Raw genomic sequence first — 69726 nt, 5'->3', positions numbered from 1 at the left:
GTCAGTTGGTGTCAGTCAGGCACGGCTCTGCTCAGAAAGCTGATCCTTCTGCGTCAATCGCTCAGCTGGCACGGGCAGGATTTCGAATTTCTTTCCCCTCCTTGCGCGGGTACCGAGCGCAACCATTATTTGGGCAAAAGTGCCCTGCGAAAGTATCCCTCAGCCTCGAGCTCACCTGAACATTGCAGTTGCCAAAAAAAAAACAGAAATCCTCAAATCGGAAGTATCACCTGTGAGCGAATGGATAGTGGGACAGGCTGTCTTACACGCATTCGGCGTAGCTCACCCACTGGCAGCTTGTTTCCGGCTCACCACAGGGATGCACCAACGCCGTGAGAAGTGACCGGATTTACATAACCAAACGCTTCCGGTGCGTACACTTTTCACGCGCGATCTACTTTCTTTCACTTCCAGAACACTCGTTTTGCATCTCCATGCCGGGTGTCGGCAGGCAGCCTCGGAAGTAATAAATAATTTGTCCAGTATGTTACATTTAAGGGGTGCCCAGAATCGCAGCGGGGGTGTATGTATAATCCACCGAAACGCGCGTATCCTCGCGATCGGTGGCCCTCCGGTCCGGAGGGTTTGAAAGTCAGCGCCGATCGTTCCGGATCATCACGAGCGTGACGAAGCAACATTTCGAGGTTGATCCTACCGATCCTTGCACTGTTGGGTATGCGCTGTTCGGTCCCAATATGGAAGACCTACATCGCCATTGCCGACGTCATCTTGCTTTGTTTCCTTCGCTTCCACTGGATACCAAACTCCAACATCTGTTATCACGGGATCGGGATCATTCGCGTCCTCCGATTTCACCGGCAAATACATGAAACGAGATCAAGATCGTGAAGTAACGCGTAGAAAGCAACGCAGGGAGAAGAATAGGCATACAAAAAAACAGTCCCGATAATCTAGGATATTCATTTTCGGAACTAGACATTAAATTAATGTTTCCTATTTCGGGTGAATCCTTTCTCTGCGCCACGCTCTCACACGTCCTCAAGGCTCAAGAACCCCTCGAAGGATAGCAAGGATAGAAAAGGGGTTTCTCGTTTTACGGAGCTTCATTTCTGCCGATGACACGATGGCACTTTAAACGATGCATGGTGGTTAGCAATTTGGTACTCCTTTCAGCAATTTCTACCGCCTATTACCAGCGCTTATTTCGGAGTAAGGTGTCCCAGCAAAGCAAAGCAAAAAACTAACCGGAAATCGATTTTGGCCCAGTTCGATTAACGCGACCGTTGGCTTAATGCCTATCATCAACCGATCCGATGCGATCGTTCTCAACGCAGTACCCTTCGCGGTAAAACAACACCCTGCCTTGTGGGTTGCCTTCCCTGGCAGGAGCGGCTTATGGTTGCAAAAGGATTTGTTTTAAAAGCAATAATTAAAGCAAACATTTAGAAAGGTTTTGTTGTTTTTTCTAAATTGATGTCTTTTCATTTCAGTTGACTTATAAAGCAATCGAAACGCTGTTTAATTATGACAATTAAGGTATATATGTTTGACATGGGTTTTGTTGGAAATTAAAGTGGCGCTTTACCTATTTTAGATTATTGCGTCACGAACTTGTTCTGTTTAAAGGTATGCAATAATAACTAACCTTTAATACTTTTGCGTGCTTTGGTTTAGGACTTTTTTATTAACTTACACAAAACACAATTACAATACAACAGTCCTGGTTTGTGCATCAGATGCTCTTACTACTACAATGATAGCGTGTAACTGTCATTCAGAGTGACAGCGTTACAGCACAGGGTGGTTACCAACAAATACTTATACTTTCAATCTAAAATACTTTATGAAAAGAAAACTGTAAACTAACTTTTCACTAACTTTGTTTATCATAAATTTTACCTTAGAAGGAACTCAAACAGTCTTAATTACATACAATGGTTATGCTACCTTTGTTATATAATTGATAACTTTTTCCAATAAATCTGGTAATAAACGAGAAATTGAAACCTCGTTAACGTTCTGCAATGTTAATAATGAATATCCACTCCGTACGCCATACACGACACGGGTACATCTTTCATTTCACATCGTGCAAAGTGGGATAATTGCTTTCGTATTGTATGTGAAAAGTGCTTCTCCTCCTTGGTTAAACAAAATTCGCGAAATTTTCCACTATTTGCCCAATGTCAACACCCACACACACGCTCGTCGACAGCATCCCAGAAGTACGGTATGCGTTGTTTGGGTGCGATTCCCGTCCGAACACGGCCGGACATCACGGTGGGCATCAATTGTTTCGCGAACGGTTTTCCGATCGTACGGGACAACCGTTTTCGTTTATTGACTTTTCTTATTGGTGTAGCGTGGACGCGGTTACTACCTACCGTGATTGACGCATTAATTGGTACCGGCATTGGACTTTTGGCTCGGTTCCGCTACCGTCCACCCCATCCGCAACGTTCCGGGTAGATTCGATTTCACTTGACTTTTTGAACTCGAACTCGGGGTCCGCGTGGTGGCGGTGGTACAGCACACGGGTCATCATGTTGCGCCAAACCCACTGAAACAATTAGCACACAGCGATTACGTATTGGGCAATTGGGATGGGGAGAAAACCGGGACAATCGAGGGGATTACATAATGCCCTTCGTAGTGGATGTGCTGGGGTGGTTCCTGAGCAAACATGGACATTATTTATTTGCAAAGTGGAGTTCTTTTTTTATTTCATCCTCTATATAAAAAATGGAATGGGAAATACAGAAAAATTGGCTCTGAATTTACTATTATGGATATGAATTTTCTCTCCTGAGAATGTGAAACGGTTCGTAAACGAGCATAATAGGAAGTTGATAACAATCCTTCGATTCGCCTTCAGTGGAACGCCAACGGCCGTATGGTAAGGGGTGAGCCTTTTGTCCACTGTTATGTCCACTCTTAAATGCTCTTCCGCTCGAGAGTTCGTGAGCCATCGAGTGGAATGCATGCATCGCATCCCATGGACTTTGGTTCGTGCATGCGCGCTGGGGCAATGTTTGCACTCCTCATATTCTGATGCATCTCGGCAAATTGTAGCACAGTCTCGTTTCCAACTCGTTTATTTAATCACTCCTTGTCGAGTCTCGCTTCCACAGTACACCGCAGGACCGCACGGTGCGCATCGTAACATATCAGTGTCAAATAACTGTCATAATAAAGGCGGATAAAAGCCTTTTGAGGGTCATTTTACTTGCAAAAATAGCCCCTCCATAAAAGACCATTTTCTTCATTCCCCTTCTCGGATTGCAAATACCCGCTGGAAGTTAAACGCATTAGCTACAAACTTTCGGTACCGCATCGATCGCATATGGCTCGATGCTCGATAACTGAGCAGCTACGCAACAAGCGGTCAGTACGGGATCGGCTCTTCAGGGCTACTTCCACCCCCACCCCAAAAATGGTTCAGCTCGTGCTCGTGAAGTTTTGAAGGCGGCAAACCTATAATTATCTAGCATCCCCGCAACTTTGTAGCGCATTAAGCGGGAGGAATAACAGAAAAAACGCACCGCAGCATAGTGCGTGCGCACCGAAACACGCACCAATGACGAAAAAAAAAACGCAGAGAAGAAAAAAACTGATCCCAAACGATTGAGGATACTCCGAATATTGGATCATCTTTCCGGCGCAGGAAATCTGACCGCAGCTTTTGGGATCACATTCTCGGAACTGTTTGCTATTTATTATTAGTTAAAAATCATTAAATCGCGGACGGGTTTTAAGGGACCGTGCCCGGGCCAATAGGTGCACATATAGGACGCTATGGAATCATCTTAATCTAACAAACAAAAAAGGACACCTGAAATGGAAATGTGCGCACCCGCGGACATTGGATACACGTTCCGTGCGTATCATTATCGCAGCGTGTGCTCGCGCGAGGCGCCAAGGACTCGCGCAGGGTTCGGTAGAGCGGTTTTCCGTTGTTTTGGGCTTTCAATAAACACGCCCAGAACATCCACGGCTAGGTAAACAAAACAAACAAACAAATCAACCGGCATCGAGCATGGGCGAGCGATAGGAAAATTAATTCATCACTCGACCATCACCCAAAGGAAAAGGATTGGCAATGGGGATGCAATGTTTTTGGGCGCTCTATTTGTTGCGACGGCTGGTGCCGGTTAGATGCAGCATCGAGTTGCCGCTGTGCTGTGAAGAAGGATCAAGCGAATTGAGTTCTCGTCCTTACGCTTCGCCATGGCTGTCATGGAAGTTTAATTGGAAGTTCACAGCAACGAAATGGGTAAAAACTCTTCCCATTGGTGCATCCATGTGTTGCGGACGTGACTGGATGAAATTTTGTGCAGCGTTGTTGTCTTGCGTTGCTGCACAAGGTGATGATGGGTGTGATTGATGTGAAGGGATTTTGGAAACGTTGCGCTCTTGCCAACGGTTGGACCAAGAGTTATCGATCAACGAATGTTGCGTTACAAGTTGTGAAGTTTGATAACCATTTGACAATTGTATGGTTTTAGTTTTCTTGTGTCAAAAATGAAGAAGTTTTTGGTAAATTAACAAAATTTTCCAAAAGCTATACTTATCTAAATCAGTTTTAATATCCTTTCCGACATTCCGTCCCTCCCTTCTGTGGATAGAACACAGTAGTACGTTGATTAGTGGCCCGGATACAACTGCAGACTGGTCAAATGCCTGTTAATCGCTTTCCACGGATAATAGGTCCTTCAGCTTTGTAAGTGCATTAACTGAAGATTAAACTAATACGCTAATAGCATTCATATGTTTTTAATACAAAAAAATAGTGTTTATTAACAATATGGAACACTTTACAGGGAGGTTAACTTGATAATTTCTACACAGAAAACTCTCCAGTTTATCAAGTTCAGTACAAGTTAGTCAAAACTATTCTACTAGCTGTCATTATTTAGCACACGGATAATCCGCACGCCGGTTAATCAGGCCCCGGATAATCGACGTTCTATTTTATATTTCATGTTGCCTGTACAAGTATAAGTAGTTACAGGTGAAAATTGATTTTCAACGTATTTTAAGTGGATATTTAATGATTTGTTCATGAAATATTAGGAAAATATTATATAAAGGTGGATTGGTGATGTAGTGATAATGGTGTGGGTCTGTGCTGCACTCCAGGGGTACGGAATCTTAATCTAAGTGGCATTAAACGTTATGGTTCATCTAGGAATATCCCAAAATAACCGGGCTGGAAAACTTTTTTCGTTTTATCAACTTCAAAAGTCGATTTGTTTAAAGAATAAATATTCACTTCCTTCCTGCTTCTCCCTTTTTCGACTCGGTTTTACCCTTACTTTTCACCCTTTGGACCCTTTATTTAGCTAAATACTAGAGTATTTTGAGTACTACAGCAATGTAATAAGCTTAATTATGTCAGGTATCTACAGCTATTTAGTAACTATAGTTTCTCCTCACACTTACATGGCCTGCATGACTACACGGATTACATGGAATAATTTTAACCGAAATTTAAGTTGACATTAATACTGCCAGTAATATACAAATATTATCTGTAAGTTAGTTTTACTAAACAACATTTATTACATAATAAAAGATTTACAATATACTACAAATCCTCGAAAGCGTTGCTTGCAATTTGGCCAAAATACTAATCAGTACGCTCACTACTACAAGTTGTTACAACTGATCCTCGTTTTATGCTCAACTGTTTCAACGTCGCCGTTTTGTCAGGACGAGCCACGCGACTGGCACACGCGTCGGTAACACAATACAATTAACAACCGACAGCCTTACACGGAACGCAACGATGCGTACGGTTTTTTGGACACACACCGGGCAGCCCTAGAGTGGCGATCGTGCAACCACAGGCACAACTCGCACAACGCAACGAGGAGTCCTGTTTCTTGTAGTCCACCCTGTCCACAGTGTTAGTGGATATGCACTTTTTTCCCTGCCCCGTTTTGGCTAAACGACAGAACGAGTCAGTTGGAAAGCCACAGCCACTGAACGGGCCGGGGAAACCGCACAAGGAATAGAAACAAGGGATGGCGAAGGGATCAAACGATCGAATCCTGCTGCAGGGGATGGTAAAGCGGTGGGCAGGAATGTGGAAGAATTGAGACGCTTTTCTGTATAAGTTTTGTTCTTTTCCGACGTCTCCGAAGACAATCCCTATTACAAGCACACATCCATACACACATACACCAAGCAAACCCGGGAAGGATCTGAAGGGCAACATATGTTGCCATTTCGGATGTAGTCAGCGTACACTACACGGGCACCCCAAACGGTGAACAAGTGACGCCTTATGCTGTCGATGGTGCGTTGCAAGTTGACAACAGGCAAGGTGCGTGGGAAGGAGTGGTAGGAGATGCAAACGGTTCCTGTTTCTTCCTTGCCCTTGATGGCCACTTCCGGACGGAGCTTCTATTGCGCTTCAAGCGAAAGGGTAACAGTCTCCCCGATCCTTCATCTCCTTCACCCAGCCCAACAAACCATGCTCTAACCGTACGCTGTACGCATACGAAACCTCGCAGCGTTTCCCGAGCAACCAGAACACCGACCAACTCCCTGATGATGCTGCTTTTGCGTGCCAGTAAATTATGGAACTAATTTTCGGTGATTTTGTTCGTCCGTTCGCTAAAATGCCAGCCACGCCAGCGCTGGTGCGGTTTGAGCTCACGATCACGCTCAAATTAAGTGCCTGTCTCGTGCCTGCGCCTGCTCACTACGAAACCAGCCGTACACGTGCGCACGGCTGTGCAGGACGGACAGATTTGTGAGACGAAGTCTCTGTGTTCCCCGCCATCATTTCCATTTTGATTGCTGTGCGTTCTCGGTGCTATCATCCATGAGCAGTGCATTCTTACGGCGCTGCCTACATCAAGCATCTGGGAACGGCGTTACGTCACATTAGTTCCAGTGCTGCACATGGCATCAAGCGGCACACCACCATATTCACCATTTGGCAAACATTTCTAGCTCGGACGTTGCCAGCCTACCTGAGGCAGGCGTGCTTATCTTATCCACTGCTGCCTAGAACTGTTCGGCGGGCTTCTTCAAGATTCCATCCTTTCTACCATCTTTTCGGATCCTTTGCGGCCACACGGTGAAGGCATATGTTCCGCAGATATGGGCCATACGTTACGTGATGTTTGTTTTGATAAAATCCTTCCCCGGACGCATCGCACCCACGTGCATGTGGTTGGAAGGCCGGGATGAAGCACTTTTGTTTTCTGGCGCGCCCGTACCGAAACCCATCAATTTGGCAGAATGAAGAATCGGATTTGACACCTTGCGTGCTTCTGGTGGCGTTTGCTAACAGGCAGGTCGGTTGTTTGTGACATAGATTTGTTACCATAGCGGGTAAACAGTAAAGGTAAAAATGTGCCAATGCATGCAGCTCGATTGGATTGTTCGTATCGTATACATAGCCAAGCACGAGTCATTTTGCAATGGATTCCGGTGCTATGTGTCCCTTATTTACAGTTTTCTTTTCTTTTCCGTTAAATTATACTATTGTTGTACTACTCGCAAATCAATTTTCGTACTCTGTGCTCTTTTTAGTTGTCAAAAACATCTCTACCACAAATCTATTTTTGGACAGGGTTTCAAAATTAATATCGCTTTAATAAGAAACACAAATGTTAATCAAAACATTTTATCTTTTCATTACAGTAAGCCCTTCTTAGATGACTGAAAAAAAACAAAAAAACAAAAAAACAAAACAAAAACAAACAAAACAAAAACAACAGTGTATGTGTGTCCAAAACTACATCCATTGATCCTTTTCCTTAAGCCTTGTTACTTTTTTGATTGCTAAATTGATTGTTTTGTGGCTAAGTACTTCATTGCATAGCCCTGTTAGAATTCGATACATTTTCCATCGTCAGGAAAATATTGTTTGCTTGTACAACAATGGTATTCAATAGAGATATAATAATAATAATTCCACATAAAACCATTAAAATTTATGTGAAAAATCCATTATCATCAAATTAGCTAATAACCCTTATAATTAACCATAAAAAATAATTAATTTGAATTCATCATGGAAGAAATGTCTTCAAACTAATGTGAAATGTAGCATAGATTAAATTACCAATAATTATAGCTGCACTTCTTGAATAAAAACACTCACTACGACCCAGGTTTCAGGTTTCTTAAGAAATTTCATTAGCAAGAATATTGTTTTTTAGCAGTATATGTCAAACTAAAGTATCCAGTTTGTTTTTAAAAATATCAGACGATACTTTAAGAGTACCAGTAACACTTAATAACCTGATTTTGGTCGCTTTTACTATGTTTTGTAATGTGCCAAATTCGGGTAAAATCGAATCCTAAAAGTGAGCATCAAAATTGTCAAAAAATAGCATATTAAAGAATTCGACATCGTTTGAATTTCTGAAGATAACGTTAAAAAATCGTTTTTCAAGAAAATTTGAAGAAAATAAAACGATTATGCGAATGTTTTTAAGCGAACATTTGAATATTTATTCTTTAGCCATCGCGTCTTCTGAAGATGGTCAAATTAAAGCAATGTCCTAGCCCTCCATATTGAGACATTCTTAGATGGACAACGTGAATTAAGGATTAATATCCTTTATAGAAAAATAAGGGAAAAATTAATTAAATTAAATAAGGGAAAATACTCGTTCAGCAAAGCATTTCTTTCTTTCATGATATTGAAACATTGTCCAATTTTAACGTATTTATCATTCTTCTATTCAGCATTAAAACAATCTTCGGTATGTACAGTCTTAACATAGCGTATCATAAATAAAAACAAATAAATTAACTATTGCATCCGGCGGTCAGCTATGCACTATGGTTCCTGGTTGCCGCTGGCCACATGCTAATCCAGTAGTTCCGCTAGCGCAGTTATGTACGATTGGGCCATTTGTAGCGTTTCATGTTTCGACAGCTGACGATCGTTTCCCAGCGAGGGCAAATACTGTCGCAAACGATCGAACGCCTCGTTCAACCCCTTCATGCGCTTCCGTTCGCGTGCATTTGCCGCCAGGCGACGCTTTTTCCTCACAACAACCGGCACCACACTGCCACGCTTAGTTTTGATCTTGGCCGGCGCGGCTAGCGTAGCCGGACTGTCACACTCCGAACCGGCACTGCTGCTACTGCTGCTACTATCGTCGGTGGTGAGGCTTTGAAGCAGACGCAACTGTGGATCTTCGTACACGGGCGTAGCACTCCGATCGTCACCGCTGTTGGTGCCACTGGCGGAGCAAAACAGTTCCGGACGTTGCAGAAAGATGTCAGTGTTTGCTGTGTCCAGCAATGCACCACCGCAGCCTGATGGCGCTGGATAGTTGTGTCCGGGGAAGTAACTGTCTAGCCTGTGCTGCTCGAACGGTGCAGAACCGAGAGCAAACTGTTGCCCGTAGTATGATGGAAAGCTCTGCTGAAAGCTGAACACGTCTGCCGCACTCATGCTGTAGCTCTTCGTCGTTTAACTACTGTGAACGAGAACTTTTTCAAAACTGATCTGACTGTGCCGACCTGCCGTGCCTTTTTATACTGATCCCTCCCAAACAAAACCACAAAAAACAGGTACGCCGCATTCGGTTCTTTTCCATGTGCGTTCGGGTTCGTGTCCGACCACGATATACCAACGAACGGTGCACTTCAGCTTAATACGTGCCTTCGGGCTTTCGGGATGGGAATTTGGGCTCGTTTTCGTTTGGATGCTTCTTTACCATTCCTTTGAGGGGGTTGGGATTTGGGTTTCTCAACAAAAAAAAAAAGAAACCAAAAACCCCTTTAACCTGAACGCGTGCCGTCCCTTCTGCACCAATCAACGAGTTCGTAACCGGGTTCTGCCACTGCGCAGAAGTCATCATGAGTTTTTCCCCCGAAGGCGTCGCAAGCCATGCGAAAGCTCCCGTACATCCGTCCAGGGTCAAGGGTTGATCCCATCGGGCCGCGTTGGTTGGTTTTATTTTCCAATTTTTAACTTCAGCTTTTCATAATTCGCTTTCCCACGCGAGCTATAACGAAATGCTGAGATTTCATCAGCTTCCGTGCATTATCGGAGTAAAAATTATTTTTTGGAATGAAGCATTTTTATTTTTCGTTTACTTCGCGTTTGTGATGCGATTGGACGCAACACAATTCCCACGGCCACGATCTTTCCACTTTGACCCTGAAGATTTGGATGTCTTGAAGGAAATACCAAACACACACACACATACACACACATGTACACATAATTTGGTTTTTTCCCCACCGAAATGGAGCATCTTAATAAGGAGGCGGTCCGGGGTTAGCAAAGCGTTGACTCGACGGATTCCGAGCTTCCAATATTTGCTGATCGTTGATACGATACGGCTGCCGCAAGCGGAAATTAAATACCGGCCGGCCAATTTCCTGTGCCTTGGGAAGATTCATTTAAAACTCGGCTCACATTTCTTACGCCTTTTTTTTTTGGAAATTTGTTTTGGACGTGCAGTTCGCCAACCAGAAAGGATAATGCTTGAAAGCTTCCGTCCGAAACCGACGAGTGGCCTAATTTTTGCTAGGATAACGTGGAATTCTTACAGCTTTTTCAATACTTCTCCGCTTTACCGCACACCTTTTACACACATTCCTTTTGATCTGACCGGTCAGAATTGTCAGAAATCCACCCGTTCGTACCTGTTCTGTGCGAATCATGATCCTTAAGGATCACCCCGAGGTCCCCGAGGAAAAAAAAAGGGACAGGTGTTGGTTGGATCGCATACGCAGGAAAAATGCAAAACCGCACGTGCTGATCGCCGACGCTACCACCTATCTGGTGAGGAAAATCAAAATTCCCTTTCCCATTTAAAGCTGCTTTGTGCACAGCGAACCGGAACCTGTCAAACCCTCCCCGATCCGACACGGGACAAATGGGCACAACGCGCGGGATCTGCAGTAGTTCGAGCACCACCAGCCAGGGTTCTGTCCCCGTGGTGATACTTTGATATTGATACGCACTGAGAGGATTATAATTTTATGATTATCGATTTGAAACCCTTCGGGTTTCACCGTGCCGAGGGTGCATAATTTTTTCCGCCAACTTTATGGCTGGGCACACACGTACGTCCACTGGACGTCCAAAATCCACGAAGTCATACAAAAATTCAAAAAAATTGGGTCCTGCCGTGGACGCGTCCACAAGACGTCCACAAACCACGAAGTGAAAGAGGATTCGGAAATAATTCTCTCGAGAGCAGATCAGTGGACTTGTTCTTACCCGCTTACGCAGCCTTGCTGTTGTAGAGTAAAAAGGATGGATTGCAAAAAGATGGGTTGTGATCGAACCGTTGTGAGAACTAGGAAGAAAAGCATTGGTTTTTTTTGTGATGAAATGTTTAAACACCACAACATATTGCGAAGCGGTTCCCGATATTTTGGAACAATATTATTTTTTTTATTAACTCTTTATTTGCAATGGTTTATCTGAAACCTACATGAAAAATATAATTACATGAACAAATTTTAAACTAGGCAAAATGAACATCATATCTGGCTCTCAAAACGCAAAGAAAATGTTTATGAAAGGAACTAGGGGGTAAGATAATAGATCCTCTCTGAATTTTACATATGCTTCTATTAGAAAGACGCGTACGGAGCATACGGGCTGATCGTGCGACTATTGTGTCTCGCTCGTGCGTACGGTAAAGGACAGGCGTTTATGTTCGGATTTGCACGAAGTTCGATGTGGACGTGGGCAGGACGTGGACGTCCCGTGTGTGCCCAGCCTATGTCTCCATAGTGCAGCGTTGACAGCGTGCAGGAGGTCTTTCGCGCCCCTCAGCCGTCGGCATTGTTCTGTCCGTCACCGGGCAGAGCCGTTGCATTTCGGTGCAGCTACCAGCCACATCCTCAAGCGGTCAGCGAACTTGGCGAATTGTGGCGCTTGTTGAGAATTACCGATACAAAAAGGGCGACAAGACGCTCCGAACGGCAGGTGAGCGTGATCGTATATCTTGTCGAGCCGGAAAAAGGAACCAACAAAAACCCTTCGCGAGTCCTAGAGTCCTTCGCTACCAGCGCTATCGGTTGGCAGAGTGGTGGCATTTTTCCATTTTATTTATGATACTTCTGCACATTCTTCTAACGGACGCAACAGTAGGAGGTTCAAGTGTGTTTGTGCGTGCGGTTTAATTGTTGATACTATCCTACCGGGCGGAGATCTGACGACAGAATGATAAACGGACACGGTGGCAAAGCATTTTTTTCACCAAAAGTTCTCAAATTAAAATCCAATAAAACGCCTTTCGATGTGGCGCCATCATCGAGGTTCGTTCTTTTTTATTTGACGTGGGATTCTCAGCTGTCTCAGACCCGCAAATCCGATAGTCTCCTGTGCTGTGAGACAAAACTTTACCGGGGAATTTATTGCAACGGTGACTGGGTGTCCCGGCCTGAACTCACACACTAACACACAGAAATGGTACGAGAGTCGGTCAGATCTTCCGAACGACATGCAATGCCACCCACGAGTATGTCTCGTCGGGCCGGTAAAAGGATTAAGGTGGGATCGATGTTATTCAATACCCTTGATCGGGATGCTGCGTGCACGAATAGCCGGGCAGAAGATTAGAAATACTTTGGGCACACAGTTATGGGCGGCAAAAGTGCGCATTCACCAAAGGAAGTGCTTAGCAGGGATAAGCATTCGGAGGCAAATTTTGCAAACACTAAGAATTAACTATATTTGTTGTGATAATCGGTCCCGGTATTGACATGTGTATGTTTGATCGGATTTGTTTTGGGGTAAATGTTAAGATTATGCTTTAGAGATTCAAAATAAACATTTGACTTTGTTTCACAAAAACCCTGATTTTTTTAGTAAAATAGATGCTTTCTTTTGAATTTGCGTATTAACGTTTTCAGCGCCTTAAGTTATGCAATCACTATTTTTAAGATCATTTTTATGCTAACGATTTTTTCGATCACTTTTTTATTAATGTTATTCATAATGAAAAGGTGATCGTAAAGCACTTCTACTACTTTACGATCACTTTTTGTATGAGGTTGAGCAATAACCATTTAAAAATGGTATATCTCGCGAAGTGGTGATCCTTTTTTGTCGCTGACTGTGCGTGCTGTAGCCACCCTGGAGGGTGCCGACGTCCACCCTATATTTACCTGCTAAACTAATTGATTAGCCTTTGTTTTGATACGTTCCAACACTTTCAGCAAAGCGTAAAATTCAACACCACCCAAAACCATTTATCCGTGTCCTGAGCGACCTGACGTACCCATACGCAACTTTTCGATCGCCTGTGCGTGCGGTGTGCGTGGTTTAGCGCGACATTATCGTTATGCTTCAGACACATTGCTGTGTGTTGCTGTGAGCGGCTACGCAACCGGTAATCGAATCCCCAAATCAACCGCTAACGGTTCTAGCGTGGCCATGAAGAGCCACGCTACCTTCTCGGAAAGGAACGTTCAGAATGAGGTCGCACACCGGTCGTTCAAGGTTCTGTCCAAGGTAGTGTAAAGTTCTATTCTTCCTGCCACTACACCCATACAGTGCTGTTAGTGAATATATTTTTTGGCTATCCTTCTTTTTTTTTTTGTATCTCCTTTTGCCATTTTCGTCTTCTTGACGGAATTACACTCTGGTGGAGCTTCCGATTCGTGTGGGAAAAAATGCCCCAGGAAGTCTGGAACTGTCCTGCCCAGTGGTTGCTGCCTACCGAAGGGAAGCATAGCGTCACATCTTCCGTTGTTGGGGAGGTCTCAGCACATCCTGTGCGTTGGACCTACAGAACGTTCTGACCATTCTTACTGCCGGTATCTTATTATTCCATCATTTCATCCTTTTGAGCAGCTTTTGCTGTGACAGTTTTCTCCCCGCACTGTGCAGTCCCTTTCATTAAGCTCCCTGTTTCACCCAAACCCAAACTTAGTGGTGGCGTAAAAGGTGCATCCAGATCATCGAAAAATTGCCCCCGGTCGATAGAAGCTCATGTTACAACTCCCGAACTTCTGGGCAATGATTTTTTGTCGTTGGTTTTTTTTTTTTTCATTTCACTCCATCTTGTCTCTAAGACCCCACACACTAACGGTCGCGCACGTTGGCCCAAAACGCTTTGCGTATGTGCGGTTTGAGACATTTTCCGCACTACTGAAAGTTTGCGGCTTGTACAAACGGTTTCAAACGCACAAAAAATGACCCCGTAACCACACACAGGTGAGAGAACGTGCATGCGGTTTTATGGTTTTAACATTTATGGGCATAATTAAATAATGTTTGAAAAACGCAGTTTTTTTTTAACTGTACTGAAAGGCATGATGGATTAAGTTTTTTCATGTTCTGATGCATAATAATCAAGCGTGAAGCAAACATGTCTTGCTTTTTTTTTAAGGCACAACTACACGAAAAGTGCATGCATTTAACGAATTTTCTTTTTTTCGTTATCAAATTCACCGAGAGACAGTTTTTTTTTACTTATTTAGGACACTTGCAAATGGTTCGGCTGCTGAACAGATTGCTGTCGCGCGAGAATTGAAGATCGTTTGCTGGTTTCATCAACGGTGCACGGTAGCAGTCCAGCATCAAGTGCTGCATGGTCGGTGAACAATAGCGGCCGCACTTCAGGCGCACAATTTTCCACTCAAATCTACCCACCATTTGACATTCGTTTCCGGGTGGTTCTTCTATGGGAGGGCATCTCGGAAGCATAAACTATGATTAGGCGAAACAATAGCTCCAATTACGGGTTCTGACAAATCAGATCCGAACCCGCCGGAGACAGTTATGATTTTGCTCTCATGTTTGTAGCAGGGCGACACGATCGAAAACTATAATTATAAATCAATTTCTGCTCGTCCTTGAAATGTGCCACTCCAGTGTCTTCCGGACTCCCGAATTGGAGTAGCTTTTTCTTCTGCTGTCGTTTCGTCCGTAGGTTTTCCACGTTCGTTTTTTGTTTGTAGCTCCCGCTCATTTCATGCACGGACAAAGCTTCCACTTCCTGCAGTCCGTGCACTCTCCTCAAGTGCTCTCGTTTTCTTCCGCTTCGCAATTTAATTTCCTCGCACGCACAAAGCAGTTCCATTAGAACCCAGCGAAACAGGTATAATCACCGGGGCACCTTTAATCGGGGAAACCTTTTTTTGTTATTTTATTTTGGAGCACAATAGCTGAAACAATTATTTTCAAATAAATACTTCGGTCTGGTTTGTGCAGATTCGCGTCCGATGGCTACCAGGACGGGTACTTCGGTGTGTGTGTGTGTATTTTTTCCTGCTTAATCCAAAAACCACCACTTCAGTCTCGGTACCTGTTCCGGGCCGGGATGCGTGTTTCTAGCACTTTCCTTCCACAACACTTGTTCGCATTCGGTGGCAAAAGGTACTTCTTGAAGGGAGAAAGATAGGAAAATAGGACGGAAAAAAAACCTACACGATCAAGTCCTTTTGGGTGAGGATCAATTTTTCCAACTTCTTATTTCTAAATCGTGGGTTCCTTTCTTCCCTGCATTGAAATCTCCTTCGAGCCGGTGTCAATGCGGAATAACTTCAAAAAATAAAAATAAAGAATCCCAAAACCCAACCCCAGCAAACCCCCGGAGTGATATAACTTTCGAGCCCGGTACATTTTCGGCCCACCAATTTCAATGGGAATGTAACCGAATTTCCGACGCGTTCTCTTGACACAAGGTTCAAATATTGGGATTTTTTTTACCACACTGTTTCCACTAGCCTCAGATAGAGATTTTATTTCCCACAACAAGCCACACAACCGCCCGGTTGCGGCGGAACAGACCAAAACAAAAGGCCTACAGATTCGGGTATTTGCTAACGCGGAGACTTTTGATATTTGCGGTGTTGCACGTTCGGTACGTTAGAAGTGTTTACACTTTATGATATGAAGGCGTTTACCCAATAGGATGAAGAATGAAAAAAAGCCAATGTTCCATCTCATCAAAACTCCACGCGAAGCGATATTCATTGAGCATGTTTTGATGCAAACGGAAGACTTCAACGATGCCACAAGTGACGAACCTGTTCGTTTATTCGGATGCAAGGTTTCTTTCAAATCGCATCGCATTCGAACTGTTCGAACGCCAGGTAGCGAAAGGATAACATAGGGATCACCCACCACTGTAAGACAAAGCCCACATCCAACCCATTCCCGGAGGCGCTTGTCAAACTGTTCGATCTTATCTCGCGCCGACATGGGAAAACCCGAGCTAAATGCTTAACATCTTGGCCCATCCTTTCGTTCCCTTTGTATCGATTCGTAGGCGTGATGTTGTCAGAAACTCGCACTAATCTTATCCGTTAACCATGCCACCAAGTGACAAAACCAGTGTCCTTCTCACGGTAACCACCGAGTCAAGTGTATGTGCTTCCGGTATTCTAAAAGTGCAATAAAAGTGTAAATTTATTGCCCGTTTACTTTTACTTTTACAACCGGAGCGTTGTTTGATTCCCAGGTACTCCGCCGCCATTCAAATTCGATTTCATTCATGAATTTTGTTTTTTTTTTTCTGTCGATGCGCTTCATTCCTGGCAACTTCCGTTTTTGCTTGGCCGATCGATACGATCGTTCAGCTTCTTAATGGTTGGTGTTGTTTTGTGCCACTTTGGCGGTTCGTTCCTGTTCCACGCTGTGTGAGAACTCGAGCTGAATGGGATTCTCAGAAGATCCAGAAGCTACGGGCCGTGCAACCAGCCACCAGCGGATCGTTATAGTTTGATTAATTCGATAAGCGATGGGGAGGATGCGCGCTGCTCCAAATGTGAAGCCCAAAAACGGTTGAAAACAGTTTTTGGAGGTGAGAAAGCAGCTTTTATAAGCGCGGGTTTTTTTCTGGTACAGGCAGCGAAGGAATGGGTTATAAATCTTGCCAAACCCACACTCTCATTTGTCTCAATTGGTCACAAAGCAATGAAATGTATTTTGCTGGCGAAAGGAAGATTCGAGCATAAGGATACAATTTGTTTTGCGATCTCTCTAACTAAGAGGGGAACAGTTTAGAGATAGTTCGTTATCCTTAACTATTTCACCAAAGGTCTGTTCGATGGCATAATATCCTCATCATCAGACGATTTTTCAGTGTCCAGGCACAACATGAACAGTGTCATTGAAGCGACGTAAAAACCTTTGCTTCATTTCGGCTGCTATTGTTGCAAATAGGATGCATCGTTGCTATTTTATCAACAGCAACAAAAAAAAAAACGTCTTGCGCATCCATACAAACTGTCCGCTTTCAAAGTTACGATGAAGTTACTCTGCCTCCCACAGAAAGGTCAATCAACTTGCGGTGCTTTTCGTACTGCTGGTTCCCTTCACGATCCGTACCGCCTAAATGAAGACATCAACGATCACTAATACGACAGCATTCGGTCCAGTCCGCGTGTTAGATTCCCGAACGGTGCGAAACCAAATCACTCATAACTCACGCGGCTCCCGGTGCCCATTAATTAGCACGTCAGTGTGTGGTTCACGCAAATCAACCCTTCGACTCGTACTCAAAGATGCTCCCTTACGTTCGCGAGTTGTTTGTTTAACGCCTTCTAATTTGGAGCCCAAGGATCTTTGCGCGAAATCTGGCTTCCCTGAAGGTAACACCCGAAAAAAAACAACTCAAACAACTTTCGAACGGGCGCTGCTTTACGATGCAGTTTTACATCGATTTAGATTTTCCCTTTATTAGTCGCTTGTTTTAACTTTCCGGAGCAGCAAAACAAAACAAAAAAAAAACTAACGTAACGTGTCTGGGCTTTGGGTCCCTTTTTGGTTCGAGCGAAGTATTCTAGGAAATTTCAGTCAACAAGAAGCATGTTACCCTTGAAGGGCTTCGCGACAAGGACTTGCTTTCAGTTGCTTTTTGCTCCAGTTCGGTGAAGATTGGAAGTTAGTTTTTACCTCATCAAAAAGATTTTAATTTTGCGGTGGAAAGCGAATTTTTTGTTTGGTTATATTTCTTAATTAAAAGTGAAGCTTGCGTTGTGGTTTTCTTAAACCGCAACAATGCCACCGGCAGCAAATCCAGCATGCACAAGAAACATCTGCCGATTTTCTAATGCGTGTGCCTCGTGCTTCCTCGTTATGGACAAAAAAAAGGCAACGGAATGGGTGTAGGTTTAGTAGCTAATGTTAATGAGATGTAATTTTTTAAAGGCTTAAATTATTTTGTGGAAAAATGATTGAGTATAAGAAAAATTAATGAATGAAAATGAAGTTCATACCAATAAATAATGGATGAAAGGTACCAAATATTAATGACAAAATAGTAACTGCATATTAGTATGTACCAGTAAATGTGTCTAAAGCAGGGATCGGCACACTGAAGCTGCGGGCCAGGAACTTCAAATGAGGTATCCAAAAGAGATACATGAAATAGGTGAAAATAAAATAAATAAAAACATTATAAAACTAGTCTTGTGCTTAATGAATCTTTTCAGAAGAGCCATTCATATGAATCATTCATGAGGAGTCATTCGAATCAGGAATCAACTCCTAAAAGGGTGCATGAATCCTCGTGGCGGTGGCGGATCAAATCCCTTGAGGTCTTCAACGAAATGGTAGTTGGGGTACATTTTAAGCAACCAAGTCCTTGGAGGGGACGAGGAGGTACAGGTACATGACGATCAAGCTTCTTGAAGGATGGATGATCCATGAATCTTTGAGGATTCATAAAACTTCGAGGACACATTTGACGACGATGATGATTCACATATATAAATTGTTTGTGCCTTGGTGAAGAGATCTTGTGTTGTTTGTGAGGTCTTTCAAAATTTTCAATCGGGCCATTTCAAATCGGTTGCTGGACTGGATTTGACAAGCCGGCCTCACTTTGCCGACCCCTGGTCTAAAGTATGCAATCTAGCGTTGTGCTGAATATTTTTTTAAAGAAGATTTATTCATATAAATTTTCAGTGTGGAGTCAAGCAAACCATGAGTCGACTCGCAAAAGAATCATGAATCATCAAAGAGGTATGGGAGGCATCAAACTTTCATGCTAAGCCTTTCAAACTAATTGGAGTTCACAAATGAATGCTATTTTTTCGGTAAAACTATGAGCCCTTGGAGAATCATGAATCTATGAGCATGAACTAATCTTCTGAATAAAGATTCACAGACCTTTAATGCTATCCTTTAATGCTTTTAGAACTAATAAACTTTCTGATGTACTTACATATATAAATAATGAAAATGCAAATCAACTTTTTTGTACAATTGTGATATCTAAAATAGTAAATATAATGTGAATGGATAACAATGTACAATACAGTTTAATCATGAGCCCTATTAGGATGCTTCGCAATGGCACAAAAAAACTCGACCGGATCATCTCATGACTGATGGTACCACCATGACTTCTTACATCTTTAACCACTTATGATTAACTGTATCTTTCTTCCTGCTTGTTGCAGCAATGCCGCATCTTCTCAATAATAACCGACACACTTCCGGTGCTGCACGTCTCATAAACCACAGTTTCTCCACCGTAAGGGAGTGCGATATGTTGCCAATTGATTTCACGGTAACCTTTTATGCTTGCCTGCCTAACGGTATTACGCACACATGCAGCTCTCGCTTCCGTTTACGGAATTGATGGGTTTTCTTTAAAAAAAAAACGGTTGCCGATGTTGGGTTGCTGTTTACAAACAAGCGTTATTAGCTCCAAACTTTCGAGTAATTAATTCGATCCTTACCTGCGACGATCCTAGCACAATTTTGAATAACAGGGGCAACACATGAAAACGGAAATCAAATTTTCCACCCATTAATCACAGGTCCTTCGTACACTTCGCTTGTTTGCTTTTTTTATGATGCCAGAGCATGTCTTTTTAATGTTTAAAAACCTTACTTTGCATCCGGTGCTCAACTGCTCAACTAAAGAAGGCACAAAACTTGAATATTGAGTAACCAAAAAAAAAATCAAAAACGAATACATACATTCTCTTTTCAATATTTCACTGCGTTTCTTCTCACTGAGGGTTTCTTCTACCTGTTGTAGGGCTTGCCATAGCAGTTTCCATTCTACCTTGTTCGTGCTGCCAAAGCTTCCACCCGGCGACACGATGGTGTGAAGGTGCAGCACTCTCTCTCACTACTGTGCGCAATATTTGTCACAGCACGAGTGCCAAAGAGGACCGAAAACAAAAACACCAGAGGCGACCTGTCAGCAAGTGAAAGTGAAGACATTATTCTACACGACGGAAGGACATCCTTCCTGGAGACAGGAGAAAACCAGGGCCTACAAACCCCTTTTTTTACTTGCGCATCCTTTGTTACGGGTGGTATGTTTTCTTTGGTTATCTACCACTATGACCGAAGCTACAAGGAGCCGAAATGTACGAAATTAAAAAACGATCTAGGTGACAAATGGTAACTCATTTGTTCTGCCACACTAGCGCCAACCTTTTTTTTTGTTGGTTTGAAGGGATGACACTATCAGCCTGTATAGCTGATCGGTCGATTGGGTGTGGAAAATGATCAAGTGTCCGTGCAACCTTCCCGGAAGCACCCGCGTACGATTGAACCGATGATGGAACAAATTGTGCAGAGGATCACGATAACACAGCAAACAAAAAATCCCCAGGAGAAAGTGCTGACAACATGGTCCGGCATGAGAAAATTCATCTTCTCGACCATTCTTTACGCACAGTCGTGCCTTTCTTAATGCTTCCATTTGCTCCATTTGGTATCAACGGTAGCAACTACATCTGCATAGGAAATGTAGAGCACGCGCTCGAGTGCCCACTTCAATGCGATCACACTAATCCATTCGTTCTTCTTCAGAAGCTGCCCACCCAAGTGTGATTACATGATGCTCTCAATTCAATTATCACGCCCCACAAAAGGGATCATTTTATTGGAGCAATTACGAGCTGCTTACGCTGACATGTGCTCAGCTTCCGAACGCGTTCCAAACTCCATCCAGTGCCGTCCATCATGCCATAAATCGGGACCATTCAAACGCGTCCATTGTTTGACGGCTCGTCACGGTGGCCCGATGGGATAGTGGCGATAGAAGGGAATCCGAGAGCCCGCACCAAGGAAACGGGAACTACCGAAAAAGTGTTATCCAAACACCGGCCCTGGATGGCCAGAATGAATTTACATAATCTCAATGGGCGAGCGAGACGCGCGAGAGGCTCGCGATCGAGGGCATCCAATCGAGCGCGATGAGAACGGTGATGAGAACGTCGCTGATGATGATGATGATCAGGATGATTAATCGCTTTCCCGCCAGTCGGAAAGAAAGCACCAACGATCGACGAGTGTAACGCTTCCGCGTGCTCATCACCGCTAGTGGCACCATGAACCAGGGGCGTTTTGTTATGATTATTTTTATTGTTATTCTAACAAAAATAAGAATTCCGAAACCTCATCACAATCGAGCGAAGATCTTCTGCTGTGATCCACTCCAGAGCTGGACCACGAATTGCGCGTACCACGGGGTTGCCGTGTCCACGCTGGATGAGGCAGAAGGAATCAAACAAAATCCTGCTCTAGTGGGTGCTCGTTTACATACTTACGAATGTGCACAGTGCTCGTTCGGTGCGGTTACCCGTTCCTCTGTTTGTGTGCTCCACACCCGTCCCTGACCGCCACCACGCCGTATGTGGTGGAGCTACTTGAACTCTATGGAATCTCGTTCCCTGTGCCCATCGCGCCCTCTCAGTTGGTTCGATCGGTTACTTCAATTTCATCACGTCAGTCCAGTGCGTTTTGCCTCGCATCCCGCGGCATGTCCACATTCTTTGATTCTTCGTATCAGTCTGCCTCGCTCGAGTGGACCCTCTCAAGCCGGGGCACTCTTCTCGGGGAGCACTCGGAAAATTGTCCGAAAAAAGGCCATCAAAACGGCGGCAGCACCGTCGGTATCCGTCAAGAAATCGACATATTCCAAACATTGTTGGCATGCAGGCCGGTATCTAGAACGCGAACGACACGTGAGTGTGCGGCCGGCGGTGAGTAAATTGATTCCCCAATTTACGGGTTTTATCCAGCACGCCTCACGTTCGGCTGCACACGACATGCTGATCCTGCCAACCCGTACATGTGCACGCCACGGATTCAGGATGTCCGGAGGCTATTTGATTAGCTTCTGCACACACGCGGCCCGACAGCCCGACAGTTTGTGTTGTTTACTGCCGAGTTCGAATTGGCCCCGGGGTCCCTGCAACCGGACAATCTACGGCACGCAATTCCCATGCTTAGATGATTTGCATACGTAATGAAAGTGAATCAGAAGTCTGTGATCCGATCGTACGATACCGGACCGGCATTAAAAGGAGCACACCGGTACGGAGCGCTTCGACCGATCGAGTGCACCCTAAAAACCACCGCAGGCTAGCCGTTCGCTGAAGAGCACTCGTAGCGAGACCTCAAGAATTCAAGTGAAGGAACAATTCTTCCCGAGCAGAACAACCAATAAAGAAAATAAAACAAAACTAACCCTCACACGGAAAGCCTTTAACTGTGTTCTTTTCGGTTTCAAGCGCTCTGTTTAAATCCTCTGGAGGGAAGAATTCTTCGGCAAAAAAAAGGCCTTCTTGTAGTGGAAACTTTAGAAATTTGAAAGTGTATTAGATCTCGTTCCACGAACGTCGAATCAAAACATTATTGAATCAGAATCAAACCATTATTGAAAGTTCTCCCAGTAGCAGATGGCTACTGGGGCACTGGCACCGGAGGCGTTATCATCGCACCGTCCCACACGATTCACGCCTTCGATTCGGGTGTCGTCTGGGGATGAAAGTACCGGTAGTACATCGTACCGACCACCATTAGCGTGAGCGTTGTCTTCGCCACCTGCAACACCGGCAAACCGAACAGAACCGTCGTGATGACGAACTTTTAAAACCACAGGTCTAATCATGGTGGAACGCGATCCGGGATACGCGTTGCATACTTACATTCGCTCGGCCACGTATGGTGCGGTTGTTAAAGTATCGGGACCACCCGCGTATCGACGGATCATCGATCGGTATCCCATCCTTATCGGTTTTAAGCTTCTGCTCCGACATGCTTTTCAATGTCCACTCGTCACACCGGAGGAAGTGGGGTTTTTTTTTGTTGGTATGCTGTTGGTAAGTTGGCTGTCAAAAGCTGCTGCTTGATGCAGAGCATGCTGCGAAATGGTTTTTTGATTCGTCCGCTTGTCCACGGCAGCCTGTTGCCTGGCAACGGCATCAGTAGGCTCAGCAGTAGGCGTTGAATCGTCCTTTGCATCGTTTTGCTCGCGGTCGATGGGTGAAAAGAGGGAAAGTGAAGATATCCTCCGCGCGGACAAGCCATTTCCTGGAAATGCACCTCTTTTCCCCAGCAGGAACCAAAGCTACCACCTCAAAGATCACCGAAGACCTCTTCGCTAGCGATGACGTTGCTGGGCTGGTGTGACCATTGCCCTGATCTAAGCCAAGCTACAGAACCCATTTTTTTGTTGTGTTCTGGTGTTACTCAAGCGTAAAAGGCTTCTCCACTCGCGTCGTGTTCCTGCTCGCTTATCTCTTCCCACAGCCAACTCCGGTGCCATACTGGAGCAACTGAAATTTGATCGATTTTTTCGTAACCTCACCCAGAAGCAAATGTGCAACCCGTGGTCCAGTGTGCCTGGGAGAGTTTTTGCCCTTTCACCGGTGTGCTACGTCAAAGCGTGGACTGCTTCTGTACCTGGTGTGTATGCTTTTTTTTAGGATTTTCTTTGTTTTAGGTTTGTTCGTAGCTCCCGCCGCCAGACGAAAGGTGAAGAAATTGGTGGAAAAAGATGCATGCGCACTTTGCTCACCGTTTGATTCCCGATGCAAAAGCCCTTCGATGTCAAACATTAAAACTCCAATTACTTCGTACGTTCTAACAAACCACCTGTGGTGTGCTGCTGTGGCTAAAGTCCCTCCTGCGCTGGCTCTTTCTCTCTCTAAAACCCTCTCGTACCCAGTAACGCTTTCTTTCTCATCCCGCGCACGTGCGGTTTTACACGTTATTAGTGTCGCTGGTGGGCAAACATTCATTATGTGTTGAATGGCGTGCAAATAAACAGCACACACACTACATTGTAGCAGTTTCTAAGCTCGCTCTCGCCCGACAGGAACCACCAAATAAAAATGCCAACCCAAAATGCATCGCTTTAACGTGTGATTAAAAGCTACTCACCTTCACCGCACGGTACAACCACGCGCGGACAACGCGATTCCGCAATGATTGATTACACTCCGATAATGCAAAACCCCCCGAAATGAGAGCAAACCGTCCAACAGTTCAAACTCAAACGGATTTTTGTGTATTTTATTCGCAAAAAAAAATGAAAGCATATTATCACATGGATGCGGTGTCCTTTGCGCGTTTATGGCGATGTCTGTCGCTGAGCGTGGCTACAGTGTTTGATCAGCGACTGAATTAGTGACGTCTCATTTGGCAGCTTAACGTTCTAAACCACACACAGTTTATCTTGAAATTTGACACACCGTCTCATTCGGGCGGTCGGTGTTTTGCTTTTGCTGCTGCAGTTCGTGTACCCTTGTCGGGGAATTTGTGGCAGGCAGCTTCGTGTGCTGAACACACATTTTAATGGTAACAGTGAAATAAGAAGTATGGTAGGTTGGAGTTATCTTCACTATGCTTATTATGTTTTATGGATTGCAGCAATTTAGGGGTAGTAACATTATAGTGTACTAGATAGTACATACATTCCGGTTGCCAATTGAAATTCCACTTAAAGACAAACATTGATAAAAATAAAGAAAGAAAAAGAAATAAAGTTAGAGAACGTAGTTGTTGATCATAATTCTTGATATTCGTTTTTTTGCGTTCCATGATATTTTGTTACTTTTTTCAATTAATTTCCCATTTCGAGTCCTTCCGGCCGGTGATTAAAGACTTATTACGACTTACGTTATTTAAACAAAGTATCGAACTGATTCTACAGGATCGTCTCCGTGGGATAGTAAGATCTTCCAATACATTATTAACCATGGACGACATCTGACCACCGACGGAGACTCTGATTTATGGTAACAACTAATGTAGCAGTACACTCATACTGGAGATAACAGCGATTTAGTTAACTTTTGGCTAAGTAAACGCCCTAATGCATACTAAAAGATTAGTATATTGTTGAAGTAATCAAAACGTACTCAATCAATCATGTGAATGCAAAATTTTGTTAAATGAAGACTTGTAGCCTATTTATATTTTCTATTTGTAGCAATTTCATATAAAAATGAAAAATATCAAGTGATATGTAATTCCAAATTTTTCTTCTGTCATTTAGAGCGTACAATAAATAAGCGTTTTAAAATCAACTAAATACTACAAATAATGTAAATTTAAACTAGTGATGGGTTCGCCGGAGCGCCACCACCGATCCGGTTTGTTCCGATTCTGTAGAATTGGCATCGTCGCACCGATCGGGACCGTTCTCGGAACTTTTTAATAACCGTCATGACCTGTTGGAACCGTTTGGAACCGTCGGAGCGATCCATAACCAAAGACTTCCGGGACCAGTTTATTGATTTTTTTGACAATATTTCACAACGCTTCTTTAAAGTTAAATAGATGATTGTTTTTCTTATGTTAAAATACCACTCTCATACTTAATACCAATAAATCAGCAGAAGCGGACTGGAAGAATAAGATGTTCGAGAAAATGCATTGAAAACAGTTTAGTTTTTATTTCAATAATTTTTATTTTATTACAAGTCACCATTCAAATACTGTCCTATGTCTGAATGATCCTGCTGTTTTACCACAGAAACAATATCCATAAAATAAATATGACTTTTATTACACCACTGATCAGCATTCACCGTCATCATGCTACAGTACAGCAAACTATCCGATAAGTCAATCGAGACATCAAACCCGATCGACCCGACCCGACTACAAAGGGATCAATGGCGCTATCTAATCATAATACGGCTTCAATAGCCCAAAACCCGACGACCATTAACAATTTCACACAACCATTACGGCAACGAGTCCTTGTAATTTAAACGGCGCCCGCAACGCCATCGGCCGACGACATTCGTGGACCACCCGGGCTTGGTTTCTAGTCACGAACCACCATTAAACCAATTTCCCCATTTGCCTTCGAATGTAAATAACGCTAAACAAATCCTGTGCGCGTGTATGAAGCAAAGCGGCGAACAAATCCTGGCGAGCTAGCCGACCTGCCAGCGATGCCGAGTGGTCGACGGTAAGGATGACCCTTTAAGGATGGTGGTATTAAAATTTTATTTTTATCGACAGTCTCTCTCCGGCTCTAATTTGTCCAAACACACCCCTTGGAAAAGGATTGGAAAGCGATCAACTGAATGGTTTCGGCTTCACTCTGGGTGAACGTATCCTTTTGCGCCTTTTCCCTAGATCCTTTTTTTTTTCACTAGCTAGCCCATTTTTGATCGACTTTTCTCCGCCGCGATCCTTGTGATCATAAAAGAACGGAGTTAATAATCTCTCCCTCCGTGTTTTGGGGGAACGGTGGAATGTTTATTTTATATTTTACAGAGAGAAAACATATTAACAATGCGCAATCCTTCCCCGAGCTATACGAAACCATCCCCGCAAAGGACGGCACGATCGCACTAACTTTTATCGCACTACGTGGCGTGGCTGCGGTGCAACCCTATAATTATTATCCGTTTCATGTTTGCTTTACCTGTACCGCTTCCAGCCTTTACAGCTAGCCCTTTTCCCCCTTACTCCGCTACCTATGTTCCGTCTAAGCAGGACACACGGCAAGCTGAAAACTGTGTTTGCCGATCATTATTACAACACCGCGAGCAGTCAGTGGCGTGCCAATCGCCAATCGAACGACATTTTCCCAAATGGACAAAACAAATAATTCTAACCCAATGCATCACGAGCCTCGCGGGATTTGGGGCGGGCCAATGCATCACTAGCCCAAATCGTAAATTTGGCAGCTCGTTAACCACAGCACGAACGCGAATCGCTTCAATTAAGTCTTTGTAAGTTACGCTAGGTTACGCTGACACGCAAATGTGCCGAGGTTTGTTTTTACGAGCTGGGTACACATAACTTAATTTCAATTGTTTCGCCACACGCAAAACGCTAGTGAACAGGTCGTACTATTGCACGAAATTCAATTGGCTTGCAGTTCTTTCGGGCGCGGCAACGGAATGTGCACAATTTGGAACGAACGCATTGAACAGCCGTCCCGTGCGTTCAGTTAACGTTCGTTGCGCTATGCGTATTGCCTACATTCTGGCGCCGACACCGTTTGTCGACATTCGCGTACTGTGGCGGGGCGTTGTCGGTCGTGGCCGACTGGGACGCGTGCGCTGCGTATCGTTTTGTGGGGTTTTCTTTCCAGCTGGATGTGCAAAAACTGTTGATTCAACTAGATATGAATTAAGTCGGAGAAGTAGAATCTCACTTTTCTGAAACTAAGCGATGAGACCACTACTCCACTTATTCCATATCGTGATATTTGGCCACTCGCCGGACCAGTTAGCACTCCCAGCGTCCACGGCGCAGGCAGCGAACGTTGATATCACGCCACCATTCATGGGTATGAAGTAGATCTGACAGCATAGGGAAAGGCTCTGGCGGGAGCAGATGTGGCGGGCCCTCACCTGCTCACCGAGAGCCTTTGGAAAACGTGGTCTGTCTACGATCTAAAATACCCACGATCGTAGCGCGAACGTGTGTGTGTGTGTTTACGGTATTGAAACACTTTTAATCCAGGCGTGGCGCATCTTTTACGCAGTGCACTCACTCACCGTCTTATCGAAAAACGCACAATGTAACCTGTACACTTCACCTTCAAGTCTCGCAACACAGATCGTCAAATTCGAGTTTGAGCACAATTGTTCCAACCTTAATGATAACACTGCCCTCTTAAAAGAAAATCCGGTGCCACATCAGCAACAAGACAATGGTTGCAACGTGACACGGCTAGGAACCGGCCGCAACCCGGTCCGGTCCACACTAAGCGATCCACGGTAATAAGAGCATTTTAAAATGTACACAGCTTTTATAACCGATAAACGAGTGATTTTTTGTTGCTGTTGTGCGTGTCACCTACCTATATCGAACGTCAAGTCGATACAGCTAAACCCCCGGCCATACGTTGTGGCCGGAAGGAAAGAGAGCGAGCGAGACCTTATCAACGGACGTTTCAGGATCGCCTCACCGTATCACAACACGGTGGATTGCAATGGAATCGACCCATTGATCGATAGCGAAATGGCTGCCCTCCATGCGTTACCATGGTGGTAGTGATGGGAACACAGCGAACCCGATACGTTATCAATCGCTTCGGAACCGCGCGTATCTAGCGGTTCACCTCCCGTTACCACCAATACAGCATTGACACGGCAGATAAAAGTGACTCAGTGTCGATGTGAACGTGACATCGATATTTATACACACCGTGTTTGTGCTGTTCCCGATCCGTTCACGCTCGTATCACCTCATCCAACGGCCAAACAGACACCCATTTGCCGGCCGATCCCTTCCAGCTCTATCCTGTGTGAAATCACCGATAAGGAAAATCGCTCAACGTCACCTCTAATCAACCACCAACCGGTAGGGGTTGCATTCCCACCGCGCGCTCTCTATTCCCTGCCTGAGTCAGCTACGGTAATGAAGGTGAAATATGGGGGGGGATTTTTTTGATCTTTTGGGACGACACCCAAGCACCTCGGGCTGGAGCGCAACGGAACGCACACAACGATTCCGTTTCCGAAAACTATCAACGATAAGCAGCACACTTCTTCGTGCGTTTTATGGCGATGGTTTAAGTATGAGGCAACAGCATGAAGCATGCGAATGTTTGGAATTAGTTCATCGTTTTTTTTTTTCAGAATCATCGGACAGTGTTGGAACAGAACTTGCATTGCGAAATGAAACTCAGCACACTTTATCGACCCGGCCGTGCGATTTGATCGCTCCGCTTGATCACAGTTGCGCCATGAGTTGCAGGTTTACATATCGCGCCCCACCAACACAAACTCAACTCTCCCCACACACACACACACACACACACATCCCCCACAAGCATGTGGTGGTATTGTCCTGATATGGGCACACTTTGTGAAGAATTCACCCCGGATTAAATCAGGAAGAGCCGGACTTTATTTGGAGTTGGAGTAGAAAGAAAGAAGAGGGTTTCGTTGGAATATTTTCCGGTTTTTTAGTCGGGTTTACGTGTTGGGCCCATACCAGCTAGGTACCATTGAAGGAACAGTAAAAAGGCACACACATTACAAATCGGTAACAGTCATGGGATTGCGCAACTATCGCACCGGTACACATGTTGGAAGAAATGGCAGGAGAAGTCGTTTTTCTTTTTTTGGGGAGAGCTTATCGGGAATTCTACGAAACATAGGCCGGATGCTTGTGCAACTCCTGGCATAAGATCTGACACGGGGAAATACAAGGGGTGCCACGACAAAGTCACAAAGCTCCAAAAGATAACGCCTTAAAGAGTTGATCAACCTTGCGCAGGTAACGCTCTATCGGGACCATAAATCGGACCCGGTCGGCGGTGTTCCATAAACTCCATAATCTTCACCGCACACTGTGCGCTCTATGTCCGTTCAGCTCAGGTGCAAAGCTGCTCAGTAATCCATGCAGAAGGAACGGCTTAATGCGTGGCTTTGCCTACGGGATACTGTTCGCAAAACATGGCACTAGCAAAAGGGTTCCTAACAAAGCTAAGCATGCATGAGGCCGGGGGACAAAATCCCAAGGTATTATGTTTAGCTAATCGTCATGCAATGTTCGCATAAAGTCATGAAGAATTGTAGGAATATTGGACAAACCAAGTAGTGACGTGCACAATGATTCAGGATGAATGATTGATTTAAATCATTCTAGGGAGTAAGTGAATTGAAATCTCCAAGAAGAGTATTTAAATCCCAAAATCTCCATAAGCAGGACTGACAAGCCGGCTACGGGCAAATAAAGCCAAAGAAAGCCAGAAATGGCAGGCCTAGACCTCTTTAGATTCTTGTGTCGATAAAGAAGAAGAAGAATCTCTTATGTGAATTAACTCCGGATTTAACTGTTCACTGGCTTAACTCACATAAGACTTAACTCATGATTTAAATCGGGAGTTGAAGGACTCCGTGAGGAGTTAACTCCAGAGTTCACTCATGATTTAAATCGTGAGATGAAGGTCGCCATGAATATTTCTATCATGAGTTTAAGATCGCAGCATAACCTCCTCCCCCCCCTTCCTCCCTCTCTTTCTTTCCCTTTTTGAAAGTGTTAGATATCTTAATGAGTGAGTTTAAATCTGTATTCTAACTCTCAGACTCGAATCTAACTCCTTGAAAGGAATTAATATTCCCATCTCTAAAACCAAGTACTTTGCCATCTTTCGAATTTAAATCTTATTTTACATTTTTTTTCTGTTCTTCATGAACTGCATACGGTTATTGAAGATCCGTGAAGTTTTGTTCGTTTGTACACAACTTTTTCTTTATCGACACAACAACCTCAGAAGTTTCCGAGGCCTACCATTTGCGGATAATCAGTCCTGCCGTGCGGTGGATTGGTACGGATGGGATTTTGGATCAATCTTGTCGTGTGAAGAGCGGTACCGGCTACCAAATCAACACCGCCCCGCTCCAATGTAATGTCCACAACAAGGACCAGGCTATCAGCGTAAAGTACTTCTTCAATCACAAAATGGTGATATTTAATGTAATCATTCCAATAAAACATTATCCGCGCTACAATTCAGACATTTCCTGCGTTCTTACCGAAAGAGCATGGACCATTTTTTGGTGATACCTTCACAACCGTCTAGATGGTGCTACGGTACGGGAACAGTACGATACCAACAACAACAGCAAAAAAAAAACCTGGAATTTCTTATCGATGTACCAAATGATTGATACACAGCGCTACCATTTGTTTCCCGCATGCTTGCTGGTGCTGTGAGTTCCGTCCGCTCGTATTGCGCAGCCGGCTTCTTCTCCCGTGGGCCGCAGCTCGCAACCGTACCCTACCGAGCACCCTTCAAACTCCCGGCTAGGCCACAAGGTGCACCTTGAATAAACAACGAACGCAGTGTACCTGAGCGGCATCAGCACTGATAAGATAAACGGTGCTCGATTGCGTTTTTTTTTTTGTTATTCATCTCCATAGCATTCGCCTTCGCTTGGTCGGGTGACAAGAGGGTTTCTAGGGCTTTAGCGGGCACCGAACCATCCGAATAAAGGTGACGCTAGGAGCGAACATTGATCGGTACGGTACGAACGTCTTCCGCCAGCTAGTTAGCGCTAGCAATTTCGGTGTACCGCACTAATTTCGTCCATTGCAACGTTCGTTGCAAGGCTGGAAATCGTTTCACTTGTTTCACTCTCCCGTCCCGTTCAATTTCGTTTGGTACACGTTGCACAATGAGGGTGTTTATGAGAGGATTAATTGTACCCCGATTCGATAAGATAGCTGTTCACAAATCAATGTAAACCCTACCTTGAGCCTTAATCTACTTTCGTACATCAGTGACGACTAAAATAAGCTGCACGGGAAAGATAAAGGTTGGATTACACCTCAGACGTTACACTTGGAATTAATTGTTTTGCTAAAGTTCAATTCCAAGCCTTTGGAATTTCGAGCGACTGTAAAAAAAAACTACCCATAGAACGTTCGATAAGTGTTATAAATTCTAAAAATACATTAACTACACATGTTTACGATCGCTTTGCAGCCTACCTACTCAAACTTCCCAGAAAGTTTGCATCAAATCACAGTGATGGCTTGACCTGTTGAAGGAGTCCTCTAAACTGCTCACGGACAACCGTCGTCGGCATATCCATTATTCCGGCCTTTCTGGTGAGCGCATCACGCATTCGTCCATGACATGACCAGAATAGGACCAGAACGAATTCTTCTGAGCATCTTTCTCTCGAACGCCGCTAAGAGTTTTTGCGTCAGTTTTGGACAAAGTCCATGTTTGAGAGGCGTATGTAAGTACTGGAAGTTTTATGTATATAATTTCTATATAGTTCCAGCTTCGTTCGTGTTTTTAGAGAAGAGAAGTTAACTCAGACCGTACTAAGACCGGTTGGCAATCAACATCCTTGCGTGTATCTCAACATCAATATTATTGTTGGTGCTGACTTTTGACCCAAGAGAGGTGAAATTTGGGACGAATTCAAAAGAGCTCAACCTAGGTCAAGGTCAGCTATCTTCGTCACGTCACTCCAGGGTAAGTTAGGATTTGTTTAGCAGGATCGTTGGTGGTGCCAGCATTAACTTGGTTATTGGCTGATTTGATAAGCACCCGCTACGTAGGAGAGAGCTGTAAAGCAATGAGGGCTATGTCATCAGCGTGTGCCAAGATTTGGTATGTTCGGACACCATCGTTACGCAACTTCACCACTATTATTCGTCATTTCATTTATTTCGCTTCCATTCGTGAGGGAAAAAAAAACATCAATACTTCATCCTACGGCAGAGCGAAAACATTTACAGTAGAACGTAAAACAACGTGTAAGACGGAACATCAATAAGAGTGAGAAGCGGGTTCGATCGTTGTCGCCACACAACTGGAAACCTAACCTTACATTCCACAGCCCAGCAAGTAAGTGAAGATGATCGAACCTAATACGCGCTCGCACTTTCAAGCTGCCACAGCACAGCACTGCCAAATCTGGCAATAATTTACATCCGAATTTCTACTAGCAAAAGTGTACATCTATCCAGCATTCCCAAACAGTATTCTTACATTTGCTCTTTTGACTGAAAGCGGAAAGGCTATAACGCATTACCCCGAACCTTTTCGGTCAGGTTCGAGAAATCCTAAACTGCGACTCTTCTTTAGCTCCTCGCTACGTTCGCCACTGCGACGGAAACGGTTACAGATAGCCTGTACACTACCGGACTTCTTCAGCGGTTCCCCGTCCGGGTCGTCCTCCGGTTCACCCACCCGGTGGCCGGTTCGTCGCGCAGATCCAAGGCTCTGCGCGCTGCCCATCGTTGCCGCCGCCTCACCGCTGATGTCCACCATCAGGCTCTGCCGACAGAGTGCCGAAATGGCGTGCATCTTGCTGAGATCCTTACTGCTACGCCGAAGCTTTACCTTCCGTAGCTTCGAGGCGAGATTCGATAGACCACCGAAACGGCTTCCACTACTGCTGGCGGCAATGGATCCACCGGCACCGCCAGCAACACCGGCCGCACTAGCGGTGCTGATACTGTGTCGTGATACCGATCCTGCTGGACCTTCCCCACCGATGCACGACGACCCTGACTCGTTACGGCGCAATGTAAGGGACGAAACATGATCGGTTGATGAGTGAACCCCGATCACACCCGCACTGGCACTCTTCATGAGCAGAGTTAACTCTCCCTCCACCACACTGGACGACGCAGTGCTGGTTGCGCTGATCTGGCTAATGCGATTGCTCCATACCTCCGACGCGTCCGAACACACAGCACCGGATCTACTGCCGGTTGGAGCACGCAGGAACTCTTCCTTGGCTTTCTTCAGCTTCAATGCACGTTGGCTTAGTGGTACCAGAATGCTGCGGTTCTCTTCCAGCGGTGTCGTTGGAGCAGATCTCGACAGTTCCGTTCTCTGCTGTTCGAGGTTAAGCCGTCGTCTTGCGATCAGCCGTGGGCTGGGCGGTTTGAGTGCTTTGGACGAGATCAATACCTCCGTTGCGCACTCCTCGTTGGGGACGGATCGACACCGCGTATACTTTTCACTGCGCGTAGAACCCTTCTTGATACTGCCCGTGGTCGCTCCGATCGCAATGGGAGACTCGGTACGTTTTTTGTACAGCCGTTCCTTTCGGATCGTGCCCGTCGCGTTTGTTACCGTTTGGCATGACAGCGAGCTCGACACGCTCGATGATAGCTCTTTCGCAGCTGCTTGCTGTTCCCGTGTCCTTTCCAACCGGGATAGAGTGTCGCGCCGCCGTAGACTATCACACGCAAGAAACGTACCAAGCTCGGGAGATGGTTCCTTTTCCACCTGGCCGACAGGTAACTCACGCTGTTCCATCACCGGCTTGCTGGTTCCCTCAATCTTGCTCGCACTGAACGATTTTACCACCCTCGTCCGATCCCGATCATCACCAAACCCACCAGCAATGGTCGTACCGTTTGGGCCTCCGCAGGCCAATTCGCATTGCTTTTCTTCTTCCAGTTGCTTCAAGGACTTGCGCAAGCTACCGGCGCTGGCCGATTTCGATAGCTGTATCGTTTCCTGGTACTTTTCGGTCTGTTTGCGCACACGCCGATCAAGTACTGGCGATCGCCACGCAACTGGAGAACACGAACCGGAACTGTGCGGCGAGGCGCCACTCTTTTCCGTCGTTAGGCGCTGGTTGTACTTCGCGATCATCAACCGTATGTTGGGCGACAGCTCCTTGTTCGGTGCCTTCGATGCGTCCATACGCCGCTGCATGCTTGGCGACTGTGGCAATGGTGGTAAGTTTGTGACGATCTTTTGCTCCTGACTGGGGGACAGTACGACATTCACCACCGTTTCCGGCGCATCATTTCGATCCGATGCACCGGATCCGGACTCTAGCTCCTGGCTGAAAGCGACCGGTTGATTGGCGCTTCCGGAACCCAGCATGGGCGAACCCTCACTTTCGACCGTGGTGAAGATTTTGCGTTTCGTTTTCACCAGCACACTGGTCGGAGCGATTACTGCCGTTTGTTCGGCCACGGTCGGGTGCGTTGCCTCCAGCAGCTCGATGCACGTTTCCTGGGGAGATATAAGCACATCCTCCCCGGTGCCAGCCGGTGCCATACCGATCGATGCATTTTGCGGCTGTGGTCGCTCGACCTGTTCGATTTTTTGTCCCGGTTTTATTTTCAACACGTACACCACATCTTCGGCAGCCTTTTCGACAGTGGCCGTCGCCGTCGCCAGCTTTTCCGTCGAATCCGAGGCGGATTTTTTCGCCCGGCTCGTTTTGCGCTTTGTCTTGCGTGGCACATCCAAGACGTAGTTCTGCGGACTGTCGTCACTGTCGCTCTCCGTTTTGCTGCTTTGCCGTGAACCCATCCGTTTGATACGCGCCTTCCGGCGACTGCCGTTGCTAAGATTTCGCTGCAGCTTTTTACCGGCCGCATCGCGGGGTTCCTTTTCCGGCGAGTCTTTGCACTGGCAACTCGGCACTGCCGCTGTCGCTGTGTATGCAGACGAGTCAGGCGACTGGGAGGTCAGGGGAGCCGGTTCGGATTCCGAACTCACAGGGAAACGATGCAGCGTGGGATTCGGTTGCACCAGTTCCACCGTATTGACACGCACCGCGTTGCACACGAACGTCGGTGTCACGTTGATCGTAGCCATGCTGCGGAACGAATCCTCCGTCCGCTGTATCGATGACGTTGCCTGGGCCCCTACGGCCGGCGTAATACTGATCTGTGGGATGTCCTCGTCCTTGCGCCCGTTAGCATTGGCCGTGGCGTACTTCATGTAGGAATGGAGTGACTTTTTCAGTTCGGCCACTGCACCATTTATGGTTTGCACGTTGCTCAACACCTCGCCGGCGTCCTTGAGGGTGCCGTCGTCGAAGCGATGCAGGTAGCGTAGTATATCGAGCGCAAGATCCTTCATGTAGGCAAAAAATGCAATACTGTTACGCGAACCCGTTTCCACGAACTCGGGCAGTGTTGCGATGAGCGCCCGCAGCACGATCTTCAATCGGCGCACCTCGTCGCGATCTACCGAGTCCTGTTCGCTCAATCGTATCAGCAGCTTGGTGGAGTCTTTCAGGATTGAACTGCTGTTGCTCGAAGGTCTCGACGTGTATCCAGACCTGCGGGACAATGAGGCGAGAGTTTACAAATGTTTGCTCCAGCAACTGCACTCACACTTACTCTTTCGTTTTCTGGTTCACGCCTAGTGTGGCCGATTGTCTCCGGCCTTCGTCTGGCAGTACCGGCAGCAGTGGATCAGCCACCTCGAGTACTTCATCCTCAACCTCCACCAAAACGGCTCCTGGTTCTTCCCGTTCCGCAGACAGCTCCAGCTCGGGATTGGACGACACGCGTCGATTAGAACCACTATCCTTATCGACCTCTTTCAGTTCGTCGGCATCGTTTAGCGACAGACTAGATGGTTGATGCGATATCGACGATGCAGAAGGAACCGGAGCGATACTGTCCATCGATAGTGAACGTGCTAATGCTGGCGATTTTTCTCCTGCAAAAAAGATGTAAAGCTGCTTTTGAAAACCGTTTATCAATGTTGCTACCCACCCCAAACGCTTACGCTTGTTCTCCAGCACAACGCCACGGGTTTCAACTACCACCGGAGCGTAACCCGGATGTAGAAGCGCTATCGTGGACGCTTCCGGACCGATACCCTTCGCCTTTTCCCATTCGAAAAGCTTGCGGGTAAACTTGCGCGAAATTCCTTCGAACCTGATGAACCCCTTGGTGGTCTGCACCACCAGTTCCTTCTTGGGCGTTTCCGAGGTGCTGACGAGCGCCTTCAGCTTGGATAGGCCCTGCTGTTGCTGGTGTCGATCTTTCTCCAGCTCATCGGAGGTTTTTGACTTCTTTACCGCACTGCCGGATGCTTTCGACTGTTGGCGCTTCATCGACGATCCACCCTCGCTGGATCCACCCTGGGATGACTGTGTGGTATATGGTGGGACTTTGTTAGCTGCCTTCATCTGCTTCCATTCAGCTGAAATCAAAACAATATTAGTTTTCACAGTCGACAATGTGCTGTTGCTAATGCTACACACATAGTTTTTTCTGAAAATCTTCCGGCAAATCTTTGGCATCCGGCAGCTGCTTCAATCCTTGGCCTTCCAGTTTGATCTGTCCCGTTTTCCACAGTTGCCAGTCGGTAATCGGTTTCTTCTTCGTATCCATCATCGACTCCTTCGACGAGCCCGGCTGGTGCTGTAATACATCGATAATTAAGGAGTGTGTAAGTATTAAAACTTTCCGGAAGAAAATCGATCATCATTGACCACCTTCGTGCGCCATTCGTTGAGCTTCTTTTTGAAGTCCGGCGTTAGATTGTCCTCGACGATTGGGGGTGGTTGGGATTTAGACGTACAAGCGCCATGACCCCCAGCAGCCTCTTCCTTTAGCAGCTGGTTTACTAGAAGCAATACTTATTGGAATATACCAACCGCTACAATTGTAAATACTCCCGATCTTACGGAGGTTAGCATGTGTGCCCTGCGCGTGTTCGAATACTTACAAGGACTGTTGTTCAGCAGGAGGGCGGCCGGTCGTATCCGCTCCCATTCTTGTTGCTTTGCATCAAACTCGCGCTGCAGCTTCAACTGCAGCTCCTGGTACCGACGTTCGATTTCCTCCCGCTGTCGCTGCAACGAGCGATGTTTCGGCGATGGTCGGCGCTTCGGCGTGTTCTGATCCGACACATCCCCGCTAGAGTAACCCGGTTCGACCAGCTCCGCCACCCGGTCGGCACCAGCAAAAAAGCCAAACTGCTTGCCGGATGGACTGCCGGGAAGGGAACCGTCGGGGTCGAGCGAAAGGCCGGCATAGCTTTTACGCTTCGGTGAATATTTCGGACCGGGCGATGAGGACAGCGATAGGGCCGTGCCGTCTGGATGATCCGACCCGAGCGCCACCTCGACGGAGTCGGGCTGCCGGGTCAAGCTGAGCGGTTTGGGGGGAGATTTCCTTAGCTTACTAATACTGCTACTGCTGTTGGTGTTGGTGCTGGCGCTGCTGGCGGGTGCTAACCCGTGCGATGTGGTGCCACCGACCGGTGATCTTGTCTCTACCGGTACGCCTTCAGGTACGGATTCGATATCAGGTATGTGTTTGCTTTTGCGCGATCCACGGCTCGTCCCGGGTGCTGCCATCGCGGTGGTGGACGCACTCGGTGGAACACCTTTGTCTCCGCTACCGTTGCGATGTATTCGGCTGTCGGTGGCAATGCTCGCTGGTTTCCAATCGCCGTCCTCCCCGCTAGAAAAGGCGGCCTGCGCACCTGGGATGGAACCGCAAGGGGAGTTCGGACCGCTCGGGGCACTGTTGTCACCGGCCGCTACCGAACCGGTCGCGGGAAGCAGCAGGAAGGTCGGCGTCATCGCGGACGATCGATGGCCGGGGGACGTTTGGCTGGAGGAGAACGAGTCGGATCGTTCGCGCTGCATCACCATCTCGCAGGCGTCCATCGATTCGCACGGACTTGCCTCCCGGCTGCAGCCGACACTGTTCGATGGTTTCGCGTCCCGGCGCGACTCGTTCGACTTGAGCGATCCACGGTGATTTTTCACAATACCCTTCACCTTGCTCCAGGCAGATTTGTTCTTGTTCTAAAACCGAAAGCGGTAAGAGAGTTACAGCAGAGCCGACAGATCGGGCGGCGGATGTTCATCCGATCGTACGCACCTTATCCATCTGACGAATCGGTTCGAGGATAGCGTCCCCATCCAGTGACCGGGATCGTCGCGCATCTTCCTCCTGGCTGCTCCGCTCCGTACTCTTCACCGAGTCGCGCTTGCCGTCTGAAAATGGAGCGAAGAGACAGCATGACACCAGCGAGTCTACGCGATCGTCAACCACACCCACACTGCCGACTGTCCCAATGTGTTCCGACACGCTGACGAATGGATTCGTCTAGCAAACAATTATGCAAATTGACGGTGACCAACGCACACGGCGATCGACATCCCGTCGCGAACGCCCGAAAGGGGGGGGAGGATGGGGACTATATTTAGCACACTAGATCTACAACTCTCGGGCCTGCCACCCATAAAAAAGTACAGACTCTCTTTCCCTCTCTCTTTCTCCAGCGTGTCGGATCATCGATGGGAAGATCGATGCGTCGAACGCGTACAGAGGGTTGCGATATTAAAGACCCAGCACTCGACAATGTGGTACACGCGTCGATCCCGGACCTCCTTGTTCCTATCGTACCGCCACCCACCCGTACCGACATCCGGTCCATTCCCTCGGCCAGAATCGCACCATCACCAAATTCCAAGAACTCCGGCAGTCCGACCGATTCGTATCGGCGTCACCCCATCAGCGAGTCCGCGGCACAGGACCATATGTTTTCACTTTCGAAATCATTCGCCATCCACACACCTCTCCCGGTCCCGCTCAATCCTCCCCTCGCCAAATACCACTCCATTCCGGTGCCCCATCCGGATCTTCCTGCCCCAATCCGCAGTGATTAAACTTCGCAGAGGAAGCCGAGGTTCGTCCCTGGTCGGCGGCGTCGTGCGAACGCGTTTCATGCGTTCGGATTCCCAACTTTACGACTTGTTTACTTTGCGCTTAAACTGTTTATACGCGTTCGTGTGTCTGTGTGCTTTTTTTAGTGCGATTAAATGATCGTTTTCGTCGCGGTACGGTTTTGCAACATGATTCTTTTCCCTCTTGTTTTTTTTTTCTTGGTATGTAATCTACCATCTGCAACCCCACTTTTCTCGCAACCGTGAAAGGCGAGTTTGAAATGCTCGGAACAGTTGAGGAAAACTATCCGTTCGTGTTTAAAACTTTCTCGAGCGAGCGTCACACTTAGTGTACTTGCTGCCGAAGCTATATCGTCAAGAACATCGGCACAATTTCTCACGGGGAAAAGCGTAAAATCTCACAATCGCCCGTTGGATTCCACACATTTCCGTAGCCGGATTTAATCCACTGGCGAGGTGATCTTTTTCTTTGAACTTTTCAGAACTCACACTTCCCACTCGCTTGCGTTTCCGTGTTCGTAGCAAATCGTCATATTTATTTTCACTCCCTCACGGAAGCACATTTACGATGTACGCAAACTCTCGGTACACATCCGCACGTTCTTTGAAGTGAAGCAATCCCACCGCATGTGGCAATGTTCGATCGAGTTTGGCGTTCGATTTTGAACGGGGATGATCCAGAAAAGATTCCTTCCATTTCGTCAGAGTGTGCCTTAGCATCGGGCAATCGCCATGGCGCAATCGACCAAACCCTCAACCGACCACGTGACTGCCCCCGGGTGTCGGAATAAGGGCAGCTCGCTTGTGCAAAACGGCGATTTAGCGTGCGTAAGCAACACACCCACCCCCTAGAACAAAACATTCAACGCTGGCATTGTGCTGTGGTCGCAGGTCACGGTGATTGGGCCGCGAGGTGCGTTCTGCTTCAGCGCAAGAAGCTGGTGCCTTCATCCCCACCACGAACTGGCGGACCACGCACAAACGGAACACCAGCGTCAACGCATCCTTGGACTTTCCGATCGGTTTTTATTTTTTTGCTAGCCGTTGCTTTTAATTTACACCGTTCCTAGGGCAACGCAGGGGTTACTATTTTTACGTGACATCTAGAGCAACGCGGTACGCATCATGACGCAGATGAACTTTGACACGCTAGACATGGTGGGCGCACAACAAAACAGTAGCGCGCTACCGTGCAGCGCACCTTGTGCCTCCCCCTCGCGGAAGGGCCTTCCGCCGTTCATAATACGCATTAAGCGAACATCGATCAAAAGCGTCGGGCGGCCTTTCAGCGAGCGATTAATGCGCTTTATTTATTGATCGAATGCATTCCTACTAATTTTTCCCGAGACTGCCGCGACCTCACCGCAAATGGATGCCATCTCATGCAGGCGAGAAATTTAAACAACCACTCGCACTCGCGCCAAGCCGCTGGATGGACGGAACAATTAAATCAATTACTTCTCCGCCCGATTTTGCTGTCAGCCATCACACAGCAAGCATTTTGTCTAGCAACCTACCCTTACGGGTGGCTGAATCAAGACAAAATTTGGGAAATTGGGCAACGTTGCTCGTACTGTTACGGTGCAATTTTCGAAAGATTAGCCACATGTCGAAACTAAAAACGCCGCACGTGTTTGCATTGACCGATGTCGCAAGCGCGAAACTATCTCTTCACACCATACGTCTTATCGCGGTGCTAGCGTACACAATGAGGTGTGCTACATACACACGGATATTACCCCTTGGAAGCGTTATCAGGTTAGGTAAGGGAAGGGAAAGCATATTTGTTTCTTACACACACACACATTTCGATACCCCGTTCGATACCTGTTGCAATTTCGTAGCTATAAAGATTTGTCACGCATAATTGCAACACGTGTACTGCGTGTGTGGAGGTAGTAGGTGATCAGGTGATGCTAGTCATTCTTCGCAAATATTGTCCAGTAGCCAACACAGTACACTCTCTGTCCGATCATGTGATTGAACCAGTTGTAAATAGACATTCAAACAGAGCTTCATAAACCTACTCGATAACAAGTTCGTAAAATCTTCTGAGCTGGGTCGTCCGGTGCCATTCTCATGACGTGACCAGCCCACCGGAGCCTGGCGAGTCTAATCCGCTTTACGACAGTAAGTTCGTCATACAGCTCGTAGAGATCGTCATTGTAGCGGCTCCTTCCATTGTCTTTCCACCCATACGAGGCCAGAAATCCTTCTGATCTTACTAAGAGGGTTTCGTCCATTGAAGTCTATGGTCTCAGAGCCACATGTGAGTAGAGGAGCTATCTCTCCTCTTCTTGGCGTAACGACCTACTAAGATTATGCGTGTCATTTCTGGCTTACTAGACTTATTAGACTTAGACTAGGGTAGCCGGATAGTCATTGCTTGCTACGGGGGATTGGGTCTAGATGAGATTTTGGTTCAATCTGTTCGTGTGAAGACCTACGCCGCTACCATCATGTCACCGGTCCACCCCAGCGCTGGTGCTATATAAGCTCAATATAGTCCCAGCTTCGTTCATCGCAAAAAGAAAGCTTTAAAAAGATCATCCATTGAAATGTTTCAAACGTTCTCACTGTATTTTTTGTTTGTTCTTCATACACTCATTGTGTCATTTTGCGCCGCAGATACGCCTGTGGTGACAAACGCCGTCCAAAAATTCCACACTCCAAGATCGGTCAAATCAACACTTCAGCAAAAACAAACGCACCATCAGCTCGCAACCATATATCTACGAGCGGCGTGGTTTATATTATGCACACATATATAGAAGGAAGAAAAGAAAAACAAACCACCCCCCACACACACACACACACACACGCAGTTACGAACAAAAAATGGCCTCCGATAGCGGAACTACGCGGTGCGAAAAATAAATAAACATAAACACACCCCACGTCTCGACTAACTGTCTGTGCTGGTGAGTTGGCCACCAATGTCCTCGGGAACGCGGGAAGACATCTTCGCCCGAAAAAAAAAACCGCAATGCGAAGGTTGATATTTCCTTTTTCTTTCCGCTTCTTCATTGTGAGTTTTTCCGTCTGTTCAGCAGGAGTAGAAGAAATTCAAAAAAAAAAAAATTCAACAGCACTTCACCTCCACTAAGCGATTATAGCAGAGAACCCCATGGGAAGATCATGATCATTTGCCGAACAAAACAAAAAAAAAACTCACGATCGCCCACATTCGCCCCAAACACTGGAAGCGGCTTGGTTCTCTATCATTCATACCATGCCAAAATGGTAAACCATCATCAAGTCCTCGCCAAGGACTCGCATGGCGTTAGCACAAGCGAACGAACCTCCACCATGCCTGCACACGCCTGGTGCTACTTCCAAAAAAATAAACCACTGAAAACCACTTGAAAAATCGCACACTCCAAACCCGTGTGCCGTTTTGTTTTTGCCGCGCATGTATGTGTACCGGGGGAACCATGTTTGGGCGTGTTTGCCTGCGCGCCCGCAAACAGCAAAAATCTTTGCTTGTTTTTTTTTGTTTGTTTGCAATTTTCCTCTGCACTGTTGCGATTTTCCTCCCGTGCTTCAAAACTGCTAGCGAAAGCACGATCCTCTGCTGCAGGCCGTTATTTATGGCCCCCCGGGGTGGGGTGAAGGAAGAAAAAAAAGTGTTTCCCGTTCCTGGGCCCCATTCCGCGTTTTGATTTACGAGCTACGGTACTCCGGTTGCGGTTTGCTGAGGTTTTGGATGGACCGAAAGTGGATGCCGGTAGCCGTACGCCACTAGCGCCAATACGCTCCAACGGTCACGTGGAGAAGGATGAGGTGTTTTTTTTTTTGTGGGTTGGAAGAAAAACTGATCATTATCCACGCCATTTTTGCTGGTGCTACTTCGGTGTGGTGGCTGTGTGTTCGTGCTTTCTTCCCTTGCAGGGTTAGGAATCGCACATTTCCACACGTTGCTGAGTCCTACGGTGTGTTTCTGGGCCGGGAAGTGTAAAGTCCATATTGCCAGCAAGACGTAAGACGGCTGTGGGGAGCGCTAAATAAGCAAATCTGGAATATTTGACCAGCAATTGCGTAATGGAATTTGCTCATACACCCGAAATCAACTATCGTTGAGTGTGATTTTTCAAACCAAAACTGGCCAAAACCATTGCGCGCTCCATTATACGAGACGTTAAATTTTACCTTGACCTTTCTTTTTCAGTCAATCCATTCGAGATCATATGTTAAGTATGACGACTTCTTTCGACACTTTGTTATTGAGTGGAAATGGGAAAGGATTCGCATGCTCCAAGAATTCTCTTTATAGACTTCTGAGATCGTCTAATGACATTACCACAACAAGTGTCGTTCTTTTTCTCCTACTTGTTTCCTGGACAAACTTAAGAAGTCTAGAGGGTTGCCAAATCTGGCTTTCCTTTGACTTTAATTTTTCCGTAGCTGAATGATCAGTCCTGCTTGTAGGTCCGAATAGAATATTGGACCGGTCCTGTTGTGTCGAAGACCAATGCTGCTACTAGATACACCATACACCGCCTCAACAAGCTTCTTTGTTGTTTAGTAAAAGATCCTATCTCAAACGCCATTGTGTTATTGTCATTTTTCAATGTGTTCCATGTTCATTTGTGGAGCCTAGGGGGGTTGGGAACGAATGCTTAATCCAAATGGCATGAAACTCAATCAATCTAGAAATAACCCGAACTGGGAAAGGGGGGGTCGCTCGTATGAACAGAGGATTCATGGGAAGCCCAAATATAGTGGCAAGAATGGCTTTGATTGGATGACGACGGTGCTCGACCATAAATGTTTTCGAGGTCTCCTTCTTCTTCTTTATCGGCACAACAACCTCAAGAGATCTTGATCTGCCATTTCTGGCTTTCTGTGACTTTATTTACCCGTAGTGGGATAGTCACGGTGCTGCGTACGAAGGAATGGTCCGGGTGAGATTTTGGACCGAACCTATCGTGCAGAGAACGGCGACGCTACCTTAATGCCACCGGGCCACCCTAATCCAGGACTCCAAACCGCGAAGCAGATGTAGCATCGCAAAAATAAGTAGACTAGCGAATGAGATAAGTGGTGATCACGTTCGCGATTATTTATCTACTCCATCTTAGTATAAAATAAAACGTCAACCATATTAAGATCGTCTAATCTTTCAAAATATTTAGCAAGAAAATCCACTAAATCGTTACTAAAAGACTTCTTGCAATGCGGTACATCTTCAATAATTTAATGATTTCCAACGCCTCCAAGAGGTTTTCATCAGCTATCACCGACCGGCATAGGTTCGAAACCGGAAAAGTACTTTTCATCGGAACCGCCCTAAGCCGCACACACGATGCGATCGTACAAGAACCACCCGGCGCTGCGAGCAGTCGGAGAAATTCAAACGAGGACAAAAGCATCATAAACAATGGCGGGCAGTAGGAAATGTGTTCTTATTTCTGTGGGGCGATCCTCACTAAGATCACATAATTCCCGCGATGCCGATCGCGCTTTTAATCTACTAATCGGCGAAAACGGTACAACATACTCCAGGGCTCACTAATTGGTAGCAGTTTCCATGGGGAGAGAAATTGGCAGCGTAACCCCATTGTTCGATCGCCCATGTGCCACGGTGCCAAACGCTCCAAAGACAACGAGTTCCGGGTGGTTATGATGTGACCTGGCTTTTCCTCCTTGATAAACAATCCCCGAGGAATCGGAAAATCTCGAACTCCCTACGCAAGATACATGCGTACGGACGCTCCGGAGAACACACGGGGAAGGAACGCGCTGGCATGGAAGTGTGAGCTGATGTAAACCAGAACACCAACCGGGCCACTTCGCTGGATCGCACAACGCGATCATTTGTGGGATTATTTTAAGCTTGTTTATTGTTTCCACTTCGATTCGGGAAGCGTAAGAACAATTCCGACCCGGCTGAAGATCATCCGAACCAGGTGAATTATAAAACCACGACTTCGCCCTCGCCTGCCAGGATATCCATCACCCCGTACCCGTACGGTTTTGTGCCGCTTCTTCTAGCCGACGGTTTGACCTACATTCGCATTAATGATGCTCGCTTGTCGGGTGGTGTCAATTGAAAGTAAAATCACCTGTTTTGCTTCCCACACCGTCTGCCACCGGCCGCCAACGAACGGCGCAGCAGTGCTTATCTGCATAAAGTCGATCCCCTTCCATCGCTGGTGCAACGAACGCACCAGAAGGTGGCGGGAGGAGGAGCGGGGAGGGGGGTCCGAAATGTACGTGTCGCGGGAAAAGTCGCGGAAAAACGGAATATCTCTCCGGGCATCATCACCTCCCCCCACCCTCCCCCTTCTCCTTCGCACCGGCCACCCCACTTACGAGTGTGTGTAATGAGTGAGCGTAGCGTGTTCTGGGTCGTCTTGCTTGCCCACCCGAACTCGATACCGCCCCAAAACGCAAAGTGGCGGAACCCCACCGGCGGCCGAAGCGAAATGGGCGGGTAGGTTTAAAAATAGCGCGATTATGTCATAGCATATCTTCATGCGCACACCCATACGCGACCCCTGCCCCGTAAAGCAACGCCGAAACGTGGCCATCATCGATTGCAAAGGTAGAGTTCTTAGTGCGACCCGGTTCCAAACCAGCAAACCGGAGGTGCAACAAGATTCCTGCCGTGGCGTTCGCCCTCTTTCGAACCTTCTCTCCCTAGCGCGCTAGCCTTCTCTGGCGTTCCTGTTCATTTGCGTCAGGCAAGAAGCGTACCCGTTTCAACAGTTCGCACATGAACCCGGAACCCTTTTTTGTCGGATCGCACGCAATGCACATACCCGCACCGGCTCGCACCCATACGCGCGCTCGTGGCCCAACACCCAACGCACCCGTCATCCGGTGGGGCGGATTTCTAGCGTTCTTGCCCCCAACCTCCCCCTTCCCCCTCTTCTCCTTGTTCGTCAGGGATTATTTTTAAACCCATTCCAACAAGCGCCACCCTGCCCCACACCCATGTGGAAGCCCCGGTAGCTGCTGGTGTTCGGTCAATGCCGTACGGAGCATGCACGCAGCAGTACGTTGGCTGTGCCGTACAATTGCAGACCGGGAGGTGCTACATCGGGCGGCAATGCACAATTACGTCAGCGAAACGATACGTAGACGCCATTCTGCAGTGCAGCACCGCTTGACAATTATGCTTTTCTTACGCGCCACCAAACATGCCACCCCATGGGAACCCTCTAGCGCGTACTGGCAAGCGACGGACCCTAGTTCCAAATGTACAACATGCTCCCCCCCCCACCGGCCGAGCAGCAACACTCTACAGGTGTTGGGATGGATGTAGTAGAACCGGAGCGACCGGGCGAAAGAGTTTTAAAAATAACCACCCGAAATTCCTGCCACGCTCCATTCGGTATTTCGGTATTTCGGTGCGGTGCGATTGCGGTTTGGCCGTTCGTATGCGCCGAGGTGCGTTGTGGACGAAGGGTTTTTACACCCAAACACTAGAGACGGAAAAAAACACCACAACGCCAGCAGGATACAACAGGTGACGTAGTTCGTGGTGCATCCTGGTGCTCAAGCGGGAATTACGGATTACCTAACGTTGGGCGATTAAACGCCACTCCGCTACGTATAAGTGCCCTCTTGCATCCATCTCAAGCATCTCTGCCGAGTGTTCAGTCCTTGCGCCGATGCCGATACACTTAAGTGCCGCTGGGAAGTGATCGTTGCAATGCGGTCAATAGTGCGGCTACCCAGGAAATGGTTTACAGCATCCACCGTAGTGCTTCAATTGTTGGCCCCACCAATTGCGCACTCAATACATTCCGTGCGCCAGCTTTATGGTCTCATGAATTTCTTTTGACGCAAATCACACCCCAAAGTGTGTCGAGTGTGCGGCCGGATGGTGATGGGGAAAATGGCGGGCAACGGGCAGTGTAACATTAGTAACCATCATCCGTTGAGCGATACTCTAAACAAACCAGTTTGGAGCTTTCCGTACCTTCCGCGTTCCTTTTGCTGGGCCGTTTGGTTTGCAGTACTAAAGCGGATGGTATCTATCTGCTGGAGAAAAATGGATGATGATCTGTTTAAGCAAACCCATTTCAAATGTCAAGACACACTTCAAGTTACTGGGCGAACAGTCAAACTCTGCTCCAACTTACTAATGTTTGCATTTGCATACCAACTTCATTACGACGCACTCGCTTTATGACGAATATATCAAGCGCAAACGATCAACGTACTACGCAGGATATCTTCGGCCGCATGTACACCGTGCGAGATTCAGCATCGAATGATGCAATGCAACATATTTTGACATTTAACCGCTGTCGTAACGAGGTTCTTCGCAGAGTTCCCAGCTCGTTTCCATCAGTTTTCCATATAACGAGTCATGGCATACTGTTCTTCTTCTGCTCGATATCAAATTTCTTACATTGAAGAAGCTGATAGGATCTCTGACCTGATAGACAACCAATCTTTGATGGATTTGTGGCGTCCACTGACAATGGTGACTGATTGGTTCAGGATTGGGAATTGAAAACAAAAATACTGGGGAGATCCAGATCCAAGATCCATCTCCCTTAGAACTTGTGGAGTTGCTGGTCTGAGGGCATTCAAAGGTGAGTATTCTGAGGATATTCAAAGGTGCTAGACTATCAAGTATCAAGTAACCCGTCAACTAATCATATTCCATTCCAAACTACTTGAAGAATGTTGTCTACAGTTTAGAAGTTAATAACCTCTCAGATAACTCAGCTCGCCAATCGCTCAAATAGTTGTGTGTTTTCTACCCGTAAGATGGAGTATCCCCAATGCAATCCAACCTTTCACTAGGATCAAAATCAAAATCCTCCTGTTGGGAGCCGTCTGGAATTCTGATCCTGCTGGCAATAGTGCACAAACGCACGGCAGTGGAAAATCTCGCCATATTTTCACATTTACCTCACGCACACGAGGTATTACGTGCGAAAGTAGGGGCGGTGCGCTAAAAATATGCTCCAGTGGTGTGGCCTTCGGCGAGTGTGCGTCTACGGGAGATTGTTTGCAAAGTTGGTTCCCGTCTAGCACTGACCGTGTACCACGTCCTTCTTCCCACAGCACCAACATGTCCGCAGACAAAAGTAAAGCAAACGGTCTTTGCGGCCCACGGTGTCCAACCATTCTGTTTACGATCGACAGAAAGCCAGAAATGGCAGGCCTAGACCTCTTGAGGTTGTTGTGCCGATAAAGGGAAGGAAGGAAGTGACAAACAACGCAGCCTGGAACTGGTGCGTGATAGCGTACAGAAGAACTAACAAATATTATGGAACTATTATTGCACTTACGTCTGTCCCGGTTGCTTCCAGAGGCGCCAACACCGTCTTCGTTCATGTCGGTCAGATTTTCGGCCGAACTCGCCAGACTGTTTTCACCCGGCGTCCCCGGGGCCGACCCACCGCTAACCACAATCCCGGACGAGGAGCTAAACACCGAATCACCGGAACTGCCGACGCACGGTATTGATGGGACGCGCAGATATCTGGAATGTTGAGACAGAACGTCACACCTCCGGCACCAGCAAACAACACGACCTGTCCCTACCTTGCCACCTCATTGTTGACCGGTATCATCATCGCTTCCGAGCTCTTCAGCTCGTTCGCCGGCAGTGCGCTGGTCTTTTCCCACTTGAACGCCGCCTTCACCTTCGTCCATTTGGACACCTTCGGTTTGAAGTCGGACACGGCACTCTGACGGCGCAGCGGGTAATTACGGCCACCGCTCTCCTTGCGATGCAGCTGGAAGTTGGTGATCTCATCGTTAATCACCGATTTGCTCCGCTCCCTGCAGAAGAAACGGGAAACGGGTGTTCGAATCATTGCGAAAGCGCCACATTACGCGGACAGCTTGGGTAGTACCTTTTCGAACTGCTGCGCTTGCTGCTTGCCGAGTTACCAGCGGCCAGGATCGTTTCCAACAGCGCCAGATTCTGTTCGATCTCGTTGTCCAGCAGATCGTTATCGGACGTATCCTCCGGCAGCCCTCCACTGTTGACAATAAACGCTTCGGGATCTTTCGCCATCTAGTGCAGGGAAGGTAAAGCAATCTCAAGATACGTTCATCTCTCCAGCAGCCCACCAACGGTGTCCATCCTTACATACCGAAATTTGCATCAACTTCAGCTTACGCAGCGTTTCCACGTTCTTCAGCTGCCAGTGCATCCGCATGTTTTGCTCCTGCAGCGTAAGAAACTGACCGATCAGCTCATGCAGTCGATCGAGCTGATCGATCGCATCCTTCGTGGACAGTGCGGCTGCCACCGATGGTCCGGCCCGGTTCAGCAACATCAGGAACTCGTTGACCGACTCGAACCCCGGCTCGTTGCGTCCCATCACGTCCGAGGCACCGGCAACACCCGGTACACCCTCCTTCGCGTTACCACTTCCGGGTTGTGCATGCCCCGGACCGGGTGGTTTCCTGGGTGGTGCACCACCAGCACCAACATCCTGTGCTGGGTCACTTTCGCACAGCAACCGGAGGAACTGTGCTTCGCGCTCCCGGTACGTAAACAGACGCTTGAATGGATCCGTTTCCGCGTAGCTGCCGGTGCAAGCGGATGTGTCACATGCGGACGCACCGTGTGACAACACATCGGCCGTGGCAGACGGTGTCGTTGGATCCGGCGGCGGCGTTGGGAGCGTTTCCCGTCTCGCCGAATGCAGCGGATGATGCTCACCGGAACGTTTGCGATGTGCTTTCACCTTCTCCTTCTCCTCCTTCCTCTCCATAGGGGTGTGTCGATCTACAAAATCTTTCACGCTGATCTAGCACGTTGCTCGCACACACACAACACACACTCACGCACTTGCGATGTTTCGCTCGATCTAGAGCCTTTGCGGTGTGGACTATCACTGTGGCGTAACAAACAAAACAGACAATAAAACACCTATCAAAATCCCGGATACTGCAACTCTACTCTCTCGCTTTAGAAATTCCTTTCGTTGAAAACTCTCGGCATGAACAGATCGTTGTACAGGGGGGCTCTTCTATTCTATCAAATTACGTGTTATTCTCCCCAACTGGAGATCTCCTCAGGAGACTTCCTTTCAACGCTTCAAATTCTACTAAAATCGGGTTGATGAAGTGGTGTCATGTTGACGTGTTGGAATTCTATTTTTGTGGTTCTGATTAGTGTTGTGCCTAATAAGTCTTTCGAGAAGATGTCATTTGATTGAATCTTAAGTGAGGAGTCATTTAATTCAGGAATCTACACCCAAAAGATTCATGAATTCTCAGAGCAGTGGCGGATTAAGTCCCTGGAGGCCTTCAGGTTTGCACCCCGTTTTTGGAAACTAGGTGAGGGGGGGGATTAGACTGTCTCTAGACAGTTGGCGATTGTTGCAATTGCTACTGCGACTTTGTCAAACTCTGTACATGGGTCGTTACGTCGCGACATTTCGCTTTTTTATTTTTTGGATAGAGTTTGACAAGTCGCAGTCGCAATTGCGACAATCGCTAACTGTGTAGAGAAAGTCTTACAGACAAGGTCCATGGAGATCTACATCTCGAATGATGCAAGGCTCTCTAACGATTCATCCATCCTAGGAAAATCTTAGAAAAAAAATTCGAGATTCAGATTCGTTCAGATTCATGAATCTGAATCAGATTCACCCACCACTGGTAGTGATTGAAGGTGAAGGCTTCATTTGAAGATTTCATCCACAGCGACATCCAGTCTTTTGTCTTCCCCCATACGGTTTGCGACGGAATGTTTACATTCCATGGCCGATAGCGTTTCCCCTGGTGTGAGTCATCCACATTATCCGGTCGCCCATTCAAAGCAGCTGAATTACGAGCGAGCCGCCTGTCGTCGGCTGCAGCTGTTGCGAGCACCGGTAAGGGGCAACCATTCCCCGTCTGCTTAACGTGATCGGTTTTCAAGAGCAGACTGAGCATATTATGAAGCTAGACACAACTAGACAACTACTTCCCAGCATCTCCGTTCGATGCTGATGTGTGTTATTCCTGCACAACTGTCGCGGACAGCCTCGGGGACAGACAATTAATGCGCTTCCGATCGACTGGCCCGGGTAAAGCAACTCTAATTGAACGTTTTTAAGTGGAAGGAATGTCAATTATCCGCCAAACTGAACACTGCACTGAACACTCTGCTGCGCTAGATCACACTTAGAAGGCTGGAAGGGATTGGAACAGGAAATATACCCGGGCGATGTACTACGGCCCAATTAATTCATACACATCCGTTTCAATACACGGTGTTTTACTCGCTCCCAATTGGGCCAGAGCGGACGGACGAGCTGGCGAGCGACCAAGAAACACCAGGCTTCTCCATGACCTTTTCCGAATGCACGTCCAAACGCTGCCAGTACGGTTCGTGTCAGCACATTGCGATCGGAAAGTATATATGGTTGAACTTTTCCCGAATTCGTTTGCTCTTTCGGAGGTGTTGAAAGCTGTACAGTTACTAACGCCCGCTAGAGTATGGACAGGTTCGGTTTTCCACCCTTTCGACGGTTCATCTTCTAACGATCGTCACGTTACAGCACGAACATCCAAACGCACGCACACATTCACACACTCATTTTGGTTGAAGGTTTATACATATATATATATGTGCAGGGAACACGTGCCCGGCAGTGCCGTACGCCATTACATCGCCAAACAGTCTCCCTAATCCCTCTGCCAGACGTTCGACACCGTTTGCAGTCGGCACAGGGACAAACGCCTGCACACGGAACCACTTGATCGCGATCGCGATCATTTGTTGCCATAGCAGTTCGCGCACACACACACACTCATCTTCACACAATAAAATGGTACACATACTGCCATGCAACGGAACGAACTCCCGCACCGTTCGGAATGGTCTGCCGACCAGAAACATACTTTTCGAATTTTCGTGGCAGAAATATATATTGGGAACGGGATGATTTTTCTCACCTTTTAAAATTTCTAAACTTACAACCACACATACAACACGATCACTGCCCCTTTTTCTGAGGGGTGTTTTCTATTACTATTGCTTTTCTTTCTCTCAGGTACAACCACAACGGTAGGGATCTCCGGTGCAGACTCACCCCCACACACTCCTTATGCATCGGTCAGTTTTACGCAGGCCGCACTAGAAATTCGCTGGACATGGCGGCGACACCGGTTCGCAACCCGGAACAGATCGTGCGTCTGACCGAGTGTCTGCTGCATTTGTACCACGCAAACACGGTCGATGGGTATCGATCGGAACAAGGACAGGGTGAAACAGAAGTGCCAATTTAAATAAAAAAAAAACTTCGAGTGGAAATTTTCGCAGACGTTTATCGCAAAACCCGTACGGACGCGGTAAGTGTGCACGATGCGAGCGTTTAAACCGAACAACGCAACCACCGAATACGGTCCAACACGTTCCCGACCGTTTGACCGGCGCGGCATAAAATGTGATCTTGCGCACGCGCCCAAAACGCGATCGAATCGCGAGATCGTGTACACGGTGAAACCGAAGTTTTGTTGAAGGGGCAAAAGCAAAAAAAAAAACAAACGATAAAATAACACCGCGTTATGCGCGTTTTCGGAAAGGGGAAGGATAGGGTAACACACGAAGGAGGATGGTAACTAATGCAACCGATTTGAAATGGTGCAATTTAAACGTTGCAGAAAATGAAAGCTGAACGCCTAAAATCAAGGACACAATGGTCCAGACTGTGCGTCTTCACATCGCAAACGTTCCCGATCGACTGATCGGATCGTTTCCGTACGATGGAAAGCCGACCCTATCCTAGGAAAATTGCTGAATATACACACCGATGCACGCTGTACGCATGCACCCGCTGTTCTACCCACCGACTAACAACCCCCGGGACCAAAACCTGACCGAAACATAAAGCGGCACAGTACGTGCTTGTGAGTGTGGAACATGTTCCATTTTTATTCTATTCCTACTGTGTACAGGGCCGTAGCGCACCGTGGTGTTGTTAAATAGCCGTATGGCCCCGCTCACGCTGCCCCACTCTTCGCCGCACTCCTTAACTCTTCCTCTTGCTCCGCATCGTCCTCCTCGTCGGCGGTCGTGTCGGTGCTCTTTGCTGACTTTTTGCTAAACCCACCCTGCTCCGGGATGTACAGGAACGGGTTAATCTTAAGGTTCTCCCCAGATGGTGGACTTTTCAGCAGCACGCGCGTCACGAACATGCCTTCGCGTTTCGGCCGCATCGAGTTCACATCCTGTAGCAGTGCGGTAAGATTGCTTTCCAGGTGTTTCGTATCCATTTGTAGCTAGCGGAAAGCGAAAGAGGATGGAAATTAAATGATTTGAGATGCAACAAAGATGTTCGTTCGCTCAGCTTTTCTTACCGTGCCGATGCAGGCAACGATTGAACCGAAATCTTTCTGCTGCTCATCCTTTGCAGCATTGTAGTTGATGCCGTGTGCGTATTTCTCGATCATTTCCGCCAGATTTACACCCAGCGTACCGGACCGAGGGTTGGGGAATTTGTTTTTCTTTAGCAAACCCCGTATTACCACCAGCTCGGGCAGAATGTTGGGATGTGCCAGCACGAACGGATACTCCGCTAGCTGTAGATCACCGTTCTGGATTTCCTTTATCAGCTCCAACCCGCCCACGAGTGTCGCACCCGCATCTTTGGCTTCCTTTAGCGCATCCTGTCCTTTAGCGAACACGATAATATTTCGATTTTCGCCGTGCACGAACGGGTGTTCTATTGAAACCATACGTTGGAAGTTATCCACGAATCGAGTTACTTTTTCGGCTTGCATGTTTAACTCCACGTGCGCGTACAATGGAGCATTTGGAAGATTGTACACGGTCGGGTGATGTGTTTCCCGGTGACACTGAATGGCCTCTTCGACGGTGTAGACGCGCCATTTACAGTACTTGCTCACCCAGCAATCATCCTTAGGGTCCTGCTTCCAGCTGTCGTCGATGTGTTTGTTCACTACGTTGAGATTGAGCCTACGAAAGCAAAGTGCAATAATTGATCAAAATTGAATTCATCTCTTCTCAAAATATAAACTTACGTATAAACTTACTTTCCCTTTTTCCGCAAATCGTGCCGAATGAATCCGACTTTTTCCACAACCTTCTTTACCTTTGCTTTGCGTGCCTTCTCACGTGTGCCCTTACGTGCAGCAAGATCCAGTGTGGCCGTATGCAAAAGCCGGGCGCTTGCCACTATCAGCGGTGTCGTTGACCATCGCGCAAAACCAATGCTTGATAGGGAAAGCATGCTGTGGAATTTACAAATCCAGGCAAATGGAAAACAGAAATTATTGAATAATCACAAACAACATGCACTCCCCGGCACTGTGTTGACAGCGCGCTGCTGACAGCGGCAAAGCGTTTGTTGTTGTCAGTCGGAGAAAAACGCTTCATCAGCGCCTGTCAAAAAAAGGTTGTTTACAAAATCACTTGAACTGTGTTTTATCAAAAAAGTGCTAACAAAGCAAGGACGAGCGCAAAAATAAGTGCCGTGCAGGATATATAGAAGCTTCTGGCTTCTGCAGCAGAGACGATTGTGTGGGGGAAAGTCCAGGACACAATCTTAGCTCCCAAACTAAACTGTTGCTCACGCCGGACTGCGAGAACGAAAGAAAAAACAGCAGTTACGCTGTGCGGGCACAGCAAAGAGCACTCGCTCGTTTTCAATTTGGTTTAAAAACAGTTTGTAAAATTCGGACCCATTTTTACTTCGGTAAACCATTCATCATTTCATCTAAAATTGCTACCAAACATGGGCGAAATAAACGGTGAGGGAGAAATCGAAGTGCTGGAAAATGACATACGCACGTTGCGAAAGCAGCTGCAGGAGAAGGTACAGCAACTGAAGACCTTGAAAAAACATTTTCAGAAAGTAAGTATCGTTATGCTGCACTGGGCTGCTCTGCATGATGTGGTGACCCCAAAAAAGAGAGAAACAGTGGCACGGTCCGTTCAGCACACGTGTGAGTGAACGAATCTCCATCTCATGGACACACAGCCGCCCCTCGTCGTGACGTCGGCGTCGGTTGCAAAACAGCAACAGACAGAGCACGGTTGGCAATTGCGACATGCATCCGACACGGGTAGCCATATCTTTTAGATTGGTCAATGTAGTGGCCTTGATAGAGGGGTAGCGCAATCACGCTTCTCCACACTAACGCCTCATGCAAAGCAGAGCCAATCGAATATTATCACCATTGCCAGTGCTAATTTATTGTACCTCTTTTGTAGAATTGCATTACCAAGCTGAACAACGATGAGATTGCGCGTTACAGCCGCCAGATTATTCTTTCTGAGATCGGTGTACAGGGCCAGCTGAAGTTAAAAAAGGCCGCGGTGCTGGTAGTTGGTGCTGGTGGTCTCGGATGTCCTGCGGCCCTCTATCTAGCCGGAGCCGGTATCGGGCGCATTGGTGTGCTGGATTACGACGAGGTGGAGCTGACGAACCTTCATCGTCAACTACTGCACACGGAGGCCACAGTCGGTTTAACCAAGGTTACATCGGTACAGTCGTACCTGGAGCAACTGAACTCACAGATTGAAATACAGACACACCACACGCAGCTAACGAGCGATAATGCAATGGCCATTCTCGAGCAGTACGATGTGGTCGTCGATGCAACGGATAATGTGGCCACCCGGTATCTGCTGAACGATGCGTGCGTAATGCTTCACAAGCCGCTCGTTTCTGGTAGTGCGTTACAGCTCGAAGGACAGCTAACCGTGTATAACTATCGTGGTGGGCCATGCTATCGTTGCCTTTTCCCAACACCTCCACCACCGGAATCGGTTACGAACTGTGGTGATGGTGGTGTCCTGGGCGCCATCACCGGTGTGATCGGTGCCTTACAAGCATTGGAAACAATCAAAATCATCCTATCAAACGAGGGTGTGCTAAGTGGCCGGTTGCTACTGTTCGACGGTCAGCAAAGCGCGTTTCGCAATTTGAAACTGCGTCCCAAAAAACCAGCCTGTGCCGTTTGTTCTGAAACTCCCACCCTCACCAGGTTGATCGACTACGAACAGTTTTGTCAGATGAAAGCGACCGACAAGGATACGGCACTGACATTGCTAGAACCGTGCGAAAGGATTTCGGTGCGCGAATATCACGACGGGTGGCTGACGACAGGGCGGGACCATTTGTTGGTGGACGTACGGGGCGTAAATCAGTTCGAAATGTGCCAACTGCCCGGTACACCCGTTAATATACCCATCGAGGACATCCTGAGCAACAGGCGGACCGAAGAGATATTTGCACGTGCCCAGCAAACAATGCTGCCGGTGTATGTGGTTTGTCGCCGGGGTAACGATTCACAGCTGGCCGTGAGACATCTTGCACCGATATTCCGGGAGCGGGATCTTCCAGCGCCACGTGACCTGATCGGTGGACTGCACGCCTGGACGAAAACAATTGATCCAAACTTTCCCATCTATTGATGGTTCTGTTTTTGTTTCCGTTTTATCTGCCTACAATCTTTGTTATTCCGTTTTTTGTGCACAATAAAATCATACCATCCAATGTTGCCTAGCGACAGAACAATTATGAATATTGTATGTTTTTTTTTTGTATTATTATCCACCCAAAGTATGTCATGTAAACACTCACCTGTAATGCGGCAGTGACCTTGAAAAGTGACAGAATGATACCGAAGCCCAGCCTGCCAGCTGATTGGTAGCACATCCAATGTAGTTTCCTGCGACGTAGTAGCAGCATGTGTTTCCGATTAAACACTGCCAGTCCCACGGATTGTTCCATGAGCAGTGGAACCGACGACGAGAAGGAAGATGATTCGCCCCATCGAGCAGCATATTCCTCAGCGCGTAAGGTCCCTCCAACAGTGCCAATTAGTCGTGACCGCCTGCCGATCGTTTATCGACCCGAATACGGTGTAAAGTTTCTAGGTCTCCAAAAGTTACACCCGTTCGATGCGGCCAAAGGCGGTAACATCTATCGACTGCTGAAAACGAACGGATTAATACGCAATGACGAGGATGTGTATGCACCGGATGAAATAACGCTCGAGGAATTGCTGGAAGTGCATACGAAGCGTTACATAGATAGTTTAAAGGTAATAACTCTCCCATTATCTATGTAAGAGAATGAAAAAAATAAAAGCGTTTCTTTCCCCATTCCTAGTGGAGTTTAAATGTGGCCAAAATAGCAGAAATTCCACCGCTCCTATTTGTGCCAAACTGTTTCGTGCAGCGAAGTTATCTACGGCCCATGCGCTACCAAACGTCCGGATCGATTCTGGCTGCCCGTGCCGCGCTAGAGTCTGGCCGCGGCTGGGCCATCAATCTGGGTGGAGGATTCCATCATTGTAGTGCCGATCGTGGCGGAGGGTTCTGCCCGTATGCTGACATTACACTCACGGTGAAAATGTTACAGGCCAGTGGAAATGGTATCGAACGCATTTTGATAGTGGATCTCGATGCACACCAGGGCAATGGGTACGCTAGGGACCTGATGAACGATGCCGGTGTGTTCATTATGGACATGTACAACTATCGTATCTATCCGCGGGATCACACGGCCAAGCTGGCTATTCGACGAGCCGTCGAACTGAAGCCCCACACCGACGATGAAGAGTATCTAAGAAAGTTGAAGCAGTACGTAAGCGATAATCTCAGATCCTGTTACTTAAAAATGAACCATTTGGCTTCCCTTCTTTTATTTGCAGCTGTTTGCACCAGTCGCTGGCAGAGTTTGAACCGAACTTTATCATCTACAACGCCGGTACCGACATCCTGAAGGGTGATCCGCTAGGATTGCTTGACATCACGCCAGAGGGTGTAATCGAGCGCGATGAAATTGTGTTCCGGTTCGCATTGGAACGTTCCATTCCGGTGGCGATGCTGCTGAGCGGTGGATATTTGCGAAGCTCGGCACGTGTTATTGCCAACTCGATTGTGAACTTACGCGACAAAGCGTTGCTGCCAATGATCGAGTAGTGGCCAGATGGCGGGTGACTCACAAAAAAGGCTTTCAATGGAGTAAAAAAGTGAAACGATATGTGATGCTATTTGTACTTAAACGTTTTCCATGCATTGGTGCTCTCTAGACGTAGATTTGATGTTCTTGTTCCAATAGGCCGATAATTACCCGATAAGAAGGCATACCAAAGGGGTATTTTTACCATCATTTCAAACCCGTACGTTATGTGCACTTTTTTCCATTATCTGGTAATTTTCGCAAGGAGAATATAGATTTTAAAATAAAATCAGAAATAAAGATATATTTTTCCCATACCTTCCAAATAAGTGGTCGGTGGCACGGTTAGGAGCTTTACGCTACTTCTCAACCCTTAAATGAAGCATATAATAATTTCAGTTCGAAGAATGGTTGAATAAGAATGCATTGGAAGCAACTCCGAAATTCTACAACCCTTAGAATTCGAAACTGATTCTGTGTTCCAAAGTCGCATCCAGCAATTCTCCAGATTTCTTCGATGTATTGAACCAAACATTGATGCACATGTCCCGGGGACCGCCGTCATATTGTCGCTCTTCAACACATGCTACTAAATTCCCCCAACTCACAACCCTCCTGTGAAACATTCTTTCATATTGATCAAGTTACCCGGTTGCCAAGGTAAAGCGTCATTGATTGTTGAACGCTACGAAAGCAGTCGGACGATAGACTTTAGACTGCAGTGAACATTCGACAAAGCAGACACATTTCCTATTCTATCTCGTGCGCACCTGTAGGCCATAACATGCTAAATTCTCTTTTCATCAATCACCAAGACCAAAAGGAAGCTTTGGCCATCGAGCGTAGACGACGGTTTGAGGAATCACGAAAACAACGTATCTTCAATGCTAGACGTCGGCTTATTGGGGTAAGATGTTGAGGAGGAAAAAATTACCTCGCTAACTAGCGTCACTAACTACCTATCGTTGCAGGTGGACACTGATACACTCGGATATCAGATCCAAGAAAAACATGAAACAGAACAGGCACAAGCGGAACAGCAGCGCAAATTTGCCGAAGAAATGCGCCGCCAGGAACAGGTGCTGCTGTTGAAACAACGCGAACAGCGCCAGGAACGTATTCGGGAAGAGAACGAACTTAACCGATTCCGGGCTTCCCACCAAAACCCGGAACAATCGCGTGACTTTGATCTGTTTGACCCGGACGGGTTGAAGAAATCGCTTCCGGCCCGGCTTGGTGATGACGATCCACGGTTAAGCGTTTCCGGTGCACAAATATTTGACGGTGAAGATCTGGAAGAACGGCACCGCAGGAAGGTACAGGTCGAACAGCAGCGTTCCTGGCTGGAGCAACAAATCCGCGAAAAGCGGCAGGCCGAAATCGATCGCCGCGCGGCAGAAAAGTTTCTGGAAGATTCGCTAATGTCGCGTGAAAACCGGCTGCATCAGCTTGCCACCCAGGAACGGTACGCGCGGGGCAAAATCCACGAAGCAGTGAATGAGTTTAATCGGCGGCTTATGAACGAACAGGAGCAGCAACGAATGCGCCGCGAGCGGGAAGAGCAGGAAGACAATTTGGCCGAAATTTACAATAATCTTACGAGCGACATCTTAACGGAGAATCCCGACGTGGCGAAGAGTAGCTTCGGACCAAACCGTGTCATTACCGCCCAGTACAAAGGAATGTCGCCGGAGGAGATTGAACAGATACGTCGTACGCAGGAGTTGCAACTAGAGCAGCTTAAACGGAAGCGTGAGAATGAGGATAACACGCGCAAAGCGTGGGACCAGCTGGCAAATGATTTTGATCGTACCGTCACTATGAAGGAACGTGAGCTGAACCGTAGACGGCATGCGCTGGCCGAACAAATCAGGCAGGAAAATCATCTACGTTCGTTAGAACAACAGCGCAAACTGCAGCATCTCGACAAAGTGGTGTACCAGAATCGTCCTACCCAGGCATATTTCGATCAATTTAATACCTGCTCACGGTAAATTTGTTCGTCAGCATGTTGGGACGTTTTTAGAGCCACTTTTTTTTGCAAAGTTTGAGATTTTGAACGTTTTGAGCAAATAAATCTGATTGTGCACGATTCCCTCATCACATCTGTAGTATAAAAATATGTTCTACCGAATGTTATAAATATCAATTGTATTACGACAGTATGTATGTAAGGTAGCATTATCGTTAGTTTCATTCGTTTTAAGTAAGCTAAATTCTGATGGAATAGTAAGATTGCCCCGTTGGTGGTGAAACGCGGGCAACGATGAAGATGGTACTTGGATGGTACTTAGGACGAATAAGAACGACAACAAAATGTTGGCCTGCGGTGATGATGTGCTACAGCATGTACGGCCATGTCCGCTCGATCATAACATCAAGTTCAACATAAATCCGGAATCGGATTAGTTCAAGCGGACCGCTTCAACATTGTGTTGGCTGTGTGGCAATGCTGAAAGACAGAAGAACATGTTTGATATTAAACAACAAACAGTAACCATGGCAACGAAAAGGCACATTCATTTTTAGTGAGATGGCATGGATGGGAATAATGAACAAATTAAATGAAGTCAACATTAAAATGCACAATAATGACAGGAATGATAGTGAACCAGTGATATCCCATCTCAAACCATGGTTAAGTTTTTTTTATTGAAACAACATTCGCCGGATGCATGAACGGGGTTAATGCAGTAATGGTTTGACGAGAACACTTACGGTATCGATGAGGTGGAACCCTGATTAAACAGCACATCCGAGCGGCTATTGATGAGAAACACCAGCACGAACGAAATTACCATCACCACGATACCGATCGACAGGGTAAGCGTCTCGTGGGCTGGCGAAGGTCGCAGAAATATCCGCGCCGACATCTCCGACCACGTCGACTCGGTCCAGGTCGAATATCGGTAGGAGGTAAAGTCGTACGTTTCGTTCATGAACGCTGGCGACAGGGCCAAGCTCATGTTTTGGGTTGTTCTACGACATTCACCGGCCCCATCGTAACCGGCCATCCACTGATATGGTAGGTGCATTGCCGCACAGTCTGTCTTGGTAACGTTTTCTACCCTTTGGCCCAGCAGCAAACCAAGCACTCGGTATGTCCAGCCGGTTGCATCCGCGGTCAGCGTTGTGTGCACGCTAATGTATCGGGACGGTGGCGCCGGATAGACATGTGGCGAATCCGGTTTCACCGTCGCCCGGAACAAAGGACAGTCAGCCGATTCGAGGAAGCAGTGTAGGAACTCGTCTATCAGCACACTGTTCGTACCGTAAGGCTGATCGTAGGCTCGACCCACCAGCAGCTCGTAGATACTCATACCGATCAGCGTGGACGCGTTCCGGATGCGCATCTGGATCGAATCCCTCCCGTACAGGTTGCTATGATCACCGAGATCAAGATCTTCCAGCTGCGTATAGTCATACTTCTGCGAGTAGTTTCTGTAGCGATATTGCAGATTTTCCTGATCGTCATAAATGGAGTGATAAAACCGATTATTCGGCTTAGAGGCAATTATCACAGCTGGGAAAGTGATGTTTTCCCGCAGGAATGATTGTGCCGAAACTGGTGGCAGATTACCCGTCAGAATTGGCTGTCCCGACTGAATGCCGAACTTGAGGGATTGATTGATTTTGCGCAGCAGCTCGGCCACTTTTGTGGCCATCGGTTGGGGTGCCGCGTGATAAACCTGTAGCTCCGTCAGGTTGTCCATCGATCCGATATCAATCATTAGTTCGATGTTGTCCATCGAAATGGGTTTGGTTTGGGTGCCGCGTGAAGGGAATGCACCTGTTTGCAAATCGTAAACGAAGCGCTGAGAGCCAATATAGTCGTAGGATTCCCCGTTAAAGAACAAAAACAGTACGTTTCTATCGTTATTGGGTAGTGCTTTGGAGAGAAAATGTGCTACCGCCACTAGCACGGTGAAAGGAACAACCGAATCCATTGCACCCAGTCCGACCCCATCGAACATAGTGGTCGTATCGGTACGGGTTGACACGAGCACTATCCGTTCCGGTCCTTCGACTCGCTGCTCCTCCGGGACGATTGGTCTGGGAAAGAGCGTGGCATACACGTTTTTCCCCTGCAGCGGATCACAGTACTTTGTAGCTGGAATGAGCGAGTTGTAAGAGTTGGATCGCCGTGTGCAGATATCCGTGCTGACGGCTGCCGACATGAACGCTTTCACCTCAATCGCACACAAGCTGCGTTGATGCTGATGATCGAGATCGTGTGCGTTAAACCGTTCGTAGCAGTCGAGCAGTTTTTCCATCTGCGACACGTCCGCCACGTAGAAGATTGGAAATGGAAAGTCTTCCAGCAGCAAACCACTGCCCCATGGGTTCCAGCTGTCCTCAGCCCGATCCACACTGCAACGCTGATCGTCTGCTATCTGATTCAGCACGGACGAAAGCCCACTGTACTGGTTGGGGCAGCGTGACTCCTGACTGAACTGTTGCAACCCACTGGCGTTGTTCATCAGTATCAGCGCGGAAACGTACGGACCGGCTTCATCCCGCAACCGGAGAATGTTTTCTCGCGTATAAAGTGCCGGCGGTATAACCGGCGCATACGGTGGAGATGGATGCTTGTGCACGATAAAATCAATGTCTTCCTTGCTATTGATTAAATGCAACACACCGACCGATCCACCATTCTTTGCTGCAAAAAATGAAGTGCAATTAGTTGTACGTTCGGTGATGTTAATCATTTTCAACGCTACTTACAACTACAACCCGTTACATGCGTTCCGTTGAGTCGCCGAAAGCAGTGCGCCCCATTGACCGATGTGTACATGTTATCCTTCATGCGCTGCCCATTTGCTGAAAACCAAGGATGTATTACGGATGATGGCAACTACATTGTAAATGATCCACTTTGTTGTTGACTCACCACCTAGGTTTGTTTGAAGCAATAGCAGCGAATAGGCGACCAGTTGCCAATTGCACCATTTCACACCATTCGGTGTGTGCAATGGAAACATGCTGCGCGTGCTAAAATAAATAATCCTGCCAGAAATACTTCTTTTGTCACCAGAATCACCCGGAACTCGAGAAAACTAGCAAAAATACGCTCAAACAAACGCGAATGAGCTGTTTTCTTTTGCTCTTGCTGTGTTTACATGCCTACGAAGTGTCATTTGGCGAGTGACAGCCCGTTCATGGTTGAGATGTGTCAAACAACATTTAAAATTATTTTCCGTTGCTTGCAGATATCCCGGAATGTTGGCGAAGTTCGTGTTTTATTAAATAAAGCGTAAGCAGGTAAGTATATTTTAATATCCGACATAGAATAATACGTTCGCGTAATATCAACATTTTACTGTCTATAGTTTAGTAACGGTTTTTGATTATTTGTTCCGATATTCGTCTATCTCGCCCTGGGCCAAGTTTACTTCCTAGAGCCAACCGATATGGATTTCTTTTTCGTTCGACAAGAAATCCATATGAAAGCGTCCAATCAAGGATCTAGGACCTGTAGACACATGATCTGCAAACGGATATTGTTTTTGATCGTCTTAACCGTTTCAAAGGTTCTGTAATGGAGAAATGTTGATGAGTGAGAAATGCGTACAAAGCGTACAACTTATCGAACATTATTACAAACCTCTGTTCGCTTTCCGGAACCGATGGAATAGCATCCAATGCCTCAACAAAGAAACTTCTGTAAGATAAATGAGGGGTTTGATTTGATGTGTTCATACTAAAAGATCCTTTGAACGCATGTACTTACTTTGCCGTTTCATTACTGTACACGCGTACTGCATCACGAATCACGTTTATATCTACCGTCGCCTGCAACGCTCCATTTACGTTGAACTTCTGCACGCAGGTCATCAGTCGGGCCAGCTCTTCCGCTACAGTCTGTACGATCGGTTCCAAGATTGGCCGAAGCAATGACGGCGAGATGGCGAAAATCTCCGAGTACACCGATACCAGATTGTCCAGACACTCGTGTGCATACGGACTGAGCTTCTCCGAGGGACCGACCTGATCCCACTGGAATCGTCCCAGATACATGGATGGTTCGATGGTACCCACAAGTGGGTCACTCTTGTGCTCTACGTACATTTCCAGTAAGCTAGCAAAGAGCCCATTGATGGTTGATCGCGAATTTTCAATCGCCAACGTCGGTACGGGGAAACTGTGTCGCGTGAAAAGATTGCCCAGCTTGGGAAAGAATATACGATTGCAGTAGATACAATTGGACAGACAGCAAAGCAATCGCTGTTCCCATGTAATTGCCGGGTTAACCCACTCGCGCTTGTCTCCGGTGCTCATCTGTTGCTGAAGCAGTGCGGCCGGAAACCCGATCAGCTGTGAAAGCATTGGCGCCTGCTGAGGATCCTCGTCGGAACGCTGTAGTGCAAGCGTTTCAATCACGCTACAAAAGGAGGTGAGTATTTCTTGGAAACGCTTCGATAACTCCCGCTGACCATCGGATTGTGGTTCTAGCAGGGTCCCTTCTCGCACTTCCGGCGTTAGGCAAGCGACTTGTGCGTCGTCGATCGCTTCGACCAAGATCTCTTCCAATTTGGCAGGCAGACTGGTCGCCCCTGCAAACTCCGTCACCGACAGCTCCCATTGCTCCTTCTCGTGCAACTTCTTCACCCGCTCGTTTGCTTTCTTCAAGATCGTCGACATGCAGTAGAGCCGTAACTCGTCGATGAACTTCAGCACTATATCCAGCGCTTCGTTTGGAAGATCGAGCCGGATCAGAGTAGCATACGAGACACGAACATACCGCAAGCAGTGCGGCAGCCATGTGATGAGAAAGTTCAACGAAGGGCTTACGGAAGGCCAGGCAGGTAATCCCTTTACGGCGCTTACCGCTGCGACTAACGATCGGTGAGCGCTTGACGTGGCCAACAGCGCCGAACGGAGGTAAGAACAGAATTGCTCGATAGCCGTTAGAATAATGCGCTTGAAATTGCCCGGTTTCGGTGGAGCAGCTCCACGCAATTCGCCATTAAAGTGAGCCTGTCCCAACCGCCACAGATCGGGGAACTGACTAGCGGCAATTTCGGTCATTTCCTCACAGAACTGCACGCGTACGGGTGTCACTGCGGGATCGCTGCGGGATTTTGATTCGCTGCCGTGCGTTTCCTTGCCGGAGTATTGTTCGTAAGCCTTTAGGAAAGTTTCCTCCAGATATTTTGCTCGCGCTTCAATAGCATCCCAAGCTGGATCTTCGATCTTTAGTTTGCCGGCCACGGTCGTGCCGGTTTGCTGAGCTTCCAAGCTTATCAATGCTTTTATCATCTTTTTCTGCTGCTCAACGCCTTGAGGCATTTCTTTGATCTTGCCATGCAACAGCTGCCGGATGACCAATATCTTAACGTCCACCTCCTCCAATACCTTCCGAAAGATCTACAGGTTCAAAGTAAACACAAAGTTAGTATGATATTTTTTACCTTTACCAAGTCATTACTTACAGGAACTTCTGTTTTTCCAAACAAGTTCTTTACTCGTGCATAATCATTCACGACAATATCGAACTCATTTTTCAGTGCGGCCTTTTCCACTGTGTTTGGCAAACAGAACAGAAACTTGTGTCGCGACATGGCCGACAGTGCGGCCCGTGTTGCGTCCGCTTTCTCCTTCCGCACCAACACATCCTTGAACAGCTCGTGCGAAGCATCGATCGAACCGCGTATGGACACATCGAGTTGTCGTACCGGTTCCTTACCGTGTACTTTATTGTCCTGCGTTATGCGGTCGCGCAACGTCATCAGCGTATCGAGTTGATCAATCACCGAACCGGCGTTTGATTTCAAAAACGAAAGCTGACCTTCCTTTTGACTCTCGACACGCCGCCGCAGGTAGGAAAGACCGGCCTTCAAATCTTCGAACGACGTTGCATGATGGTTCTCGAGCAGAAACCACCCGGGGGTGAAGTTTTCCTGCGATAAATCACCCGAACCTTCCGGGAACAGGTCGCGCAGATCTTCGGGAAACTTCTTCTCATTGCCCTCGTTGGAGAGACCGAGTGGATCTTCCTGCGTGTACCCCGTCGGTGCCAATGAACGTCGCCCCCAGGCCAACGATTGCATGGGCGATTCTTCAATCCATACAGCGGATTCTTTCATCGGGCCTATCGTTTCGTAGTATGCACGGAACTGCACCGTGCAAGTACCGGTGCCACTTGCGCGCGTTGTCACGATAATGTCACCCTTTCCTTTGGCCGCCCCAGTACGGGCTACTATCTTTTTGTCCGATTTCCATTCCGCCGACAGCAAACAATCACATCCACAGATGGTAAGACCTACGGAGAATTGTATGGTTAGTGTGATTGGCTTTCTAACCCGCTGAGGGATCTCTTACCAATCAAATCTGTTGACTTATTCCCAAGAAATTCGCCACGTATCGTTACCCGTGTACCGGGTGGACCTTCCTTGGGAGAAATGCCCGTAACGACCGGGCTTTTAACCATGGTTTCGAACAATTAGTGGGTGTCCTGCCTCAGTATGGATGATTCACAGCGTCACTTGCGTTTGTAAATGTAAGCAAACCAATTCTCCTCTGCTCGTTATTATATTAATTTGATGAAATATTAACAAACAGAAACTTTAATCGTTTGATGCAATTGGCTGATGAAGATCGGCTGTAGCTAGAGTTTTTCTGCACAAGATTTTATCTTATCAAGTTTCACTGTTTACGTGTTTTGATCCTTTTGTTGGGGTATATAAACGTTCTGTCATTCAGCACAGTGCGATGCTGCGGACATGCGAATGACATTCTGTAAAATAAATGTTATCGATTTTTATTATCAATTGCAATATAACATTAACGAATCATAAAATAAGTGAGTCTTATATAAGCAATACTTATAATATCACTGCGAGATACAACATGTAGCTACCAATTTATCGTTTTCAATTCATAAAAATATGAAGAAAATGCTCTAAGCACTTTTCAATTCGTTGTAATGGGGTTTGTTGATTCTGCATGCCTCAACGGCAATGTAATTGTAATGGAATTTCTTCTAAAGAAAAAAACACTCGTATAACCTCGAGTTCTGTTAGTATTATAGTTAGTAGATTTACTATTTTTAATTTCATTGTACTTTGTATTGCTTGTAAAACCTTGCATTACAACCTCTAACTTCTTGATCATACAAATATCAGTCATCTTACTTCGTCCCGGAAGTCATTAGCAGCTTTCTTTGTAAATCCCCACCTAAATTAAACACAACAAACACAACCCATCGGTCAACTGTTGGGTGAGCATGACTTGCACAAAAGATTGCCCCCCAATTCGTTCTGTAAGTTTTGCTCAGTGCTTAGTGAAGAACTCCAATATCTTCCCGTGCTGATGTAATTGTATAGCGCTGCAGTCGTCAGATTCATTTCTTCCGACCGCATCCAATTATGGATGGAACCGTCAAAAACTAATCACCCAAAATGTTGTGTCTTATCAGCGTTGGTATCGAGGAATGTAACCCATCGCGTTAATCGGTCGTGTGAAGTTCAAATGTGATATCTGCGCCAAATAGGTTCCGTTGCTCATGTATGCCTAAAGACCCCATAGAAAAAGCGTTGCAACAGCTGACTTCACACGCGTAGCACAATTACTAAGCTTATTCCTCTGCACACAAACACAGCAACAGACCTTGTTTTTCTTTTTCGTTCTGAAGATCATAATTCGTTTTGAGGCAGTAGCCAATAAAACCGGTATTCTTGTAGCATACCGGTGTGTCTATAACCTTCCCGTTCCCGGTTTCTTCAACATTCAGCTCAGCCCAGCATGACCATCAAAAGCCTTTACGAAACAATGCTGCATCTTCGGGTGTCTTCAGCGTACGCAGCAAAAGAGAACGCTAGAAGAATCACGCACCAACACACCTGCTTCACTGGCTGCCAACCCGCAGTCAGTACACAACACGACCCCATTCCCCATCCCCTATCAGGGTTGTCGAACGAAAGCAATTCCTGTTTTCTCCGTTTTCCTTTACCAGCGATCTTTACTACACGATCTCTACCGAGCAGTGTGATCGTGAAGTTGTTTTTTTGTTCATAAAGTGCGTACCGTTCCTCTTCATGGAACCCACCTAGACACCTCTGTGCTTCGCGGTCTGCTGACGAAGAACAAGCTTAACCTCCACCACGATAACATTGCGGCCAGACATCGTAGGTTGAGGTTGTTCGTTAATCGACCACCCAAAAACAAAAAAAAAGCGTCCATCCCTTTCGTCGGGGAATCATTACATCGCGGTCCGTCATCGCGTTGATTTCGCGTATTCAAGTGCAGTGCGTCGGCTTTCGGTTTCCAATCGGTCGTACCGATTGGCGTTTCGGATTATTTATCCTACGCCGTTGTGCGGATGATGTAATTCGTTCGAAATAAATATCTTCGCACTCGAGAACACAACACTCGCGTTCGCGTTCGTGCCATTGCACCTACACAACGCACTCGTCGCTGGAAACGGATTTTAAAAATAATAATTACAAACGCGCCGATCATACACAGGCTTGCGTTGGACGTAACCTGGAGGACAGTGAAAAAGACTCGCCGAGTGTTAAAGTTCGCTCCAAACGTGCGCGTTGAAGATGGGCCTGAAGCGGAAACTGTTTATGACCAGCTTGGTGCTGATGCTGATCGCTATTCTGCCGGGACTGCCACCCAAAACGGTGTTCCCGTTTAGGCCGATTACCATCGCACCGGTACGACCACTCACCGGGGTGTTGGCCCCGAACCAGTTGCTTAACGGGGCCGAACGCTTGCACGAGGGTGGCCTGCTGCAGCCCGAAAGCGTTATTGTGCGTGGTAACGTTACCTACGTGTCGGTGTATGGTGGCAAGATTCTGGAGCTGGGCGATCAGGGCTCGGTACGAACGGTGGCCAAACTGGGTCCGGAGTGTGGTAAGTTACCGAGAAATATCTTGCATGTATTAGTGTTGGGTTGGGTCTATCTGATTCATATTCATGACTGTAAATGAATCTTGATCTCTAATTTAAAGATTCATGAATCCTCTTAGAATCGTTAAAGATTTACGACTTATGGCCACCTGTGATCTCATGCCAGGCATGCTTCCTCCAAACATCCCCCCAAACTAGAGATGGGAAATTTAATTCGTTTCAAGGATTTAAATCCGAGGTAAAGAGTTAGAATGAAGATTTAACTCTTAAACTCACTCTTGAAGATGTCAATAATTTTAAATAAGATCTCATGATTTAAATCGTGAGTTAACTCGCGATTCAATTCTTCGCGGGATTCAATTAACTCTTGTGGAAGTTAACTCGCGATTTAGTCACCGTAAATGATTTAATCGCGAGTTAACTCTCAAAAGAGTTAACTCACGATTTAAATCGTCAGTCGATGTTAACGGTCGACGTAAAGAATCAAATCCCGAGTTAACTCCCACAAGATTCGTGAGTTGAAGCTCGCCGTGAAGAGTTAAATCTTAATTATTTTAAATTATTTAATTCTTTGTGAAAAAGTTTAATCACAAAGAGTTATAAATATTCTTCTTGGAGATTTGAATCAAATCATTCCCTAGAAAGATTTAAATCATTCATTCGTACTGAATCATTGTGCACATCACTACCCCAAACCCTCTCCCATAAGTGTCTAACCACCGGATTCATGAATCTGAATCTTTCATGAATCTTTTCCAAGAATCTGAAGATTCATGAATCTTTTGAGAGTCGATTTCAGATTTGAATGACTCCGCACTAGAGATTAGTATTAACGACTCTTCTCAAAAGATTCATTAAGCACAACACTATATTCATTGTCCATGCGAGCACCTTCAATGATATGCAAATCGTAGCATCCCCGTAGAAGAATTCTATTCCACGTGTGTTCTCTCTTCCTGTCCAACAGTCGGTACCTACT

The 69726-nt window shown here is 46.9% G+C and overlaps 9 protein-coding genes across 9 annotated transcripts in view; 4 read left to right on the top strand and 5 right to left on the bottom strand.

Annotated features, from left to right (window-relative positions):
- Positions 1-8797: 8797 nt before the first annotated feature.
- Positions 8798-9391, bottom strand: LOC128708658 (basic helix-loop-helix transcription factor amos-like). Its single transcript, XM_053803637.1, has one exon. The coding sequence runs from the start codon at positions 9389-9391 to the stop codon at positions 8798-8800; it is 594 nt and encodes a 197-aa protein (XP_053659612.1).
- Positions 9392-32645: 23254 nt separating this feature from the next.
- LOC128706996 (uncharacterized) lies at positions 32646-49733 on the bottom strand. The gene is made up of 11 exons (XM_053801941.1): positions 49107-49733; positions 48864-49027; positions 48550-48789; positions 48294-48487; positions 38228-38343; positions 37062-38151; positions 36829-36971; positions 36595-36754; positions 36114-36533; positions 35720-36044; positions 32646-35658 (listed from the first exon to the last, which is right to left on the bottom strand). Exons 1-11 carry the CDS (start codon positions 49731-49733, stop codon positions 32646-32648), a joined length of 6492 nt encoding a protein of 2163 aa, XP_053657916.1.
- Positions 49734-52953: 3220 nt separating this feature from the next.
- Positions 52954-54203, bottom strand: LOC128708665 (50S ribosomal protein L1). Its single transcript, XM_053803643.1, has 3 exons — positions 54007-54203; positions 53311-53929; positions 52954-53232 (listed from the first exon to the last, which is right to left on the bottom strand). The coding sequence occupies exons 1-3, from the start codon at positions 54201-54203 to the stop codon at positions 52954-52956; spliced, it is 1095 nt and encodes a 364-aa protein (XP_053659618.1).
- Positions 54204-54707: 504 nt separating this feature from the next.
- Positions 54708-56392, top strand: LOC128708660 (adenylyltransferase and sulfurtransferase MOCS3). The gene is made up of 2 exons (XM_053803639.1): positions 54708-54827; positions 55187-56392. The coding sequence occupies exons 1-2, from the start codon at positions 54708-54710 to the stop codon at positions 56390-56392; spliced, it is 1326 nt and encodes a 441-aa protein (XP_053659614.1).
- Positions 56393-56667: 275 nt separating this feature from the next.
- Positions 56668-57907, top strand: LOC128708664 (histone deacetylase 11). The gene is made up of 3 exons (XM_053803642.1): positions 56668-57024; positions 57093-57565; positions 57637-57907. Exons 1-3 carry the CDS (start codon positions 56668-56670, stop codon positions 57905-57907), a joined length of 1101 nt encoding a protein of 366 aa, XP_053659617.1.
- Positions 57908-58671: 764 nt separating this feature from the next.
- LOC128708661 (RIB43A-like with coiled-coils protein 2) lies at positions 58672-59881 on the top strand. The gene is made up of 2 exons (XM_053803640.1): positions 58672-58794; positions 58859-59881. Exons 1-2 carry the CDS (start codon positions 58672-58674, stop codon positions 59879-59881), a joined length of 1146 nt encoding a protein of 381 aa, XP_053659615.1.
- Positions 59882-60311: 430 nt separating this feature from the next.
- Positions 60312-62872, bottom strand: LOC128708659 (nicastrin). Its single transcript, XM_053803638.1, has 4 exons — positions 62782-62872; positions 62616-62711; positions 60606-62550; positions 60312-60339 (listed from the first exon to the last, which is right to left on the bottom strand). Exons 1-4 carry the CDS (start codon positions 62870-62872, stop codon positions 60312-60314), a joined length of 2160 nt encoding a protein of 719 aa, XP_053659613.1.
- Positions 62873-63348: 476 nt separating this feature from the next.
- On the bottom strand, positions 63349-66321 carry LOC128707659 (exocyst complex component 2). The gene is made up of 5 exons (XM_053802617.1): positions 66213-66321; positions 65324-66153; positions 63622-65258; positions 63496-63552; positions 63349-63424 (listed from the first exon to the last, which is right to left on the bottom strand). The coding sequence occupies exons 1-5, from the start codon at positions 66319-66321 to the stop codon at positions 63349-63351; spliced, it is 2709 nt and encodes a 902-aa protein (XP_053658592.1).
- A 2116-nt stretch (positions 66322-68437) lies between these two features.
- The window catches only part of LOC128709035 (adipocyte plasma membrane-associated protein Hemomucin-like), a 2311-nt gene continuing 1022 nt past the window's right edge, over positions 68438-69726 (top strand). Inside the window, exons 1-2 of the mRNA XM_053804019.1 lie at positions 68438-68750; positions 69715-69726. The exon at positions 69715-69726 is cut by the window's right edge and continues 1022 nt beyond it. Coding sequence (XP_053659994.1) covers positions 68438-68750; positions 69715-69726 — 325 coding nt within the window. The remainder of the gene's footprint in view (positions 68751-69714) is intronic.

Source organism: Anopheles marshallii, chromosome 2 (genome assembly GCF_943734725.1).
Source record: "Anopheles marshallii chromosome 2, idAnoMarsDA_429_01, whole genome shotgun sequence".
Taxonomy (NCBI): Eukaryota; Metazoa; Arthropoda; class Insecta; order Diptera; family Culicidae; genus Anopheles; species Anopheles marshallii.
The sequence above is the reverse complement of the archived record's forward strand: the minus strand, read 5'-3'. Positions and strand labels throughout refer to the sequence as shown.

Bases quoted from the DNA above. Each gene is read 5' to 3' on its own strand.
- LOC128708659 (XM_053803638.1), bottom strand. From the start codon at position 62,872: ATGTTTCCATTGCACACACCGAATGGTGTGAAATGGTGCAATTGGCAA. The intron at 62,551-62,615 runs GTAAGTAGCGTT...CATTTTTTGCAG, and splicing joins GCATGTAACGGGTTGTAGTT to CAAAGAATGGTGGATCGGTC. The intron at 60,340-60,605 runs GTAAGTGTTCTC...TCTGTCTTTCAG, and splicing joins GGTTCCACCTCATCGATACC to CATTGCCACACAGCCAACAC.
- LOC128708661 (XM_053803640.1), top strand. From the start codon at position 58,672: ATGCTAAATTCTCTTTTCATCAATCACCAAGACCAAAAGGAAGCTTTG. The intron at 58,795-58,858 runs GTAAGATGTTGA...CTATCGTTGCAG, and splicing joins CTAGACGTCGGCTTATTGGG to GTGGACACTGATACACTCGG.
- LOC128707659 (XM_053802617.1), bottom strand. From the start codon at position 66,321: ATGGTTAAAAGCCCGGTCGTTACGGGCATTTCTCCCAAGGAAGGTCCA. The intron at 65,259-65,323 runs GTAAGTAATGAC...TTGAACCTGTAG, and splicing joins TTGGAAAAACAGAAGTTCCT to ATCTTTCGGAAGGTATTGGA. The intron at 63,425-63,495 runs GTTTGTAATAAT...TCTCCATTACAG, and splicing joins GTTCCGGAAAGCGAACAGAG to AACCTTTGAAACGGTTAAGA.
- LOC128706996 (XM_053801941.1), bottom strand. From the start codon at position 49,733: ATGGAGAGGAAGGAGGAGAAGGAGAAGGTGAAAGCACATCGCAAACGT. The intron at 49,028-49,106 runs GTATGTAAGGAT...TCCCTGCACTAG, and splicing joins TGAAGTTGATGCAAATTTCG to ATGGCGAAAGATCCCGAAGC. The intron at 38,152-38,227 runs GTGCGTACGATC...TTTCGGTTTTAG, and splicing joins CGATTCGTCAGATGGATAAG to AACAAGAACAAATCTGCCTG.
- LOC128708665 (XM_053803643.1), bottom strand. From the start codon at position 54,203: ATGCTTTCCCTATCAAGCATTGGTTTTGCGCGATGGTCAACGACACCG. The intron at 53,930-54,006 runs GTAAGTTTATAC...TTGCTTTCGTAG, and splicing joins GATTTGCGGAAAAAGGGAAA to GCTCAATCTCAACGTAGTGA. The intron at 53,233-53,310 runs GTAAGAAAAGCT...GCTTTCCGCTAG, and splicing joins TCGTTGCCTGCATCGGCACG to CTACAAATGGATACGAAACA.
- LOC128708660 (XM_053803639.1), top strand. From the start codon at position 54,708: ATGGGCGAAATAAACGGTGAGGGAGAAATCGAAGTGCTGGAAAATGAC. The intron at 54,828-55,186 runs GTAAGTATCGTT...CCTCTTTTGTAG, and splicing joins TGAAAAAACATTTTCAGAAA to AATTGCATTACCAAGCTGAA.
- LOC128708664 (XM_053803642.1), top strand. From the start codon at position 56,668: ATGTGTTTCCGATTAAACACTGCCAGTCCCACGGATTGTTCCATGAGC. The intron at 57,025-57,092 runs GTAATAACTCTC...CCCCATTCCTAG, and splicing joins GTTACATAGATAGTTTAAAG to TGGAGTTTAAATGTGGCCAA. The intron at 57,566-57,636 runs GTACGTAAGCGA...TTTTATTTGCAG, and splicing joins TATCTAAGAAAGTTGAAGCA to CTGTTTGCACCAGTCGCTGG.
- LOC128708658 (XM_053803637.1), bottom strand. From the start codon at position 9,391: ATGAGTGCGGCAGACGTGTTCAGCTTTCAGCAGAGCTTTCCATCATAC.